This window comes from Notothenia rossii (assembly GCF_949606895.1).
Source record: "Notothenia rossii genome assembly, chromosome: 1".
In the NCBI taxonomy this organism is placed as follows: Eukaryota; Metazoa; Chordata; class Actinopteri; order Perciformes; family Nototheniidae; genus Notothenia; species Notothenia rossii.
Genome location: NC_136912.1, coordinates 37,726,336 through 37,798,424, shown reverse-complemented (window position 1 = coordinate 37,798,424; position 72,089 = coordinate 37,726,336). Strand labels below are relative to the sequence as shown.

At 42.6% G+C, this 72,089-nt stretch overlaps 3 protein-coding genes across 3 annotated transcripts; all 3 read left to right on the top strand.

The window, feature by feature from the left end:
• Positions 1 to 40,341: 40,341 nt before the first annotated feature.
• Positions 40,342 to 58,664, top strand: LOC307047441 (uncharacterized protein). Its single transcript, XM_079694413.1, has 11 exons — positions 40,342 to 40,733; positions 52,011 to 52,234; positions 52,555 to 54,002; positions 54,097 to 54,314; positions 54,976 to 55,558; positions 55,700 to 55,914; positions 55,996 to 56,253; positions 56,449 to 56,568; positions 56,819 to 57,081; positions 57,300 to 57,557; positions 57,649 to 58,664. The coding sequence occupies exons 6-11, from the start codon at positions 55,717 to 55,719 to the stop codon at positions 58,394 to 58,396; spliced, it is 1,845 nt and encodes a 614-aa protein (XP_079550539.1). The 5' UTR covers positions 40,342 to 40,733; positions 52,011 to 52,234; positions 52,555 to 54,002; positions 54,097 to 54,314; positions 54,976 to 55,558; positions 55,700 to 55,716; the 3' UTR covers positions 58,397 to 58,664.
• A 3,261-nt stretch (positions 58,665 to 61,925) lies between these two features.
• On the top strand, positions 61,926 to 64,100 carry LOC307019035 (uncharacterized protein; the record flags this gene model as incomplete). Its single annotated transcript, XM_079649643.1, has 2 exons — positions 61,926 to 62,358; positions 62,646 to 64,100. Exons 1-2 carry the CDS (start codon positions 62,056 to 62,058, stop codon positions 64,098 to 64,100), a joined length of 1,758 nt encoding a protein of 585 aa, XP_079505769.1. The 5' UTR covers positions 61,926 to 62,055.
• Positions 64,101 to 64,207: 107 nt separating this feature from the next.
• Positions 64,208 to 68,812, top strand: LOC307047431 (uncharacterized protein). The gene is made up of 8 exons (XM_079694403.1): positions 64,208 to 64,387; positions 65,043 to 65,627; positions 65,771 to 65,983; positions 66,110 to 66,363; positions 66,559 to 66,684; positions 66,935 to 67,197; positions 67,416 to 67,673; positions 67,766 to 68,812. The coding sequence occupies exons 1-8, from the start codon at positions 64,219 to 64,221 to the stop codon at positions 68,481 to 68,483; spliced, it is 2,586 nt and encodes an 861-aa protein (XP_079550529.1). The 5' UTR covers positions 64,208 to 64,218; the 3' UTR covers positions 68,484 to 68,812.
• Positions 68,813 to 72,089: the final 3,277 nt, after the last annotated feature.

The following is a 72,089-nucleotide window of genomic DNA, read 5'->3' as shown; positions in this document are numbered from 1 at the left end:
TGTTTGTGAAAGCCGGAAAAAGGGAGTTTCATGTGAACTCTGTGGCATTTTGGGGCTTTGTGAGTTCCCCTAAAAAGGTGGAAATGGACCCAGCTAAGGTCAGTGACGTGGCTAATTGGCCAACGCCAGACTCTAGAAAGAAAGTTCAGCAATTCTTGGGGTTTGCTAACTTTTACAGACGTTTCGTACGCAATTTCAGTGCTATTGCCTCTCCTCTCCATGCCCTTACCTCTCCCCATGTTCAGTTTGTGTGGAATCCACAGGCAGAGAAATCTTTCCTGGAACTGAAGAGGAGGTTCACCACAGCTCCCATCCTGACTGTACCTGATCGCCACCGACAGTTTGTGGTGGAAGTGGACGCCTCCAACTACGGCGTTGGAGCTATACTGTCCCAGAGGTCAGCGGGGGACAACAAACTTCACCCGTGTGCATATCTCTCCCGTAAGCTATCTTCTGCCTAGAGGAATTACGACGTGGGAAATCGGGAACTGTTGGTGGTGAAGATTGCTTTGGAGGAGTGGCGGCACTGGTTGGAGGGAGCGGATCAGGATTTCCTGGTCTGGACGGATCACAAAAACTGGCAATACATCAGGAAATTCAAACGCCTGAACTCTAGGCAGGCCAGATGGGCTTTGTTCTTTAATATATTTAGATGTTAGATGTTAGATAATAGTTGATAAAAACATGTGAATGCTATAGATCAGACTCTTTAGTGTTGAATTGTGTAAAAAAGTCCAATATACAGTTTCAGTTTTTGTTCATCTTCATTGTCTTTATGACTCACTGGTGCCATCATTAACATAACTCCTCTCCAAACACTAATAATATAAAGACATATCGCCCAACCTCCTGCGATAAATAAGGGAGTGAAGCTCGAAGACATTATTTTGTAGGCAGACCTAAAGTCAGCTCCCTCGCCTAAAATAAATGAGATTTTCCCAATGGATTTTGGAATATTGCAGAAAATAATGTCTGTGGCGAGCAAACATTTATGATACTTACAAGTTTTGTTAAGCAGGATAATCTCAAATAATTTTAGAAGCATAAATGCAATTGCTAGAAATAAAAAGATAACGTATAGCTATATACAGTACTTGTTAGCAACCACAGTTTTTAAGACACATAGAAGCTTCAGACATTCACCAGTGCTGTATTTATTGATGTGTTTTTATTCATAGAACAAATCGTGAAAATATTTTCATATTGTGTTAACCACCGACCTTGCTTCAGGCATCTTAGCAAAAAATCTTAACAAATTCTGGGTTTGAGGACTCATTCCTGCACCACTCTAAACTAAATTGTCATGATCATATTTTTTTGTGTTAAATGTTCCCTTTTTACTTTGAAATGTTTTATCTCTTTTTTTCTTGTCTGTTCGACTTCCTTTCTTTTTCAATCTTGTGTGATAAGATTGTGTTCACCTAGTTCCCATGAGTTTCACGGTCGTCATGTTCCTGTCCTGTTTCTCCTAGGCCCTAGGGCCTGCCGCGGTTCTTGCTTTTGTTCCTCGCGCCCATCGGTTTCCTCGTGCCCATTATATTACATTACATTGCATTCAGCTGACGCTTTTATCCAAAGCGACTTACAATAAGTGCATTCAACCAAGAATATGTAAACTTGAAAAAAACAGAATCATATAAGTACATCAGGTTTCATAGAGCCAAAACATTTCAAGTGCTACTCAACTAGCTTTAGATAATCCAGTCCTTTATTAGTATATAAGTGCTTTGTTAGTAATTATATTGCTCGAAGTGGAGTCGAAAGAGATGAGTTTTCAGTCTCCCCCGGAAGATGTGCAAGCTATCTGCTGTCCTGATGTCAATGGGGAGCTCATTCCACCATTTTGGAGTCAGGATAGCAAACCGATGGGATGGGAACTGATGGGAACGTGGGTCCCCCTCGCAGTGCGGGTGCAGCGAGGCGTTTGGCTGATGAAGAGCGGAGTGCAGATGTCGGATGGCACATGCAGGTAGACCAGCCAGGAGGGAGTTGCAGTAGTCTAGGCGTGAGATGACGAGAGCCTGGACCAGGAGTTGCGTCGCTTTCTGGGTCAGGAGGGGACGTATCCTCCTGATGTTGTAAAGAGTGTATCTGCAGCAGCGGGTTGTTGCAGCAATGTTTGCAGTGAAGGACAGGTTGTTATCTAGGGTCACACCCAGATTCCTTGCAGTCTGAGTCGGGGAAACAACAGAGGTGCCAATGTTAATTTTTAGGTCAAGAGTGGGACAATCTTTTCCCGGAAGAAAAAGCAGTTCAGTCTTGTCAAGGTTGATCTTGAGGTGGTGAGCAGACATCCATTGAGAGATGTCAGCTAAACAAGCAGAGATGCGTGCGATGACCTGGGTCTCTGAGCGGGGAAAGGACAGAATTAATTAGGTGTCGTCAGCGTAGCAGTGGTATGAAAAACCATGCGGGCTAATGACCAATCCGAACAAGTTTGTGTACAGAGAGAAGAGGAGGGGACCAAGGATAGAGCCCTGAGGGACCCCTGTAGTTAATTGACAAGGGTCAGACTCGGAACCTCTCCAAGTTACCCTGTAGGTGCGGTCTTTGAGGTATGAAGTGAGGAGGGAAAGTGCAGAGCCTGAAACTCCAAGTTCTTGGAGAGTGCGAAGGAGGATCTGATGGTTCACCGTGTCGAATGCAGCAGACAGGTCCAGAAGGATGATGACAGAGGAGAGGGAGGCTGCTTTAGCAGTGTGCAGTTCCTCAGAGACAGCAAGAGCCGCGTTCACACCGCAGTACTTTTCCCACTTTAGTTCCGATATAGTTCCAAAATGTCGCGTTCACACTAAAAAGAGCCGGAACTCAAATTAGTTCATGAGAACCTTTTTACCCCCTTTTCCATCCCTGTTAGAGAGCAGGGACTTTCGTGGGAGAAAAAGGTTCCTATTTGTGATTGGCTGGGCGGATTGCAAACCACGCCCCGTAAAACTCCCAAAAAGTTTTGTGAAGCCGTCATTTTATTATCCTAGCATTAGCATTATTAGCAGTAGCATTAGCCCAGCGCAGAAACGCAGAGAGGCTAACTTATGGCAACACAAAATAAAACATGGGAGCGGTGGAGATGAGGAGGTGTCGGCGTTCTGGCAATTTACTCGGAAGGCTTCAGTAGAAGCTGCTGGGAGTCCCAGCAGCTTCTACTGAAGCCAGACCCCAACTCCGGGGACTTTCGGCCGGAGACTTCGGGTGGCAGTATACGGCGTGAAGTTGTTTGCGGCCTGCCAGTAAACCCAAAGCAGAAGAAGAAGAAGTGACGTCAGCGGCTTATTTTGCCTAATCCACCCCCAGGGACTTATTCCGGTGTGAACGCGATCTGTACTTAGTTCATCAGAACTAAAGAGTTCTGATGAACTAAGTTCTCATGAACCTTTGTGGGAAAAGTACTGCAGTGTGAAAGTGCCTAAGGAGAGCAGTTTCTGTGGAGTGACCTGCCTTGAAACCAGACTGGTGCAGATCCAGAAGGTTGTTCTGATGGAGATAACAGGAGAGTTGTTTAAAGACAGCGCGTTCAAGTGTTTTAGACAGGAACGGGATGAGAGAGACATGCCTGTAGTTTATAACATCAGACGGGTTGAGAGTGGGTTTCTTTAGGAGAGGGTTTACTCTTGCCTCCTTGAGACTGTTTGTAAATTGACCAGCAGTTAGGGAAGTATTGATGAAATGGGTGAGAAACGGTAGCATATCAGGAGCGATAGTCTGAAGGAGGTTTGAGGGGATAGGGTCCAGAAGTAATGAGGTTAAGAACCTCACTTGGAAAGACAGGGGATAAGGAGGTTAGTGTGTGGGTGAAGGGAGGGTCTGATGACCCAGCTGTGAGTAAAGGTGAGTCCGAAAAAGAAGAGCGAATATCATCAACCTTTTTTTCAAAGTAGTTAACAAATTCGCATGACAGAAGGGAGGAGGGGGAAGGGGCTTTTGGGGGGGTCCAATAGAGTGGAAAAGATGGAAAAAAAATTGTTGGGATTGGAATAGGAAGATTGGATCTTATCTTGAAAGAAAGTGCTTTTTGCCTGAGAGATTGAAGCAGAGAAAGAGGAGAGGAGAGCCTGATAGGTTAGGAGGTCGTCATGGTGTTTGGATTTCCACCGTTTCCGCTCTGCTGCCTGAAGGATGGTTCTATTAGCACGCAGTGCGTCATTTAGCCATGGAGCAGGAGGGGACTGAAGAGCCTGCCGAGATGTGAGAGGACAGAGAGAGTCCAGAGAGGATGAGAGAGTAGAGAGGAGAGTTTCTGCAGCAGAGTTTGGAGGCAGAAGTTGGAACGAGTCAGAGGAAGGGAGGGCTGAGAGCACCGATGAGGCAAAGGTAGAGGGGGAGAGGGAACGGAGGTTACGGCGGACAGGTGCAGGATGAGAAGAGATTAATTTGTTATGTTTGGAAAGGGGTAGAGAGAATGAAATGAAAAAGTGATCGGAGGTGTGAAGTGGGTTTACAGAGAGGTTAGACGTAGTGCAGTTCCTTGAGAATATGTGACCCGCACTATCGAAATCAGTCGGAAGTCGCAACGGCTCATTTAAAAATAAACGTGGATTTGGGTAAAAAACTATTTTTTCGGGGTTCGGGTGTTTTGTTTGATTTTAAACAAAGAAAGTCTTGGCTTTGAGAATATGAAACTTTTATTTCCAAACTCACACGATAAATACATTCTTTAAGCTTGTAAAGGGAAGATGACAGGCAATCTGCTCTTCCGCAGCGCCGCCTCCCCTCCCTCCGGCTGACATTATGAATGTAAGCGTAGAGTAATCATAAATAACACAGCAGGGTCCGTTAGAGTTTGTTTTCATCTAATTTCAACTAAACAAAGCCTTGGCTTTCAGAATATTAAACTTGTTTTGGCAAATTCAGATGATAAATACAACTTTGAAGCTTGTAACGGCATAATTTCAAGCGGAGAACGGAGTAATTTAACGTCACAGCAAGCATAACAACAGCCGGTGTTTCTCGTGAGGGTTTTCCCCGGGAAACAAACGCAATACACACAAACGCAAAATTACACAAACACACACACACCTATACACACGCACACACACTCGCAAGCTTCCCCTAGACCAGTAATCCAAACGGAAATATCTTCCCTCCGTAGTATTTTGATCATTTGCTCCGCTAATAATCAATCAGATAAATGGTTTCCAGAGAAGAGAAAACTTTGAAGGCCTTTTTCTCAAAATGATGACTCGGTGACAGTCATTATATAATGTGACATATTTCGCATAATATTTGGAGTACAAAAACAATCCTGATATCATTAGAAAGCTATGAATATCCTCTTTCCAGCAGTGTATACAACTCAAACTGTGTCTTCGGGTCAATGCGACTGATTTCAATAGAGCAGGTCACATATGAGATCAAGGACATTGCCAGCTTTATGAGTTGGTGGGGATGGAGACAGTGAGAAGGCAAAGGTGGTTAACAGAGATGTTAGTTCATCTATCTTCCCTGTCTGGAGGTTGACGTCTCCGAGAAGTACAGCAGGAGGGCCAGTTTCAGGGATGTGTGAGAGGAGATTATCTAATTCCTCCAAGAAGTACCCCCAAGGCGCCTGGTGGACGGTAGAGAACAACAATGGTTAATTGTATAGGATGGGTTACTGCAGGCCTATTCAACTGGCGGCCCGCGGGCCAGATGCGGCCCAGAACCAACTCCCGAGTGGCCCAGCCTCCCGTAGCCAAATTCCTACACTAGTACAGACCATCAACGCAACACTCCGCGTTGCATAGAAACCACCAAACCACAACGCAGCACGTTTTTTGAAAGTGCATCTAGTGGTGCTAGTAACGGTGGTCCAATGATAGCAACTCTAAAACATGTCTCTCTCAACTCTGAAGCGTAAACAGAGACAAAACGGTCATTGATCTTGTGGAGCAGATCCAAGTCAAGCTGGACCTTTTCTCGACCGACTTGAGCACGGGTCGGATGCTGCATTTTCCGACGCTCCCCAAACACATCACATCTCCGGCACAATCACGGATGTGATGACAGATTTCATTGCGAGGTTGAAAGAGAACTTTGCCGGTCGATTGGATGGACTTGCTCTGCCCACAGAGGTGATGGGCTTTGCCAGAGACCCCTTCACTGTTGAAATAGAGGGGGACGTATCAACCAGAGCAAAGGAAGTTGTCCCCTGCATCGACAAGGGGAAATATACACTGGAACTTATTGACATGCAGCGCACTTACGGGCCAGCAAAGTTTTGGAGTGATGTAAAAAAAAAGCAGTTCCCTAGCGTTAAGAGAGTAGCGACCATTGTGCTCAGTATGTTTGGATCAACATACACATTTGAATCAAGCTTTTCACACATGAACTCAATCAAAAGTAGCACTCGCTGCTCCCTGACTAACAGCACTCTTCACCAATGTCTTAGGATTGCATTGACATCCTATGAGCCAAAAATCAATGCTCTTGTTCAAAACAAAAAATGTTTCCCATTGAGAAAGTCGGTGATGACAAATCACAAATGAGGTGATAGTAAGCACCTAGTTTACTATAGTAGACGTGTAGTGTAGTATTCATTCATATAGTTACCCGTATCCCTTGTTATGGGTTTGTGCACTGAAGGGTTTGACAGTTCTTTCTGTATTCATTTAAATGCACTTTGTAATGTGTCTGGGTCAAATGTGACCAAAACGTATGATTCTTTTGTTATTACTTGAAAAGTGAAAAATTAGTATTGCTACAGTACTACCTCTGTGTGTTGCATTGGAGCTCTTTAGCTGTTTTTTTTGTATGTGAGGACATTTATTAAGATTGCTATTTTTGTATTCAGTAAATGCACTTTGTGATGTGCCTGGTTAAAAAAACACTACCTGAATATTTGACTTCTAAAGCAAACAAATGTAATGCTACAACTGTGCACTTTTTTTTCAGATTCTGTTAAATTAATGCTAATTTGTTGTGTTTTTATGCACTTTTTGACCTACCTTTGTTAGATGAACAATGAATAAAAATTGCATTTTTTTCATCGCAGTAATATGTGTTGGTTTAAAATGTGTCACTACCCGCTTTTTACAGGCCGATGAATGTCTGGCCCAGCTGAATTTTGTAGTTATAAAATCTGGCCCAACTGAATGTGTAATTGAATAGCCCTGGGTTACTGTGACGGCATGGAATTCAAAGGTGGAAATAGTGAAGTTAGGTAGCTTGAAGAGGAAAAATCTCCAGGTTTGAGAGATCAGGAGACCAGTGCCACATCCTCTGCCAGTGGGTCTGGGTGTATGGGAGAAGGAATATGCTGTGGAGAGAGCTGCTGGGGTGGATGTGTTGGATGGTGTAATCCACGTCTCAGTGAGAGCAAGGAAATCCAGAGACTGCAGGGAAGCGTAGCCAGAAATGAAGTCAGCCTTAAGAACAGCTGACTGGCAGTTCCACAGGCCCCCTGAAACTAGATGTTGGATCTCAGTGGGGCATGTGGGATAGACGAGAGCAGGCCGGTTATATCATTTAGGAGATACACAGGGCCAGTGATAATTGCGAGAAGACACATGAACAGGAATGGAGAAAATACACATGATTATAGCATGAGGGGCTAAAAGAGATACTTAGCTCAATCAAAGTAGGATGTGCCTCCTCTTTGCCTCCCTCGTGACTCCAACTGGACTCCTTCTTCTTTGTCTGTCTGACGCTGAAGCTGACGCTCCAGGAAAGAGCCACCTAAGATGGACACCTGATTGCTGAGTTCTCACAGCTTTGGGGGCACGCCCCTCTAATTAGTTAACTCTCTTCAGCTGATGGGCGACAGCAGAGTCTTCCTGTCTATTGTAATGCAGGGTTGAGACGAGTGACCCACTGAGACCTGTGTAACAGGTTCTGTTAAGCAGAACTGAGATTTAAAGTCTCACAAAAGTGCAGTTTTAGCTACAATAACTACAGAACATTATACAGAGTAGAATAAATAAAACAGAAGTCTATTTAAACAAGAATATAACTTAAAGTGATTGCAGAGTCAATAGGTATGTGTCGTCACCCGGTCGAGATGCACACTGCATTAATGCATTAATCGGAGCTATTATACCAGGCAAGGTGTGTTTTCTGACAACAGCACGCCGGCAATAAACCTGCACAGTGCTTTGACAGTACTCCGTTTATTCCACTGACGTGCACACGCCCACCTAATGGCTCCCTATACTGGGGTTTACAGCAGCGGCGGGGAGTGTAGGACAGTGTTTCTTTCCCTGTGGATGGGCAAGAAGCAGCCACGCTGTGATTACTCCTCATCCCATGAGCAAGGAGATAGATCCAAAGAGCCCTTCCGTAAACATGGGGGCTCCCAGGAGATCAACACGATCCTCTTTGGAAAGTGCCACGCGGCGTGATATCCCAGGGACATCACACGGCGCGCAGTGGCGGCGGCCTGTGATGAAGTAGGGTCGACCCTATATCATGTGAAGCCACAGAGGGGGAACTGGGCCTGGGGCAAGGCCAGTGGACCAAGCTACTTATTCGGCCTTGCGGACCAATAATCGCTCTGACCTGGTGAGGTGGGGGCATCTCTAGCAATGAGTGAGTAGCCCACACACCCGCCGCCACGATCATCATCCAGGGCGAGTACAGCCCTGGGCGGTGGACTTCCATGGACGCCGGACCCGGAAGGAATGGCACCGCCTCGGCCATATCCTGGTCCCCCAAACACTCAAAGCAAAGGTGGTGGGGATCGGCGCCCACTATTTCAGCCAGGGCACGAAGGACAGGCCCGGGTCTCTAGCAGTGGTGACTCCCTGGAGGTATGATAACTCTTTCTTCTTCTTTCAAACGTCTCAGTCTCTCGTGGAATCATTTCCGCTGCTGAAGAGAAAAGGATGATAGTCAGGAGGCGACGCCTCCTTTTATACAGTGTGATGCGCGCACATTCAGGTAGGCCCGTCCAAGGCCGGCTACGTCTATAGAAGTCTCAGTGGGAAAATGCTCGCAGGGTAAGGTAGTACCCATAGAGTCAAGTAGAGGGCGGAGCCTGTGAGAGATATAAAATGCACTTGTCAAGGTTCAGAGGCAAATTTTGCAAATATGGCAGTAGCCATCGATCATCTTAAGATAAGATATACTTAATTGATCCCAAGTTGGAAACATTTGCGTTACATCAGCATGTGTAACAGTTGTAAATATACAGTGGTGTTTATTTGTAAATCATTTAGCAAAATCACACAAATGTTGTGTTTTATATTTAATAATTTTGTGTTCTTTATTTATTGAATTTTCAATACCTGACAAGGTCGGAGATGAAAAACTTGGGTCGCAGGTTCCTCAACAGTGCATTACAAGACATCTATCAATATGTTACTATACCTCCACCATTAAACTGTCGTATTCTGCACATTTCTTATACTATCTACACACATATTATAAGAGTATAATACATATGTATAATATCAGTTAAAATAAGTGCTTAAACATACAGTAGTTAGCATTGCAGGAAAGCAATATATTAGTACTTTGTCAGGCTTAATATTTATACCCCCAAAGCTTTTTTCTTATTCAAAATAAGACCTTAACCTAAAGTATTCTTTAATGTTTAATTAAAGCCTTATTATTTTGTCTGTCTGTGTCTCCTATTAATATCTAATAATACAAATAATACATTTCAATAACGTGCTTTAACCACCAGGTGTCCCTTTCTATCAGCTTTGCAACGTTATGGTGTAAATTATACCAATATACAGATTGGATCAAATATAAAAGTCAGCCGAATTAGTATTGACACTTCAAGGAGACTTATATGGTGAAGAGAAATTGAAGATTTTCTTTAATTGCTGATATATTTATGATCCACGTCACATATTCAGATTCGGCGGCACTATTTGTCTGGAAGTCTTCTCATCAGGGCTCTATAAGTACCAAACTACGGCAGATATGTAATATTTAATGCAGCCGAACCGTGTATTACAATGCCGTTATGTGGTGGCCTCCAAAGACAAAAGCAAGCAAACTCGGAATAAAGTATTATTTTATTTTTAAAAAATGTTTTCGGATTTCACATCAACAGGAAGTCCGGTTAACTAAAATGTCCATGCGGAACAGTTCCCCAACCCATAGATCCGTGGGTGAATAATGTCAAACACAACATTACACACATCCCTTCACATTTACATTTTAATTTATATTAAAGTATTTTGTGACGCCTTCTAAAATGTTTTTAAATATAATTAGGGTTGTAGTTGAAGAGTTTGAAAATTATTGCGTTGCCTGCACAACGGCACGCCCATTAATTCCACAACCACTCACATGGATTAACATCGATTTAATACATTAGTGTAGCCTTTGTTTCTGCTAAAAGAGGTGTCGACCAGCTGGGGCAACAAGAAAATCGGTATAATCGAGTGTGACTATTGAGAAATAAATAATTATTATATTAATATTGACAATAAAAACCGACGTCGGGGAGTGTGCTCATGGCGTCTGTTATCAACGCTATGGGAGGTCTATCAAGTTCTATGGGACGCCCTGCCCGTTGAAAACTGACTCTCAAGGGGTACCCTGTCCGTAATAGAGTGACGGGGAGGGGCCTTGACCGACCGTCAACACATTGACGGGTTGGGAAAGAGAACGTGTTGGGATAAAACACTCCCAGAAGAACCAGCATTTCAATTATTATAATACTTCAAGTGAAAATATATGTAAGTATTGATCATTTGTGTTGTTTGTGCTGTACTATACGGTCTGTCCCTTTATTGTGTTAAGTGAGAAGCAAAGCTGTGCTATGAAAGTTAGCTTTTGCTACCTTTAGATCCATAACAATGCAAGCTAATTAGCCTAACAGTAAGCTACATAGCTAGCGGTGAGTGAGCGTTCAGACACCGGCACACACACTCAAACGGACTCGTGGGCCTGACTCTACCAACAGCTTTCATGACTCTGTTTAGATATGCAAGTATAAGCCATGATAGCTTATTTTATTAACACGCTAACTTGATATGAAAATCAATGGAGGCTGAGTTAACTTTGTAGGAAAACCTACCATCCATGACTGCCCCTGAGCTGTGTTTTATTTGTTAACTTCATATTTTTCATTTCCTAAAACATAATTTTCCTCTCATATTAACAGTGTGGATCATTGAGACAGCGCAGCCCAGTCTCACGGCATTTCGTGTTATTGTCACGACATTTAATCTATTGATTCGTGTTCACCAACACAATTTTCCCCTTTTTTTTGTGTCACACAGAACGATTTTAAAAGCAATGTATTTCCATTGGTAGTATATTTCGTGCCTGCAGCACGTCTTTTTGTCCGTTCAGGCCTTGGAAGACCTGAAGCTGTGGGGTTCATAAAAACATGTTCTTACTCAATATCGAGCCACGATTATTGTTTTTATTTTAAATCGTATAATTTCGGACTTTTTTTGTCGTCCTTTAGGAAAAGAAATGGGGCTCAGAGCCTCAGAATACTGAAATCTGTATTTTTTGTAATCTTTTTTTCCTTCTAATTTGTTATTCTTTTCTAAATAACACACTGTTATTTACTCACCAATAACACACAATTATCCTTGTCTTTATTTAATTGATAATTCCATCATCTCGGGCTTCTTTGGCGTCCGTCAGGAACTGAGTTATAAAATAAAAATAACCGGAAACAGACGCGATAAACAGATACACAGCCACTGAACTGATTACCCAAGATCCTCAGATATGGTTTAAGCTCGCTGATTGGATGTTTTAGCCGCAATGCATGTAGGGATATGGTGTTAATGCAATATGAAATGGGAAAAACATTTCTGAGTTTAGGATGGCCGAAGACACTACACTACCCATAATCCCCAGCTATCGTTTAGGGCAGGGGTCTGCAACCTTTTTGACCAAAAGAGCCATTTTGCTCCTTTTTCCAAAACATTTTTTTTGTCTGGAGCCGCAAAACATATTTCATAGCTTGATAGCTAATAAAGTTGTATTTATTGTTATATCAGACAAAAACTACAGTTTTTTTGCATTTATTAGGCTATTTATTACATTATATAAAACTGTTAACCTCTAATAAGAAATAAAGAACTCCTATAAGGACAATTAAAAATAATACACAAGCCTACTTTAAAATCAATTAAACACAGAACTTGGGGAGTCCTATGCACATTTGAAGGAAAAAAAATATTATTAAAATGGGACCACTTTGAAATAAATAAAACATATAGCTGCACCCTAAAAATAGTTAAAGGTAGGGTAGGTAAGAATGGAGAAACAGGCTCGAGTGCGCTAGAATTTGAAAATACACAACCGGAAAAAATATGCCTCTTCCTTCAGACTTCCTCACAGAGCCCCTCCTCCAACACACACGAACGTGCACATGACCAATGAGGGCACGAGATAAATGTGTGCACAGATGGAAGGCTGACAGGCTGACAGGCTGACAGGCAGGTAGGCCATCCAGTTATTTTAGCCGGGCCGGCTCAGATGATTTGTCGTGCTTTTTACAGCGCTACGGCTTCCAGAGAATCATTTTTGTATGTATTTATTGTCAAAGCATTTAATATATTCATTGCTATCGGGATGTTAAGAGCATTCCATGGAATATAACAAAAAGTGTTTTCTGAAATAAATTACATACCCCATTGAATTATGACTGAAGATCGTCAGCTGTCTTCCTCTCCGTGTTGTTCCCGTTGTTTCTCGATACGTAAAGGCTGCAGTGCAGCACCTTTGACAACTTCTCTCTACATATCAAACATACCGGTAAACCAGCATTGTTTGCTGTGAAAGCATATAACTCTGTCCACACAGAATTAAATCCTGTGTTCCTCCGGTACTTTTCTTTGATTTATCCATAGTTCGCTCATCGAGCCGGGGGTCAGGTTATTCACCCGCAGGAAAAGGCGCTCGCGCGGGACCGTAGCAGGATGTGACGCATATTTTAGTTGACCTAATTAAAACCGTTTTGTTTTTTATTTATGTGTCACAGTATCACCTCAAAATACAAGATACGAAACATTTTCAACCATGCAACAAAATATAAATAGTCCTACAAATACTTTTATTTTATTTCCTTCTTATTTTTTGTCTAAGCTCAAGGGAGCCAGAGCAGAGGGCTTAAAGGGCCGCATGCGGCCCGTGGGCCGCGGGTTGCCGACCCCTGGTTTAGGACTACTGTCCCCTTGATTAATCTTAAAGCTCTGGGATTGGATGTTGGAGTGGCAGTGCACTAAGGTTACGCCGAGCGTCAAACAGCTGTGTGAAATGGAACGAAACCACGCCAGACTATCCAAAACTGGAATCGAAAGACCCCCCAGAACTACACATGCTGGCTATTGTTTTTTCGCAAAATATTCTATGGGATGTCTCTACTGAACGTTTTCGTTTTTCCCACAATTAGAAGTTGCCAGTATTAAACACATTGGTGTTATCAAATGTAAAACATACACTGAACAAAAATATAAATGCAACACTTTTGTTTTTGCTCCCATTTTTCACGAGATGAACTCAAAGATCTGAAACATTTTCTATATACACAAAATAACCATTTCTCTCAAATATTGTTCACAAATCTGAAAAAATCTGTGATAGTGAGCACTTCTCCTTTGCCGAGATAATCCATCCCACCTCACAGGTGTGGCATATCAAGATGCTGATTAGACAGCATGATTATTGCACAGGTGTGCCTTAGGCTGGCCACAATAAAAGGCCACTCTGAAACGTGCAGTTTTGCTTTATTGGGGGGGTCTGGGGGGGGGGGTCCGAAAACCCTAGGGTTAAACCCTAACCCTAATATGTCACCCATTGAGCATGTTTGGGATGCTCTGGATCGGCGTATACGACAGCGTGTTCCAGTTCCTGCCAATATCCAGCAACTTCGCAAAGCCATTGAAGAGGAGTGGACCAACATTCCACAGGCCACAATCAACAACCTGGTCAACTCTATGCGAAGGACATGGGTGACATGTTAGGGTTAGGGTTTAACCCTAGGGTTTTCGGACCCCCCCAGACCCCCCAGACCTGTTGAGGGCCGGACCATTAGCCATAATCTGAAGTGTGGTGCCGTTTGGACCATTTTCATAGGAGTAACAGCGACACCGTGTTTCATGGCGAGGGATCTGTCGCCATGGCAACGGCATATGATGACATCCCATAATTGACATAGAGCTGTTCAGGGCCGGACCATTAACTGTCATCTGAAGTCTGGTGCTGTTTGGACGATTTTCCATTGAATTACAACAACATCGTATTTTGTGGCGAGGGATGCGTTACCATGGAAACGGCATACTGCGAGATCTCAAATTTCACGTAGAGCTGTTGAGGCATGGATCGGTGATATAAAAGTGAAGATTGGGGGACGATGGGACCGTGTCCATTGGAGTTACAGCGACACCGTGTTTAATGGCGAATGATCCGTTGCCATGGTAACGGCAAATTAAGTAACATCAGATTTGACCTAGAGCTGTTCAGGGCCGCAGTGTTAACCATCATGTGAAGTTTGGTGGCGTTCTGAGTATGTCAGTTGGCGTTATGACATCATCGTGTTCCATGGCAAGGGACCGTCTAGCATCGAGCTACGCCCACCTCACTGTAGTCGCATGGGCCACCTACTGCCATGATTTAGGCCACTTTTAATGGGCTTTTGCCCCTCGTTTTCCCTGTTTTTTGTGGGTTTTTTGTGGGTTTTGCATGGTTATCGTTATCGACTAAATTGATCGTAACAATGTCAATTATGCGCGTTGCAGTCACGTGGGCTCTCCGCCCACGTGACTAGGCTCGCGCGGCCTATCAGCCGTCATGATTTCTGAACCTTTTTTGTGCTTTTGGCGGTCGTTTTCCCTGTTTTTCGCAGGTTTATCGGTCGCTGTGCGACCGATTTCAATAGGGTCTTCGCCAACCTAGGTCTCAAACCCTAATAAGTGCTCCAACATAGTTAAAATGGCAGGAAAGCAATATATTAGACGTTAAGTACTTTGTCAGGCTTAATATTTATCTGTTGATACCCCAAAGCTTTTGTCTTATTTAAAAGAAGACCTTAATCTAAAGTATTATTTAATGTGTTAATAAAGGTTAATTCGTTTTTCTGTTTTGCACCTCCTCCTATTAATATCTTTGTACATCCTGCACTAAACTGTTTTATTGTAGAGATCACTTATAGTGTCTTCTTGATTTTTTATATTCTATACTTCTATCATTGACCTTCTATTTTCCCCCTATGAAAGCATGTACTCTTAATATCTTTTTCACCAAATATAACACATAAAAACAATAATTCAATAACGTGCTTTAACCACTAGGCGGTGCACACAAGGTACACACAGCCATAATAACTTTGTATTATTAGTGTAGGACACTTATGTATGTACAACATCTGAAGATGTGTAGTTTTATTCATGTTTTCACATAATTGTACAGCATATTGCTTTATTATTTCAGACTCATTATTTACATTCTTATATTCAAAGAAAATCAGTCATATCTTTAAAAACTACAAGTCATTTTATATCAGCTGTGCACCGTTATGGTGTAAATATAACCTATCTACGAATTAGATCAAATGTAAAAGTCAGCCGAATTAGTGTTGATACTGCAAAGAGACGTATTGTGTGAAGACAAATTGAAGATGTTGTTTAATTGTTGATATATTTATGACCCACGTCAAGTATTCAGTTTCAGCAGCATTTCTTCCAGTTTGTCCAAAGGTCTTCTCATCAGGGCTCTATAAATAAATAACTAGGGCATATCTGTAATATGTAATGCAGCCGAACCGTGTATTACAATGCCGTTATGTGATGACTTTCAAAGAGAAAAAAAGCAAGAACACTCGGAATAAAGTATTTAAAAAAAAAAAAAGTTTTTCAGATCTCATATCGCATTAACACCATATCCCTAAGTGCATTGCGGCTAAAACATCCAATTAGCGATCTTAAACCATAGATGAGGATCTTGGGTAATCAGTTCAGTGGCTGTGTAATTGTGTATCGCAATGATTCCCCTACGTCTGTTTCCGGTTATTTTTATTTTGAAATTCAGTTCCTGACGGATGCCAAAAAAGCCAGATATTATGGAATTAAACAAATAAATAAAAACAAGGATAATTGTGTGTTATTGGTGAGTAAATAACAGTGTGTTATTTAGAAAAGAATAACAAATTAGAAGGAAAAAAAGATTTAAAAAAATACAAATTTCAGTATTTTGAGGCTCTGAGCCCCATTTATTTTCCTCACAGACGACAAAGAAAGTCCGACATTATACGATTTAAATTAAAAACAATAATCGTGGCTTGATATTGTTGGGGCGGAATCTCTGCTTCGCGCCGTTACTCTATGAGTTTGTTTTAAAAGAAGGAAAAGTCAAAGCAGCCAGGATAAGGGTTAAACAATAATCTGCTTTAATGGTAGAACATACAATACATCACAAAACAATTCAGAAGGGGCCCCCCTTCGGGTGCCCCTGCTCTGGTCCTCTCGCTGGGAGAGGTTTTACCACCTTGGCCAGCATGAAGAAAAGAAGAGAGCGAACCAAAGGAAAACACAGGCTTTCATACTAAAAACACAGGAGGAGGTGTGTGGATGCTTCCCCCAGAGGTCATCTCATTGGGAGAGACCAACACATGGCCTGTCGTACCCAATCAGCGCGACCCAGCAGAAGAAACCCGGAAACAAAAAGTCTCTTTCAGTTTGACGAAAACCAGATACCTTTTGGTGTCTGGAACGAACCTGCTCTAAATAACAAGTTTCCTTATCTTATTTCACATCTTGCAGCCAGCACACACACATTCCCCTTTATGGCTCTTTGTCTCTGTGGCCATCTTCCCCCCCCCTCAGGTTACCACACACAAGTTAAAAATATGTTTTAAGATATAGTTGTTATAGTTGGCTAAATATACGTAATACATGTAAATTACCTTCATATCAATAATAACGAGGAACACATTACCTATACTCTTAAGCAGTAATAGAGATGCTTTTCAAATAGTCAAACTTCACACAGGCCCAATATAGAGAACACACTCATTTGTCCTGCAGCCGTTCCAGCCATTTGAGCTATTGTTCACATCTTTACTCCAAATAAAAGGTTTCACATTGCATATTTCCAGCTTCCTTTACATATACTGTTATTATTAATACAAAGTAATTAACCACACATATCTATTTAAAACAAGTAGATTTCCCTGATAATTGACATGCTGAAAATCTTAAGAAGAATGCCCCCTCCCCCAGCTCTCTCGTCCCTGTCATAAAAGCTGCTTCCATTTCATATAGAGTAATAAAACATGTTTAAGCTAATTTCTCCACAATGTTTTTAACCATTTAGTACCCACACATGAAAGAATAAAAACAGAGGCATAGTTGAACAGTAATCACGCAGCACATATATTTACTGCAATGAAAACACACACATTTGCCCTAAGCATGTGTAACGCACCCTCTTCTTTTATGAGGGAAACATTCCAGAGTTTTGGAGCTATCCCCAAACAAGGATGCCCCCTGCTCACATCCCTCTCTAAACACAAAGACTTCCCCTCAATATATTGGGGAGGAAAAATATACTTTGTCCCTTCAAATTTAACACACATGAATATATATAAGATGACATTAAAATGAATATACCAGATTGAACTTTCCTACCATAACACGTTACTTTAATCCTTCAAATATTTAAAATAATACTTCAATATTGAGTAAGAATATGTTTTTATGAACCCCACAGCTTCCGGTGTTCCAAGACCCGAACGGACAAAAATACGTGCTGCAGGCACGAAACATACTAACAATAGAAATACATTGCTTTTAAAATCGTTCTGTGTGACACGAAAAAAAAGGGGAAAATCGTGTTGGTGAACACGAATCAATAGATTAAATGTCGTGGCTATAACACAAAATCCAGTGAGGCTGGGTTGGTCATACATGCCTTGTTGGAGCTCCTGCCCCCCCCCCCCCTCCCTATGAGCCCACTGTGATCTGATTGGTCCGCTCGCCCACTCTGTTCTGATTAGTCAACCACTGTTACAGCTGAACATCAGTGTTTATGTTACAATGGCGTTTGTTAGCAACCAGAAAATGTCACCAGTAATGACAAACAGAGGAGAATGCTGCGTGGGGTCCGAGTGCGATGTTGGCGGGACGTTGCGGGGCTTGCTGCTCCGCCCTATGGGGCTCGAGGAGCGGACAGTGTGCGCCGCATTACTGGTGTTGTTTCCTGGTTGTTCGTGGGTCTGTGAGACAGCCAGACTCCGCGGAACTCAGCCTGAGCACGCACACACACACACACACACACACACACACACACACACACACACACACACACACACACACACACACACACACACACACACACACACACACACACACACACACACACACACACACACACTCAAATACAGCCTGAGCTCCGAGTGTGTGTGTGTACGGAGCTCCGCACAGCACCGCGGCTGAGAAATTATAAGGCTGAGTGAGTGTGTATGTGTGCGAAGCTCCGCGGAGCACCGTGGCTGAGAAAAGACAAGGCTGAGTGTGTGTGTGTGTGTGTGTGTGTGTGTGTGTGTGTGTGTGTGTGTGTGTGTGTGTGTGTGTGTGTGTGTGTGTGTGTGTGTGTGTGTGTGTGTGTGTGTGTGTGTGTGTGTGTGTGTGTGTGTGTGTGTGTGTGTGTGTGTGTGTGTGTGTGTGTGTGTGTGTGTGTGTGTGTGTGTGTGTGTGCGCGCGCGGAGCTCCGCGGATTGGTCCATTTGGACTTCGTTACGTCAATGAAGGAAACAATGGAAACGAGGCGTTTTGGGACAGCATAGACACGTCTTTTCTGTGTTAGAGTTGTACACGCTACAGGGTGTACTTTGAGGGTTTTTGACTTTGCAGACCGTTTGCATGCAGAAAAAGCTACATAACACACAAGGGGACGGGTAATAACCGGAAAAGCCTGACATGGGACCTTTAAGTAAATATGGATGATTCTGCTAGAGATGATGTACAGTATGTTGTGCAGCTGCGGCTGCAGTGAAAGGAGACTTTTTGAATTGTGTTATTTGGGTTTCTTGCTTTAGTGATGGCATTAATTCTCGCCTGTTATACTGCGTTTCTGTCCAATATTAATGGTTTCTATAGGCGTGACGTCATAATGATGGTATTAAGAGCTGGGTAATTCAGGTAGGACACTACTGAAGGCCTAGGTGTAAAATGTACTGCCCGCTACGGCCATCTTGAAAACTGATTAGTCAATGCAACCGTTTCATTGCCATTTGATTTAAGCTACGAAAGCCCATACTTTCTGACTTAAATATATTTGGATAAAAGCTCCAACATTAACTACCATTACTGAACGCAGCGCAACACAGAGAAAAGCTATGAAATGAAGAGAATAGACTATTGTAAATAATGTAATACATGTTAATGAAAAAACTATATTAAAACATTTGTCAGGGATTCTGAAGGCCCACCACTGAATGTCATCCTGTTTCACTATTAAATGTGTGTATTTCATCAGATTATTTTAATTGGCAGGCTAATAGTAATGGTAGGAGTGGCTTCAATTTTTTCATTTACATCTTGGCAAGAAAAGGAAAAATTGTAGTACCAAAAATGTCAAACTTCCTTCCAGTACTTTAAAATAAACAGAACAATTTTTCTTGAAGAATCCCTTGGAAATATACGTAATCCAAGGAAAACAATCTGGAATACCATCAGCAAACACATAACATCTTAATGGTTAATGTATTGCTAAATCATCTCACCATAAGGTAGACTCCACCCAGCCAGGCATCTTGGCCATCCATTAAGAAGAGCAATTTGCTGATAGAGGAAGTTATACTCTTCAAGACTGTGGACGGACACCAAGTTGGCCACGAGACTAGCACAATTAGCCTGGTGGGGACACAAGAAAAGAAAGTGATGGTTGGACAAAAAGGGTATAGGAGGAAAACTAAAATCAGTTTGACTGTTACGTTACGTGTGTCTATCGTGTTAGACTGAAATCTGCAATAAGTTAATGTTTTATGCATGTAGGGCAGAGAAAGCAAAAATAATTACATGTCTGAATCATTCCTTTAAAGTTGGGTGTAAATACCTTGAATAAAGCTGAATGTCAGCACTTCAACATCAAAGTCCTTGTTTCATTTTAAATCAAATTGCCAGGTCCCACTATTGAAGGTGATTAATTAATCCAGGGTAAAATGATTTGAGTCAGTTGACATTTTCTTTTATCTGGCAGACTTGGTTTTTAAAAAAGAACATCACTTTTGGGGTTGAACTTGGGAAGTTTTGGTCATTATTGAAGTCAATTTTGTGTATTTAGCTCAAGGACTTGTTACTCTGTTTATAGCTCTTACATTTAAACATATGTAGCGTTCACAGATGGAGTCGGAAACAGGCTTCTAGTTTTTAGGCTTTAATAACTCTTATTTTCTTTGAAGATCACAGGTACAGATATCACTTATAGGTTCAACCTCACACCCCCTTAAGCTCTCACACACCCACTTTTATAACCCATACTACGTCACCACTTCCCGCCCTCCCCCGTCTGTTCCCCTAACCACAGGCCCGCCCTCAACCAGTATCCCGGTACATCTCTATGATTGGCAGAGAGACGGGGGATACTTGAGTGACACCCTCAGCATCCTATCAGAGTCGCTACACTATGCAGGTTTTTACAAAAAGCGTTGCATAAAAGAAACGCTGCAAATACAAAACACTGCAAATAAACGAACGCAAGACGCTCAAACACAACGGAAACGGGCACACAGCTTTTTGTTCAGGGATTATATAGTCGACCAACTGTAATGTACTTAAATGTATTGGCTTATTTGAACAATCTGATGGGATGATTCCTTCTGATTATATTTCAGATCTGCTGTGAGCTAGCTTGCAAACGTAGCTAAGTTAGTCATTTCAAATATACAGACAAAACACTTACTTACTTATGAGACAGACTCTGCCAAAAGTGACAGTTGGCCAGCTTTATAATCCCCGAACATCAACAAGCGCAGTGTCCCAGCTGTGTGCATCACTTTTTAGTGTCCCTGTCTCTGATTTGTTTTTAGCTTTTCGCAGTGTTTTTGTATTTTAAACATTTTTTAAAGTGCATCGCGTTTATACAAATGTACGTATTTTTGGGCCATGACTACTGCTGGTCCATACTTCTAGGCAGAATTCTAAATTGCAAAAAATCTCCCAAAGCAGAGAGCACTTGCATACTTTGTTTACTGGATTTGATTTAATACAAATCTACATCAGGGCCAAAAACCAAAGAGCTTAACTCATCACTGCTGATGAGCCAGCACATGTGTGAGTGGAGACTCAAACTTTTTCAAGCTGTTATGATGACTAACAGGGCATTAAATCATGTCACAGTACAAAATAGGTACAAGAGTGCATGTAATAAATGTTTAGAAAAAGCAATATATCAAGAAAAACAATGTAAATGTTTACTTTTGCCATCTCTGGTTAGCAATGTTGACGCACAGCCATGCAACCATGATTTTGTGTGTTTATAGTCTTACATTAGATTTTTACTTCTGACAATAGCTTAACACTTCAAAGGCACACTCAAAGGAAAACTCACCTTAAAACACGATGAATTCACTTAAACACTTAATGTTCCTCTCTGGTCTCACATACCTTTATTTATTTGTGTTGCTGTGGATTAATATCACTATTGACTAATATGAATACATCATTGCCTCTGAATAACCATTGTTGTTGTTGAGTTGTTGGAGGAAACCGTACTCCTGAGTGCTTTGGACGGAGACCAACATGGACCCAAGTGCAGCACAGTTGGACTGGTGGAGGAGAGGAAGACATAAAAAACTAAAAAGAGATGCATTCAATTAAATTAAATTGGATGGTCAGAAGGATCCTAACAAGTAAATGTACAGTTTATAGGTTGTTCTGTATGGTTATTGTTATGCATTGAATATAATATGAAGTATCCATTAAATATATTACACTTAGTCAGGGGTCCTCAGTTAACTTAATTTACGATATATCAATTTGCTTGGTTTTGTTTTCTAGCTTATATTTCATAAAATATGTTTACGAAAAGGACACTACTGATAATCTGGGAACTAAATTGTAACTGCTAAATCTGAATATTGCTACATAAACATGATCATGTGAATGATTCATAAGTAAAGTATTTTTTCTCTGGAAACCCCACTCTAGAATTTAACAACATCATATCATATCAACCTGCTCACAACCATAGTTCTATCTGCTCTAATTAAAATGTGGGGCTAATTGGGGTTTGACAGTGTACAACATCCCTCGCGTTAGAGACTGCAAAAACGTGGTATTTGCCATTGAAGAAATTAAGACATTTTCTACAGACTTTGTTTTTGGGGCTGTAGCCTTGTTGAGTGTTTACCTGAGCCTGGGACTAGGGGCCTCATTTATAAAGGGATATACGCTCAAAAAATGGCGTACGGCAGTTTCTACGCAATGTTTGCGATTTATAAAATACTAATTTGAGAGGAAAACGTGCGGTCCTCCACACAAACTCTAACCCATGCGTACGCACTAAGCACAAAAACGGGAGAGACGAGAAACTGCGACACCGTTGGCAGAAGGAAGAATGGAGAGAGATATGTGGAAATAATACCATAAATAAAATGATACCTCTCATTTATCATTTATGAAGAATTCATTTTCAAACATTGAAGCCAATCTTAAAATGATTTAACAAAGGCCTGTTTGAGACTCCTCAGTGCACTCAAAAACATAACTGAGAGAAATAAATAAATACGGATATGTTATTTAAAACCACCTTGAATGTGTTGTGTTGATGTTATGAAATGTTTTCTCATAAATGATGCGGTAAGCAGGAGGACAGAATTACGTCTAAACTGACGCCGTTTTGCATTTCTATAGGTTGTAGATACGAGCATGGTTTTATATATGTTTAATACATGTTTAATCGTGTTTTATGCCGTTTGCCAAGACTTGATAAGTCGCTCGTAAAACACAGGAGGTATGGAAACTAAGAGCACCATATGTGGTAAATTGTACAACTAATATAACACAACACATTAGTTGTATTTCCTTTAACTGGAGGATATAGAGTTGCTGCGGAGGGGGGGGGTTGAGATGCACAGGCTGCAGTGGAGACGCTGCGCACAGCTGATCGACAGCTGGGACACAAACCACCAAATATAAAAACATAATTCAGATCCAGTCGTCATGACTCCACTCCAGAGGGATTCTCCGATCATTTCTTACAGTTTCTCATCAAGGGGGGGGGTCTCCTGTCCCCGATACAAACACACTGCCTGAGGAAGGCTATGTGTATTTTTTTTGTCATTAACCTTTTTCGGACACCTTATTTATTTATTTTGGTGACGATTCGACCTCGATGCTGCTACTCTGGTTCAAACTGCATCCACCAAACAATATGATTTATCTCGACCTCCCCAAAATAACCAAAATCTGACAGGGTGTGAGATGTCTTTTTTAGCTGTTCTGTCATCATTTCCTGCAATCTTCTCCATGCAGTCAGTCAAAATAAATGAATGAAAGGGCGTTTCTTTTACTATTTATAGGCAAATATGGGCGTTACCTGAAGCCTGCAAAAGCTGCACCGCATTTCGAGTCGGTTGTGATTTATAAAGGGAAACTGGCGTAGGAAGTCCCATACGCACTTTCCTCGCCGGTACGCAATGTCTGGTGAATCGGACAGTTGCGGAAAATGTGTGGACCTATTTTTCGGATTTCTACTACGTAAGCAACCTTCCCACGTCAATCCTACGCACGGCATTATACATGAGGCCCCAGGGCATGGCGTCATTCACCAATATGTAGCAACGTCCCTGGAACAGCTCCCATCCTTTGGGACACATTATCTGGCTCGGGGAGCTTGTGTGGTTGGAACTGGTGTTGTTGTTGATGGAGAAAAGATAGGTGGAGTTGCTGTGACTGTAGGGGGCATTGTAGTAGTTGTAGTTGGAGGAGTGGTGGTGTCATTGTAAAGTCCCGTGATAGGGACCGTGGTTGTAGTGACAGTTGTAGTGACAGCCTCTGCATTGTTTGACACTGTGAAGAAGGAGATTATGATGTAAAATCTGCCATAAATCAACATATTCTGCTAGTTTTAAAATACAAGTTAACCCTCCTGTTATCGTTGGGGTCAATTTGACCCCATTCAATGTTTAACGTATCTAAAAAAATGGTTCACATTATTTTTTTTTGCTTCGTATTTCATGACTTTTCCTAATTTAGTGAGGTTTAATGGGTAAACATAAAATGAACATGAAGATCTTTTTTAAATTTCCTGTACGCACTTTCTACGCATCGGTGTTCCTTGGGGTCAATTTGACCCCAGGCTGTTTTAGTAGTATAAAACATATAAAAATGTCAATATTTTACACATATTTGTGTTGATTGTGTAGGATGATATTGAGGTGACTATTACATGCAAATGTATCATTGTAAAACCAAAATATCCTCTGCTTTTGTTATTGTTCCTTTAACAACATCAAAAAGATCTAACTTTAACATTTTATTTCAGTCAGTGAGATGTTATGGTTATTTATATATTTTTCGATAGTCACATAATAGGAATTCTGAACGTATAAAGGGGTCTGTAGGGGGGAAGGTTGGGGTAATGTTTTATTTAAATGGTTATTTGGGTCAACTAAGATACCTAAAGCACCAGAGTTGGTTACGTTTTGGAATTACAATTTGGAATATGATCATTGTCTTGAGTTTTAAACTACTGGGGTCAAATTGACCCCAGAGGATAAAGGGTGTATAGTAAATTTGAGGATAACTGGAGGGTTAATATTTACTCAAATGAGATCACGGACAATCATCAACTTGACAAATGTGAGGTAGCAAACAATCAATTGCTGGGTAGACCCGCCCTAAGGCATACCCTATTTTATTGTCTATTTATTCTTATTAGGACACGATTTACAAAATAAACATCATGCTGTAATAACAGGTACTTGAAACTAAAGCCCGAAACCAAAAACATATCTAGAAAAAGTTCTCTGAGCCAATAGTAACAACGAGAATTATTGTCATTTTCTCACAGATTTCTATAAAATTGGCCTTCTATCTTCAACCTGTTGGATATTAGAGAAAATATACAAGCAGAAAAAAACAACATAAATTAGGAATATAATATCATTCTAATTTTCCCAAATGCTGTATGTGTAGTATTTTTCTGGATATTAACAACTATACAATGCAAAGGGGTATGTACAAATATTTTTGAAGAATGATCCGGTAGATTAAAATCTCCTAAATCAGTAATTTAGATGTCTTTGTTGACAAGAAATAAGACATTAACCATTTACCTTTGTAATTTATAGTTCACATACCTGCAGCCCTAACAGAGAGGGCAACAGCAAGGAGAACACACAGGACAAGAGACAACTTCATGGTGATTAATGACATGTTTCTGCCATAACAAAAAGGTTTATCTATCAGATTCTCTGAAATTCACTTCTTATGGTTATGATTAGGCATAGACGGCAGCAGAGAGGCTTACCTGATTCTGGTGAATGAGGGATGGCCTTCTGAATGGAGATCTCAAAGAGTTCTGGGCTTTATATTCCCAATCACGCTAACAAATATCAGTCTGATGTGTACTTAACATGCTTGTGATAAACTTATCTGCATGTTTGCAATCAGATCTCAATCTATCACTGTTTATTCAAGTCATTTCCCTAAACAGTTGGAATCGAAAATACCAGTAAGAATGCTGTATTTTTCAGAGAACTTCGGAAAAAACCAACCGTGTAATTTGAGATTAATTAAAAGGTGAGTGCTTATGATTGAGAACTAGAGGTTTGATGTTTTTGATTTTGTTGTTTCTAGGTGACATTTGTCCTTGACCTAAAGCAGTAACACCTGCTGATGTTAGTTGCTGGGAAATTAAATAAGTCGGTTGCTAATCAGTAAGCCAAGATCACAAATAAAGTCGAGCTGCTTATCCTTGAAGGTCGACCTGATTGTATTGATCGTATAGCTGTATTTTATGTAGATACAAAAGTTATAAATGAGTCTTGGATAACTTATCAAATATTTTCGTCAAATACTGTAGCCCATTTAAAGACGAAGGTTTAAACTTGCTGTTCTACAACTCTTTCGGACGTGCATAACTTATTAATCACAGTTTAATAGTAACTCCACTATCAACCAACTTCATTTGGAAAATGGAAAATCCTTAAAACTATCGATCACATTTGAATGTTCCTGATTTAAAGATCCCATGTCATGGCCATTTCTACTGATCATATTTCCATTGTTGAGGTCTAGTAGAATAGATTTAAATTGTGCAATTTTCCAAAATCACATTGGTTTCTCATACAGCATCTCTGTAAAGTATGTGTATTCACCAGGTATTCACTCTCTGTCCTTAACGGCTTGTTGGAGCTCCTGCCCCCCCCTTCCCTGTGAGCCCAGTGTGCTCTGATTGGTCGGGACGTTGCGAGCCGCTGCTGCGAGGAGGGGACAGGTTTCCGGATCGGCAATACTGCGAGACACAGCAAAACTCATCCTAAGCACACACAAACACTCTTAGCCGAAGTAAAAACAATAAGTGTGGCTTGATATTGAGTAAGAAAAAGGTTTATAACGCTGTGACAATGGGTCTGCGGAGAGCATTTCTCCGCGATACTAACTTTTCTATTATCAGTGTTCAGGGAGCTCTATGCAAGTCAATTGGGACTCCCTGTTAGTTAGCCAAGGGATCCTGGTGTAGCATTTCCCTCCGAATAATGGTCGTAGGCTTTACTGATGAACCAGAATTTATTCGAACTCCAGACCCAACGTAAGAGCTTGAGCCTCTTCGGGGGGTGCTAACATTTAAATATACACTCCGTTCTTCTCTTTCTCCGCCATTACATAGAAGATATTACTTTCTCCATCACGTTGTTTTCAAAAGCTACAACCACTTCCTGTCAGCCTTGTTAACTCGCCTTCAAAATAAAAGCATACAAATGGAACAGGAAGTTCACTTAAATTACATTATAAAATATATATAAAACTGCAACGAAAGCAACAAAAACAACGCAACATCCCCTTCAGTCTCAAATAACACAAATTGGGTTATCTACACTCCCACCAAAATTATGAATGTTTCATTTTCAAAACATGAACTATGAAGAATTTTCACATTTAAGAATGTCAATGTCTCTTTGCCGTCATCAGCTTAAGAAGCTTCTAACAAAAGAAACAGCTTCTGCACTGGGCGCTCCAATATGGAAGGTTTACCAAGGCGCTCACCCTTCTTGTTCAGTCTCTTATCTCCAACTGAGATTTTCACTCTCCTCACAAGTCCAGCCTTACCGCTGACAGTCTCCAAGACTCTTGCTAGTCTCCATTCACTTCTTGGTGACAGTTCATCCATGTCCATCACTATATCAACGACTAGTAGATTTCTCTTTGGCGTGTGCCAGCGCTGTCTTGTGGTAATGTTGTGAAGATATTTCTGTTTCCAGCGACTCGAGTACTGCTCTTCCAGATACTGTACACTACGCCATCTTTTTGCTCCGTACAAGTCCTCTCTTGGGAACTCACCAGGTGGGGGCAGTGCTGTGCACTTGATCATGTTGATCAAGTGATTTGGGGTGAGTGGTTCTAAGCTGTCGGTTTAAGTTATCCACAATGAAGGGACGACTGTTGACTATGGCCATGGCTTCATAGAGTAGAGTCCGTAGTGAAGCGTCATTGAGTCTATCATGGGAAAGTGACAGAGTAGTGTTCGAAACACTCCTGACAGTCTTTATCTGGTGCTTTGTTTTCTCATGGTTGTGAGCTATTATCAGCTTCCTCACGTGGTGCTCTTTAGGGATGACCTTTGGGTGCTTGAATGAGTAAGCGAGGGATGAATGGCGGAGTCTTCCTCCCACCTTGAGGATACCATCTGTGTCCAGAAAAACATCAAGGTTGTTTAATTTGTTGCAACACTGTAGTTGACTTCCTTTCTTTCGCAGTCATATTTCTTTCTCATATGTTTGACTTTGCAGATCTTGGATTATGACACGTTCAGCAATTTCCAGTTCGCTCACTGCAACATGACCACCTGACTTGATGTTTTTAGCTTGTCGCAGAAGGCGGGCCACAGCTTTGATGGCTCGGGACCATGACGAAAACTTTGACAGACGGACGACAAGACTCATCGTTTCTGTGGTCTTTCTTTGCAGCGCCTGTGCCTTTTTAGGGTGGTAGATGCCATGATAGGGAATGTACCATTTTTCACCATGAGTTCCGTTTTCGTTTACTTCTTCGACATCATCTCTCTCAATGATTTCTTTCATGAATGTTGTGTAGTCTTTTTTGTATTTCTCATCTCTGCAGAACTTTTGTCGATGACAGAGACTGATTTCAGCAAGTTTTTTGTTATCAGGTAATTGTGGCCGTTGCTTGAAGGGCAGAGGCATCTCATAATGTCCCTTGTAATTGTTCCTTATGCCGTCTTTCAGTTTTCCAAGGAAAACAAGATCCTCTTGTGAGACATTGTCATCTCCTTTTGTGTCCTTAAAGTCTGACTCCAGGGCGCCTATCACATCCATCGGCGTAACTGGAGGGAGTTCCTTTACCGTAACTCTGTGACACAGGCTGGATTCAGATTCCTCGTGAGACGGTGTTGAGCAGCCTACAATGCTCCACCCCAAATCTGTCAGGATGGCAAAGGGCTCGTTGTCTTTTCCTGTTAACACCTGTCTGGGTGTCAGTGCTCTGGGACAGTTGTACCCGATTAGGAGTCCGACATCACAGCTGAGGAGAGGTGGCATGTTATCTGTGATTGCTGTTAAGTGAGACCATAGCTTTGCTGTGTCATGAGTGGGAATATGATCACGATTTGCAGGAATACAGTCTCTTGTGTAAGAATGAGGAAGGTCGATGTGCAAGCAGGAATTAAAGCCTCGCACACGGAGTCCAGACACTCTTTCACTCGTCGTGATCATGTTCTTTCCAAGCATGGTGGTAAGTTTCAGTTTCACAGGATAGGTGTCGGCTTGTAGTTCCTTGCTTACCTCTTGGTCTATGAAGGTACTGTCACTTTGAGTATCTAATAATGCATAGACAAGCTGTTCTTTGGATGGGTTTTTAGCTGAGGACACCCACACAGGAACGATCATGGAAGTGCTGCCTGTCTGACCGCCTCCAGTGACGTTGAATACCGTAACTGCTTTGGTTTCATGTTCACTATTAAGAGCTGTGTTCACAGTGAAAACAGATCTTTCTTGATTTTCACGTCTTCTGAAGTTCTCATCGTGGAGACAGGTAGGGTGCCTTCTCTGACATACATCACAAGTGTGACGGTGACGACATTCCTTTGCACTGTGACCTGGCTTCATGCAGCCGTAACACAGCTTATTATCTTTTACATATGTTCGTCGATCCTCCAGGGACCTTTCCATGAAGGTTGTACACTTGGGCAGTTGATGCTTATCATCTTTGCACCACATGCAGGGGGGCCTTGGGTTTTCACTGTTTATGACAGTTTGCGTGCTGAAGATATTTGCTTTATTTCCCCTTGTTTCCTTAATGCCTCTTTTGTCATATGAGTTGGATGAGTAGAGAGCATGTAGAGAAGTGACTGGGTTGCATGCTATCTCTGACTCTAATGACACAAAGTGAGTGAAATCCTCAAAGGTGGGAAACTCTTTACCTTCCATGAGAGCGATTGTAACCTGGCGATTCCAACATGCTGCTAGCCAATCAGGAATTTTGTGGATTAGCTTTTGGTTTTCTTCGCAGTCATTTAGAATATCTAGACCAGTGGTACTCAACCTTGTCCTAATCAGGAGCCACAATGACGAAATAATATTTTTGCAAGAGCCACAATCCAAAAACGCTCCTTTCCTCCCTGAAACCTTTATGCATTTGAGAATATGGATAATAGTAATATGTTACTTAAGAATGAAAAGCATAATGTACAGTGCAATAACTGTGATTTCTTATTTTCACTGCAACCACAAAACACACAAAACAACAGATAACAGACAGCATGTTTACTGATAATCACAGTCCATATAACAGCAGATTATACACAGCAGGGGTTGTCAGAAGAGTAATGTTGACCTTACTTCACACTCAATGTGATTTCTGACACTCCTTCTGCCGCACAAGTGATTTGAAGTCGGGCTCTGCGCTGGAAACGGCGATCCGGAGGGCCTCTGTTGTGTGCTGCAGACTCAATCTGTTTCGGTTGCGACATTTTATTTTTGTGAGCGCAGAGAATGCTGCTTCACACCGGTATGTGGACGGAAACATTGAGATGATGCGTCTTGCCAGTCTGGAGATATTTGGTAGATGCCCCACCAGTTTCCAAAAGTCCACGACATCTGTAATCCGAAATTGACGCTGAAGTTCATCTGAGCTCTTTAACTCCACGAACTCCATTTGAAGCTGCACAAGTCCGAGCTGGTCGCTTATTTGCTTCATTTAATTGACTTCAATCAGGAATGGGTTTTTCACAAGTAGAAAAATATTGCTATGGTCCTTGTTGTCGTGGAATCTGGATGTGTAGTTTTGCTTGAGCTCAGTTAGCACCTCACAGAATTGAGATTGACAGGTCAGGAGAGCGTCTGCATGCCTCGCCATCACTTTCTGCACGGTGGGGAAGAAACGGTAATTAGAACCACGGACACTTTGGTCGAGTACATCCAGTTTGTCAGAAAATACTTTGACAGCCGTGTAGAGCTCATACACGGTCTTGTTTCTTCCCTGCATCTTGAGATTAAGTTCGTTCAAGTGCTGCGTAATGTCACACAGGAACGCAACAGACAGCACCCACTCTTTATCATCCAAAAAGGAAAATCGGGAAGTCTCCCCTTTGCCGACAATGAAGGCTTTCAGGGGTTCAATCAAGTCCATTAAATGTGCAAGCATACGTCCTTTAGACAGCCATCTGATCTCGGTGTGTAACACCAAATCTCCATAGTGAGTGTCAAACTCCTCACACAGCAGTTTAAAATTTAAGTGGTTTCTTGCACGGGCCCTGATATAATTAACCACTTCGATTACATTTGCCATCACTTCATTCAGACATTTGAACTTAGCAAACAAGGCTTGTTGATGCACAATACAATGGTATGAGAAAATACCCTCAGCAGCAACCCCGCCGTTTTTAAGCGTCTCTTTCAGCAAGGCCACGGCTCCGTTCCTCTTACCAAGCATCGCCGGTGCGCCATCTGTCGTGAATGCTGTGATTTTTTCTGGGCCAATGTTAAACTTCTGTAATGTTTCCAGCACAGCGTTTTTTATTTCAATGCCCGTTGTTCCATTTTTCAGTGAAACCATGTCAAGCAGTTCCTCTGTAATGTCAAGCTTACTGTTGACCGCCCGGATAAAGATTAGTAATTGTGGCGTGTCATTGACATCCAAGCTTTCGTCCATTGCAAGGCTGACAAACTCAGCGGATGACAGTTTGTCCTTAAGAGTATGTGCAATGTTCTCTGAAATGTCTGATGCCCTCCTAGCTACAGTAGAATCCGACAGTTGCATTTTTTTGGCCTCTCGTTCCAGGTCTTTTTTCTCAGGAAACAACGTTGAACAAGCCAGCAGTATGCAGTCCTTCATCATTTCTCCATCAGTATTTCGCTTCATCTTTTTCATCAGTTCATGTGTGATTTTGTAGGATGCCTCTGTCGCTCTTTCACTCGTATTAGTGTGGAAAAAGTTTTTTTGAGCAGTTCGGTTCTGTTTGAGTCTAGCCAGCTTTTCCGCCCTCAGCTCTCCACCGTATTTTCACATTTGAGAGACCAGGGCGTAGGGATAGTTTATTTACAGGAGACACATTTGTTGAATAAGGACCACCTTAAGCTCTGTAGGGGGGGATTTACTCAGGTCTATCATTCAAACTTCAATGGTAAGAGCCGGGGAGTGGCCATCCTTATACACAGGAATGTACAATTTATAGAAACAACCACTATAAGAGATAAGCATGGCCGGTATATTATTGTGGTTGGAAAACTGTTCAACATCCCGGTGGTGTTGGCAAATTTATATGCTCCCAATTGGGATAATGTTCAATTTTTTAAGGACCTATTTTCATTATTACCTAATTTGGATACCCATAATCTGATTCTAGGAGGTGACTTAAACTGTGTCCTCGATTCAACTCTGGACCGCTCTAGCCCAACATCCAAGGTATTAAGTAATTCAGCACAATGCATTAATTCTTTTTGCGAGGTATATGGTATGTTTGATCCATGGAGATTCGTAAATCCAACCTCCAGGCAGTACTCTTTTTACTCTCCACCACATCGGACATATACTAGAATTGATTACTTCTTATTAGATAATAAACTGACCTTTATGGTAATGCATATAGAATACTCTGGTATTGTAATATCCGACCACAGCCCAGTCATATTGAGACTTCACTTTCCTGAAAACACGCCACCTCAGAGAATGTGGCGTCTTAATAACAGGCTATTGGCAGATGACGATTTTACAAAATTCATAAATTCGCAAATAGACTTTTTCTTAGAGCTTAATGATACCCCTGACATAAGTAGTGGCATTTTGTGGGAATCCTTAAAAGCGTATATACGAGGGCAAATAATTTCATTTAATGCTGGTAACAGGAAGAGAAAGATGAAACGTATTACAGAATTAACTAGGGCAATAAAAGAAGTCGACCTGGTAAACTCTACAGCTCCCTCTGAGGAGCTACATAGAAAGCGGATCTTGCTACAAACTGAATATGATGTCTTAACGAATCAACGCGAGGTGGATCTATATCTTAGGTCCAGACAGGATCTCTATGAGCATGGTGAGCGTGCGGGTAAGCTCCTGAGCCACCAGCTGAAGCAATCAGCGGCTGCTGGCATGATAGTGGAGATAGGTGATAATCAAGGTAACAAAATTATTGATCAGAAAGGTATTAACAACCAATTTAAGTCTTTTTTATAAGGATCTGTATACCTCAGAAATAAATGACAACGAGCGAGTGAAGAACTTCTTTGAGAATCTAGAAATGCCATCCATAAAGAGGGCAGAAAGGGATAGATTAGAGGGACCTCTGACTACGAGGGAGATAGAGAAGGCAATTCGGAATATGAAGACGGGTAAAGCGCCGGGCCCAGATGGGTTCCCAAGTGAATTTTATAAGACATTTGCGCCTAAACTTGTACCCCTACTCTGTAAAGTATATGAAGAGGCCCTTGAAAAGAATACTTTACCTCAAACAATGTCACAGGCTATGATCTCCGTGCTCCTTAAGAAGAATAAAGATCCGCTTAAATGCGAATCGTACCGCCCAGTGAGTTTACTTGGTTGTGACTATAAGATATTGACCAAAGTACTGGCAGCTAGGATTGAGCCTGTGGCAAGTGGGATAATACATCCTGATCAGATAGGGTTCGTGGCTGGTAGACAACTCTCCAGTAATCTCCGTCGCCTTTTCAACGTGATATACACTGGGGATGACAACATTGAGCCTGAGATTGTATTATCCCTAGATGCTCACAAAGCCTTTGATAGAATAGAGTATTTTTACCTGTTCACGGCTCTCGAGAAGTTTGGATTTGGTCCTAAATTCCTTTCATGGATACAGATAATATATGCAAGCCCCCAGGCTATGGTAAGAACGAACAATGTGATATCTGAATTCTTTCCCCTGTTTCGGGGAACAAGGCAGGGGTGCCCTTTGTCACCCCTGCTCTTCGATATGGCAATTGAGCCCCTTGCAATAATGCTGAGGAGTGCTGTTGGACTTGGGGGAATACGCAGGGGGATGCAAAGCCATAAGCTTTCGCTATACGCTGATGACCTCCTCCTTTTCCTGTCAAACCCTATCATAAGCGTCCCAGTGGCTCTGGATATTATTGACGGCTTCGGGAAGGTCTCAGGGTACAAAATTAATCTAGAGAAAAGTGTCCTTTTCCCAATTAATAAGCAGGCGAGGAGACTGTCATTTCAGGCCTATCCTTTCACAACACATAAAGATAAGTTTACCTACTTAGGTATTAATGTAACAAGTAAATACAAAGATCTATTTAATCATAACTTTAAGATAACACTGGATAAGGCAAAATTAGACATGGAACGATGGTCAACTCTCCCCCTATCATTAGCAGGGAAGATAAATTCTGTTAAAATGAATATAATGCCACGGTTCCTTTATTTGTTTCAGACGATTCCGGCTTTCATTCCTAAATCATTTTTTAAGGAACTGAATAAATGTATCCACCTTCATCTGGAATAAAATGGTTCCCCGGATAAGAAGAGAGTTCCTTGAGAGACAGAGGGAAGAGGGAGGCCTGGCTCTACCAAATTATATGCACTATTATTGGGCCGCCAATATACATAAGTTGTTGTTTTGGGTCTCGCAGCTAGACGATGATGAAACCCCAGTGTGGGTACATATGGAAAGATATGCATCTAGCCCAGTGTCCCTGCGCTCCCTGGTCTGTGCTCCTCTGCCTTTAAGCAAACACCTTTACACTAATAACCCTGTTGTACATGATTCTATTAAGATATGGATCCAGTTCAGAACACATTTTAAAAACAGAAACGCCCTCCTATCTGCTCCCGTTTATGGCAATCATTTGTTTACCCCGGCCCTTGGGGGAGCAGCGTTTAGAGAATGGCATAGAGCTGGGGTGGAATGTGTTAGAAATCTTTTTAAAGATGGGATATTTATGTCGGCTGCTCAACTGGAGAAGGAGTATGGCATTTCCTCAAAGAATAATTACCTCAGATTTTTTCAGGTTCGAGAATTTGTTAAAAAAACATTCTCTTCATCCCTCGTTCTCCCACAGAGTGGATGGATTGATGAGCTATTGGATACGAACCCGACCTTTAAAGGGGTGGTTTCCAGGATTTATGTCAATATCCAGAGGGTGGCTTCCCCATCCCTTGATCTCATAAAAAGGAAATGGGAGGAGGAATTGGAGTTGGACATATCAGAGGTGGACTGGGGTAGGGCAGTGGATCTAATACATTCTTCTTCCATATGTGTTAGACATGGATTAATACAGTTTAAAGTGTTACACAGACTTCATTTCTCAAGGGACAAACTGGCAAGAATCTACCAGGGGACTGATCCGACTTGCCCTAGATGTAAACAGGTGCCAGCTAATTTATGCCACATGTTCTGGTCTTGTCCCAGGCTGAAAGATTTTTGGACCAAAACCTTTACAGCCTTCTCATCTATTTATAATAAAAATATAGAGCCTGGCCCTCTGACAGCCATCTTTGGTGTGGCACCAGAGGAAGCAGGACTAACAACTGCTCAGAAGAAAGCAATGGCATTCTCGTTATTGTTGGCCAGGAGGTTGATTTTATTTAACTGGATAAAGACAACACCACCATCTCATAAACGATGGATAGAGGAGGTAATGACACATCTTAAATTGGAGCACCTTAGATTTACATTGCAGGGCAACACTAAGAAGTTTTATAAGGTCTGGCAGCCTTTTATCGCCCATCTTGAACGGGAGCTTTCATCTGCTTCAACATACACACTTGGGCAGTTGATGCTTATCATCTTTGCACCACATGCAGGGGGGCCTTGGGTTTTCACTGTTTATGGCAGTTTGCGTGCTGAAGATATTTGCTTTATTTCCCCTTGTTTCCTTAATGCCTCTTTTGTCATATGAGTTGGATGAGTAGAGAGCATGGAGAGAAGTGACTGGGTTGCATGCTATCTCTGACTCTAATGACACAAAGTGAGTGAAATCCTCAAAGGTGGGAAACTCTTTACCTTCCATGAGAGCGATTGTAACCTGGCGATTCCAACGTCCTGCTAGCCAATCAGGAATTTTGTGGATTAGCTTTTGGTTTTCTTCGCAGTCATTTAGAATATCTAGACCAGTGGTACTCAACCTTGTCCTAATCAGGAGCCACAATGACGAAAAAATATTTTTGCAAGAGCCACAATCCAAAAACGCTCCTTTCCTCCCTGAAACCTTTATGCATTTGAGAATATGGATAATAGTAATATGTTACTTAAGAATGAAAAGCATAATGTACAGTGCAATAACTGTGATTTCTTATTTTCACTGCAACCACAAAACACACAAAACAACAGATAACAGACAGCATGTTTACTGATAATCACAGTCCATATAACAGCAGATTATACACAGCAGGGGTTGTCAGAAGAGTAATGTTGACCTTACTTCACACTCAATGTGATTTCTGACACTCCTTCTGCCGCACAAGTGATTTGAAGTCGGGCTCTGCGCTGGAAACGGCGATCCGGAGGGCCTCTGTTGTGTGCTGCAGACTCAATCTGTTTCGGTTGCGACATTTTATTTTTGTGAGCGCAGAGAATGCTGCTTCACACCGGTATGTGGACGGAAACATTGAGATGATGCGTCTTGCCAGTCTGGAGATATTTGGTAGATGCCCCACCAGTTTCCAAAAGTCCACGACATCTGTAATCCGAAATTGACGCTGAAGTTCATCTGAGCTCTTTAACTCCACGAACTCCATTTGAAGCTGCACAAGTCCGAGCTGGTCGCTTATTTGCTTCATTTAATTGACTTCAATCAGGAATGGGTTTTTCACAAGTAGAAAAATATTGCTATGGTCCTTGAAGTCGTGGAATCTGGATGTGTAGTTTTGCTTGAGCTCAGTTAGCACCTCACAGAATTGAGATTGACAGGTCAGGAGAGCGTCTGCATGCCTCGCCATCACTTTCTGCACGGTGGGGAAGAAACGGTAATCAGAACCACGGACACTTTGGTCGAGTACATCCAGTTTGTCAGAAAATACTTTGACAGCCGTGTAGAGCTCATACACGGTCTTGTTTCTTCCCTGCATCTTGAGATTAAGTTCGTTCAAGTGCTGCGTAATGTCACACAGGAACGCAACAGACAGCACCCACTCTTTATCATCCAAAAAGGAAAATCGGGAAGTCTCCCCTTTGCCGACAATGAAGGCTTTCAGGGGTTCAATCAAGTCCATTAAATGTGCAAGCATACGTCCTTTAGACAGCCATCTGATCTCGGTGTGTAACACCAAATCTCCATAGTGAGTGTCAAACTCCTCACACAGCAGTTTAAAATTTAAGTGGTTTCTTGCACGGGCCCTGATATAATTAACCACTTCGATTACATTTGCCATCACTTCATTCAGACATTTGAACTTAGCAAACAAGGCTTGTTGATGCACAATACAATGGTATGAGAAAATACCCTCAGCAGCAACCCCGCCGTTTTTAAGCGTCTCTTTCAGCAAGGCCACGGCTCCGTTCCTCTTACCAAGCATCGCCGGTGCGCCATCTGTCGTGAATGCTGTGATTTTTTCTGGGCCAATGTTAAACTTCTGTAATGTTTCCAGCACAGCATTTTTTATTTCAATGCCCGTTGTTCCATTTTTCAGTGAAACCATGTCAAGCAGTTCCTCTGTAATGTCAAGCTTACTGTTGACCGCCCGGATAAAGATTAGTAATTGTGGCGTGTCATTGACATCCAAGCTTTCGTCCATTGCAAGGCTGACAAACTCAGCGGATGACAGTTTGTCCTTAAGAGTATGTGCAATGTTCTCTGAAATGTCTGATGCCCTCCTAGCTACAGTAGAATCCGACAGTTGCATTTTTTTGGCCTCTCGTTCCAGGTCTTTTTTCTCAGGAAACAACGTTGAACAAGCCAGCAGTATGCAGTCCTTCACCATTTCTCCATCAGTATATGGCTTCATCTTTTTCATCAGTTCATGTGTGATTTTGTAGGATGCCTCTGTCGCTCTTTCACTCGTATTAGTGTGGAAAAAGTTTTTTTGAGCAGTTCGGTTCTGTTTGAGTCTAGCCAGCTTTTCCGCCCTCAGCTCTCCACCTTTCGGAAAGTCGGTACTAAACTTCGGGTGTTTTGTGTCGTGATGGCGCTGCAAATTGGACCTTTTAAATTGTGAAATGATGTTGTCACAAAGCAGGCAGGTGCATTTTCCCGAACCGGTGGAGACGAAGAAAAACTCCAGTTCCCAGTCCTCTTTAAATGTTCGATATTCCTCTTCATATTTCCGTTTAGTCGTAGCCATTTTTGCATAGTGCTGTATAGTTTTCCCAGTGTGACGTAGCAATTATCTCGCGCGAAACAATCAGAGCGCGAAACCTGACATAATATTTGATTGGCTATTCAGAGGGGGAGGGGCGACGACTGATGTGTGACTTGTGAGTGATAATGAAATGTTGATGAATTCTTCTCACTTTGTTTTTCAAAGATTTTTATTTTTTATTTTTTATTTTTTAAGTGGGACTTAAAAGAGCCGCAGTTAGTCTTAAAAGAGCCGCATGCGGCTCGCGAGCCGCGGGTTGAGTATAGCTGATCTAGACCCTTCACATGGGGCATGCTTTGCAGGCAGGCATCTAGGAAGTCAGAGAATGTTCTTAACCCTTCAGCGTCTTTGGGTTCTATTTTCTGCCATTTTGACAGCTTCTCCCTGAGAGCTCTTTGGATCACAAATGGCTGCCCAAAGCGTTGATTGAGCTTATTCCATGCATTTATGTATGCCTGTTCATCATTTCGTTAGAATGTTCCTTCAAGGCATTTGTGAGCAGGGCCACTGACATGTTTCTTTAAATGGCAAAGTTTATCAGCTGAAGAAATGCCCTTTCGGTCCACAAGTGACATGAATGACATTCTCCATTCAATGAAGAGGTGTGGGTCTCCACTAAAGACTGTGGGCATTGGCATTGGGAGTCTGTTTATGGCTATGCTGTCTTGTATTGCTTGGGCCAAACAGGACACATCAGTAATGGGTGTTGGTGCCGTAATGTGAGGGTTTTGATGATTTACAGAAGGGCTGAAAGGGATATGTCTCATGTTCTGCTGTGTAGACTGTCTATCAGTTTCCTGTCTGATTTCTCTGTCGTAGATCTCCAGCCTGGCACAAGCAGCCTCCATTTCCCTTTCTGTTTGTAGACTCTCTAATATAGACTTCCGCATGTGTAGTTTCTCCTCCATCATTCTTATTTCTTCCTTATGCTTTCTTTCTTTTTCCATTACTTTATATTGAGCCTCCTTTGCAGCAAGCTCTGCGGCTGCATCAGCTCTTTTTGCAGTTAGGACCGAGGTTTCAGAATGGTGACTGGCGCTTGAATGAGAGGCAGTGCCATAAATGGAGTGTGCGTAGTCATGGGCTGATAGCTGGCAAAGACAGTGCCTTTCACGCTCCGCATCAAAATCGCCATCTATTTCCATTAAGCGGTCGTTGATAATTTTCATAATGTCTTTCGTTACAACCTGTTGGTAGGCAAGCATTTTCTCTGTCTGCACAGTGGGGCGTTCTGAACGACGTGGTAATGCTAACCCGTCAGTTTCATCCATTTTGAGTTGAAGCTCAGCTAGTTGTTTTTCTTTATATTCAATTTCCTCCTTTAATTCCTGCCTTGACATGCCTTCACAATCTTCCTGATGTAATAAACTTATCTTTTCCTTTATTTCCGTTTGTAGCTTAATTATCTGTTCCTTTATGTTACCCATTTTGAGTTTAGCCATATTCTTTACCTTCTTAGTTCACGCTAGATGCTGCAGCTCGCTGATCTGTGTGCCATGCCGTTCCTTAAATCCACAGGCAGCGTGGTGTAGCTTGTAACTTGTAGCCGGTGAAGGTGAAGCTCTTACTGTTCATGCTAGATGCTGCAGCTCGCTGATCTGTGTGCCGTGCCGTTCCTTAAATCCCCAGACAGCGTGGTGTAGCTTGTAGCTTGTAGCTGGTGAAGGTGAAGCTCTTACTGTTCATGCCAGATGTTGCAGCTCGCTGATCTGTGTGCCGTGCCGTTCCTTCAATCCACAGGCAGCGTGGTGTAGCTTGTAGCTGGTGAAGGTGAAGCTCTTACTGTAGCATTTCCCTCCGAATAATGGTCGTAGGCTTTACTGATGAACCAGAATTTATTCGAACTCCAGACCCAACGTAAGAGCCTGAGCCTCTTCGGGGGGTGCTAACATTTAAATATACAGTCCGTCCTTCTCTTTCTCCGCCGTTACATAGAAGATATTACTTTCTCCGTCACTTTGTTTTCAAAAGCTACAACCACTTCCTGTCAGCCTTGTTAACTCGACTTCAAAATAAAAGCATACAAATGAAACAGGAAGTTCACCTAAATTACATTATAAGATATATATAAAACTGCAACGAAAGCAACAAAAACAATGCAACATCCCCTTCAGTCTCAAATAACACAAATGGGGTTATCTACACCTGGTGTGTGAGGTGCTCTGCGGATTGGTCCATTTGGACCAATCCAGTCATTTGTTGTTGATTTGGGTATTGACACGTCAGAGAACCCAGGAAGAAAACAATAGAAAATGAGACATCTCCAACGAGGCGTTCTGGGGCAGCATAGACAGGTATTTTCTGTGTTAGAGTTTTACTCGCTACAGGGTGTACTTTGAGGGTTTTTTACTCTGCAGACCGTTTACATGCATAAAAACCTTCATAACACCCAAGGGGACGAGTAATAACCGGAAAAGCATTACATGGGCCCTTTAAAGGCCCAGTGAAGTGTGCACCTGTGCATGATCTGTTATGCTAATACGTATAGTAATGACCAAAATTGTCCATTGGAACCCATATCAAAAAATGTTGGAATAGCAACAAATTTGACGAGTTTTGAATTTTCCGGGGAAATCTGCAGTTCACCTTTGCCTTCGTGGGCGTGGCTTGCGATCTACTGCGTGACGTCACGAGATGGACGCCGCTGCACTGTTTACATTCACCACCGTTCGTTTTTTCTCTTTTTCAAAGTCGAATTTCTCAACGTTTTTGAGCTAGTATTTTCCTGGAAAGTGTGTCGGAGTCGACTGGAAGTGATTGCCAATCGAGAAAACCTGACAATGGAGGCGACAGTGAAGAAAGAGGGATGAAAAACACAGGGGAAACGATGCATTGCCGCTGGCTGTAGTAATGTCAAGTCTGCCGAAGTGGCGATGTTTCTGTTCCCAAAAGATGAAGGTGAGCCTGGCTGGTGTCATTGTTTCGGAGATTCTTTGATTGATCATGATAAATAAAGGCCACTGGTCGATTCGAGAGAGAGAGAAAGAGAGACTGAGAGAGTTACAGGGTTGTTGTTAGCATCTGGTGCTAGCTCGGAGCTAACGGAGATTAGCTGTTTCAACAATAAGGAGAGGGAGAGTGCTCTCCTGTGGGACTGAGAGAGATAACGTCAGCTCAGGGAGGTAAACTGTAGCCTAAGTTATCTCAGTGGGTTTGGTCATCTATGTAAACAAATATTTCCATCTATGTAATATTAGTTGTATAAAATAGGTTAAGAAATCATTCCAATGTTTTTTGATTATTGAAATATATGTTTCATATGAGTGTTGAGAGCTGTATCCGTAAATCTCTTAATGTTGCCCTCAAAGTGCACCAGATTGATCACTTTCCTCATCTATCCTGTCCGAAAAGCTGTCCAAATCAATCATTTCTCTCACACTAGTATCACTTTCCAGAGTCTCCGCCATGTTTACAATCGCAACTGGGTACATCTTGTGACGTCACAGCCACTATCGTCTGCAACTTCCGTTAGGCTCAGACGGCAAAATTAATAATTCATTAATTCATTAATTATGAATTATTAAAAATTATTTTAGCCATGAACAGGTGTTAAGCTTGGGTGCACATGAATCGCGTATGAACAATAAGTAAATCAGACTCGGTATTCTCTTCAGCATGTCTCCGGTAAGTTTATTCACATACTGACAACAGTCAACGTAGTAGCGTCACATTAGGACGTACCTTCATACAAGAACAGAATAACAGTGCGACTGCTACCGTAGTACACAGACTAAGGGCGTCATCAAATAATAATACTTAACACCCCCACTCGCTCTTAGCTTACTGGGTTACCTGAGAACAAAACAAAATAAGGCTTCTTTTTCTTTTACCTTAACTATGTTAACTCTTTGCCCTTCTAGGTGCCAAACATATCCTGAGCAAACCTCTTTAGCTTTATTTTGGTGGCTGGTTTTGTCATCACATCAGCGATCATTTGCTCAGTAGGACAGTATTCCAAAATTACCTTTCCACTATTTACAGTCTCCCTTATGAAATGGTACTTAATATCAATGTGCTTGCACCTTTGCCTGTTTACTGGGTTTCTGGCTAGTGCTATAGTACCTTGGTTGTCTTCGTACACCTTTGTTTGTGCATATTTGTATTTGTCTATACCTCTGAGTAATTGTTCTAAGTAGATGTATTCCTGTATGGCTGATGCTAAGGCCATGTACTCTGCCTCGCAGGTAGATAGTGCAACCGTAGGTTGTTTCCTTGCCTTCCATGAGATCAAGGAGCTTCCTTCACTGAGACTGGCACAATATCCTGATGTACTACGTCTGTCTGTTACGTCTGATGCCCAGTCAGCATCACTGTACACTCTCAGACCTAGTCTATCTGTGTCATTTCTCTTAAAGCATAACCCCTGTTCTGCTGTACCTTTAAGGTATCTGAACACATGTTTTACTGTGTTCCAGTGCTCTTCAGTTGGTTCAGCAAAGTGCTGAGATAGTTTACTGACCACAAAACATATATCTGGTCGAGTGCATGTGGACAAGTAGATTAAACTTCCTACTGCCTCCCTGTACTTTCTTGGCTCTTTAATGTTTTCAGCGTCTGCTGTGTATTCTAGTTTTGGCTCACATGGTGTGTCTCTGGACTTGCAATCCTGCATTTCAAATCTCTCCAGTATTTTGCTCACATATCTCTTTTGAGACATTTTGACTTGACCTTCTGTTTGCTCAAAATCTATACCTAAGAAATATTTCAACTTTCCCAGGTTTTTCATTTTGAACCTTTCAGTGAGCATCCCCTTTACACTTTCCAATACACCCTCGTTGCTGGCTGCTATAATGAGATCGTCAACCCATATTATTAGGATTACCTTTTCGCTGTGCTTTTCTCTTGTATACACACAGTGATCAGCGGGGTTTTTTACAAAACCATTTTCAGTCAAACATGTATGTAACATAGCATTCCAGTTTCTGCCTGACTGCTTTAAACCATAGAGAGATTTGTGCAACTTGCATACTAACTCTTCACCTGTTTTTGACTGTTTCTCATAACCTTCTGGTTGTGTCATATATATTTCACAATCAATGGGTACATGTAAATAGGCTGTTTTAACATCCATTTGGTGTAAGATTAAGTTCTCCTGTGCTGCCTTTTGCATGAGTACTCTTACACTTGTCATATCAGCTGTGGGTGAGAATGTCTCATCATAGTCGATTCCTGGTTTCTGACTGTAGCCTTTAGCTACAAATCGCGCCTTGTACTTGTCTGACCCATCAATGTCACTCTTGAGTGCGTAGACCCATCTACCCCCCACTGCCCGTTTGCCTGGTGGCAATTGGGTGAGGTTGAAGGTCTCGTTCTCCTCCAGTGATCTCATCTCCTCGTTTATGGCATTTTTCCACTGCCTTGATTTGGGTGACGCTATGGCGTCCTGGAAGGTTTGAGGAATGTCGCATACTGCTCTGTAACAAAAATCCATGCATGTTTGCAGTTTGTCCTCCGTATCGTCAGTCTCAAACTCCTGTAGGTGAGCTGGTCTCCTCCTGGTTCTGGGTGGGTTTTTTCTGTTTGGAGTCTCGGTGACTTTACCCGGCTGTGTACGTTCAGTCTGTTCAGGTAAAGTCCCAGAAGCACCACTTTGAGTATCTTGACCTGGCACATTTCCCACATCACATTCATCAACAACATTTTCATCGCTGTCCTTGACCCTGGGATGTACATCACTATCACCATATTCATTGTATGACTCTGGTGTTTGTGTTTCCTTTTCTTTATCCCCCTTTGTTGTGAATTTTACCAATCTGTGCTTTTGGACCCTCTCTGTGTCTGGATAATACACCAGGTAAGCTGGGCTATTTTTATCATAGCCTATGAAAACACCTTGCTCACACCTAGGGTCGAGCTTTCCCTTCTCTTGTTTGTAAGCAAAACACACTGACCCAAATTTCTGAAGTTTGGATATATTTGGTTCTTTGCCTGTGAACAGCTCGTATGGCGTTTTCTTTGTGCGCCTACTGTAACACCTGTTCCTTACATAAGCTGCTGTCTGTATGGCGTAGTTCCATAGTTTATTTGGTAACTTGCTTTCTATCAGTAAGCATCTGCCCATATCATAGAGAGTTCGCCAACCTCTCTCTGCTGTACCATTTTGGTGGGGTGAATAGGGTGCAGACGTCTCGTGTCTAATCCTATTTTTGGTTAACAGTGCCTGGAAGTCTCGGCTTGTAAACTCAGTGCCGTTATCTGAACGGATACACTTAACTTCTCCGTAAGGTGCTATGTCTGCTAAGAACCTTTCTGTGGCCTGCACTGTATCACTCTTGGACCTTAGAAAATACACAAAAATAGTACCAGAGTAGTCGTCTGTAAAAGACTGTGTATATCTGTGCCCTTCTATGCTTGGTGTTGACATGGGACCGGCTAAGTCTGTGTGGACTAGTTCTAAGGGCATCTTAGCCTTTTTGTCTGGCTCCCTATTTCTCGTTTGGGTGAACTTGCCCTGTGTACACACTTCACACAACTGAGCTGGTTTGACTGCACTTCCTCTTATCTCCATGCCTTTCACTACACCTTGTAAATTTTGTACATCTTCGTAATTGCAATGACCCAAAATTTCATGCCAAGTTTGCATGTCGTGACACCCTTTACATTGGTCAACATTCCCCTCAACAGTTGGTAAGTAATACAAATTTACACTTTCATGGATGTCAAACCTGCTGCCGTCTTTGGTAACCATGTGACTGTCCCCTTTCTTGAAGGTGATTGTCGCCCCTCCGTTTGTTGCTCTTGCCACCGAAAAGATGTCATGTGGGTATGAGGGCATGTACAGTGCATCCCGTAGCTGTGCTCTGTGTTGTCGTCCGGCGTCGTCTAATAGACATATCACCGCCGTTCCTCTTCTCTGTGCTGTTCCATTGCACTTGGTCCCGTCAGCTAACTCCACTGAATGAGACTCGGGCTGGAATGAATCGTCGAAGCTTTTAAACTTTCCGATGTCGTTCACGATGTGGGATGTCGCTCCTGCGTCCACCATGATGCCTTTCATCTTCACGTTGTCTGGTGGTTTACCGCTCTTTGTGTGCTTGGCCTTGAAGAGATGGTCTTGGTCGCCATTCTGTTCCTCTGCGACTTTTCTGGCACCATCTTCTCCCCCCTTTTTCTTACAGAGTGATTCATCGTGTGTATTCCTTTTGCAGTAACCGCACCACACTTTTCGAAAACATTTTCTTGATATGTGTCCTTTTATTCCACACTTGTAGCACGTCACATTGGCATCTTCATCTCTTCTGTTGCTAGCGTGCGTCTTGGTGCCTCGGCCTTGCCTTGCACATGTTTTCATCACATTATCTGTGGATTCTGCTGTGTTCATTTTCTCCGACTCTTCATAGAGCCTTAATCTTCTTCTAAAGTCTGTGAACGTAACGTTATCTTCGTTCTGTGTTACATGGACGGCGAATGGCTTGAAGGAGTCTGGTAACCCATTTAGTATCATGGCTATGGTCAGTCCATCACTCATGGTCTCGCCTGCATCTCTCAGGGCTGTAATCACGTTCTCTGCCCTTATCATGTAGTCGGTAACACTCTCGTTGTCTGCCATGTGCAGCCTCGTTAACGACGTGTATAAGTTTATTATCCTCGGCTTGCTTTTCCCTGAATAATGTTCTTTCAGTATTTTCAGAGCCTTCCTGCCGTCATCTGCGGCCTCATGTCTTATTAGCGACAGGCTCTTATCATCTATCAGCCTTATTAGCTCAGCATAGCAATCAGCATTCTTCCTTCTATCTGCATCTAGCTGTTCTTGATCAGCACCGGTGGGCTCATGTAAGATAGTCTCTTTTAGCCTCAGAGTATGTAAGCAGCCTAGGAATCTTGTTTCCCAAAGGTCATACTTATCTTCACATCCTTTGAATAAGAGCTGCGGTGCCAGGAGACCTGTTGCTCTGCTTGCCATTTTTGCGCGCCAACTTTACCGCGAGGGCTACTAGCTTGCTAATATACTTCACTTGCTAAGCTAGCTTGTTAGCTTAATTGGCTAACGCGTAATACGTCGCGTAACACTTCTTCCGATAATCTAACTCACTTATCTCCAAGTCGGTTTGTGTCCAACTCTGCCTGGGCCCATAACCTGTTAAGCTTGGGTGCACATGAATCGCGTATGAACAATAAGTAAATCAGACTCGGTATTCTCTTCAGCATGTCTCCGGTAAGTTTATTCACAGACTGACAACAGTCAACGTAGTGACGTCACATTAGGACGTACCTTCATACAAGAACAGAATAACAGTGCGACTGCTACCGTAGTACACAGACTAAGGGCGTCATCAAATAATAATACTTAACAACAGGCACAATGATATGTAAGGAATGAAACTGCCATTTCATTTTGGTGCAAAAATATGCACTTCACTGGGCCTTTAACTTGAAGAAACTGTTACTTGTCCGGTTGTCCCTGAGCAGACATGACCTCTAATATACATATGGAACATAGAACGTACATATAAATGGACATAGTGTCCTTGACGTCACCCATATGTTGCTGTAAGCCCAAAGTGGGCGGAGCCGGTTAGCATTTGTTGTTTGACATCAGCACCTAACTCCTGCTCATGCTTGATTCGAAAAAGGGTAAAGAGCTGAAACCCGTTTTTCGATTCTCCCAAGCTAGCATAGGCTAACAAGCTCATGGGAGCCTGCCTGCAGGCCTCCACTCTCAGGACAGTTCCGGTGTAGGCTCCTCTCTCAGGACACCTCCACTCTCAGAACAGGAAGTGACGATTCTGACGTACACGTTTTTTGCCCGCCCCCCGAAGGACTCGTCTGATTGAAGTTTTCAAATCACGATGGAGACTCATCACGGAGGTGATTAGTCCGCTCCCATTGCACTTTGGGTCGGCCTTGGTCAAGCCCTTTTGACCCCACCAGCATGGTTCTCGTAAAAGTTGACTTAGCCATTTTTCGCTCAAATGACACCATGGAGGAATGTAACGGGAATTGACAGGGGAGTGTACCCGCCTCACGAGTGCCTATTTTCGGAGTTTTTTTCGGACACTTTTTTTCACTTTTCCCCCTATGTACCCCGGTTCTATTATTATTATTTTTGGATATTTCAACCGGTTCCTTCTACCGGGGACACTGTGCTGTCTCGGGTGTCCCCCCACGGCCTGTGTCCAGCCGTTTCCCCCCCCACTCATCCATATATTAACGGATTTTGACCATTTTTGTAGCATTTTTCTCCTCTCCTCTCATTAATCGAGTGGCAAACGCGACCCACCATGGGAGGACCTCTGCCGGCCCCACCTAGTGCCGGTGCTCTGGTGGTCGGTTCCTCCGAAATGCGGGTTTGACTCTGATGGCCGGGAGGATGTGCTGCGTTGGGGTGGGGGAAATAGCGACACCTTGTATTGTTTACTCTCAGTACAGCACCACTTTCCGAACGGGAAATGCACGCTAAAAATAAATAAAATCGCACTGACACTTATTATATGGGTTTCCGCTAATATTTTTTCTCGCCGTTCAAATGTCCGGACAGAATTAATTTTACGGGACAAGTTTGAAACTTAACGGTCATGTTTCAATAATAATAATAAGAATTGCAAGAGTTTCCGTTAGCAGGTAATTACCGGACTAGGACCGGATATGCTGATGTTGAAAACTCAGTTAATGGGAGTTATTTTTATATTGCTTCAGTTTATAATCGTAACAGATCGAAAAATTCAGATTCATTTTTCAATAAATGATTCCACAAACAACAAACAACATAATTATTACATTCAAAGAAACTGCTCGTAGTAGATGAAGTAAATTATTCAAACGTTTACATTAACTTTGAATAATAACACGGGAGAAACGGATCCTCTCTTTTCCTCTCTCCCTCTCTCTCCTGACAGCCTGTCAGTTTCTCATGCAGCGCGCTAAACAGTGGGCGAGGCTTCAGGTGATTATGAAGCAGCTGATCTGATCTCTGTCTCGCGTCCGGTTATACTTCACTCGCGTTTATGTCCATATCGATCAGATCCAGCTCTCCTGATCGGCCTTTATAGAGAGCACAGATCAAACTATTAAGAGTGAATATCAAACTATTAAGAGTGAATATCTATATATATATGTATATATATATACATGTATATATACAAAATAACGACATCTTGTATTTTAGTTACACCCGCTAAACAACAGTGGAGGGTTCGAGAAACAACCGTGTTTGCCGGGTGAACCGTGTCGGTGGAACCTCAAACCCCGCTGCGGGACCCGGACCCCTGAGTCAGACGGTGCGTCATGGTCACGCTTCATATAGGCCGGCCCGGGAAGGAAGAGACACGCAGAGTGGGGGAAATCCCCCACCCCAATGCAGCACACCCTCCCGGCCATCAGAGTCAAACCCGCAGTTCGGAGGAATATATGGATGAGTAGGGGGCAGGAAACGGCTGGACACAGGCCGTTGGGGGACACCCGAGACCGGGCAGTTTCCCCAGTAGCAAGAACCGGGTGAAATAGCCAAAATATAATACCTTTTCCAGGGAGAGGCATCAGGCTACGTAAGCCACATTCGCCATAACTAGCATGACCCTACAGAACGCGTGACTGAACTGTGGAAACAAGAATTATTGTCACTACTTTCCAGACCTTTAAATTTGGCTTCCTGAACAAAATTGTATTATCTCAAAGATGCCTGGTCCCATTCCTCCAATACAAGTGTTTGCATTATTTTCAAATGCAGGGCATTTTTTAGTACAAATGACCATACAAATTTAAAACTTGGCAATGTAAACGTTTTTGGCCAAAAATGGTGATATAGTGGTGTGCAAAGGAAAGATAAAACATGTTGAGTCTTTTATCATTCTCCATTAGGGTACGAGAAGTCCCGGGCTCAAATCCAGGATGAACCTGGGAAAAATAGAGAGCAATTTGGATTTTAAAGCCTAGTATGGGCAGAATTAACTTAATGTATATCCTTCTGAGATCTTCCTTTATCCAAGGATCTGAAGGAAAGGGAAAGAAACAGAAGAAAGAGCAGGGGATGTAGCTCAGTGGTAGAGTGCATGCTTTGCATGTATGAGGCCCCGAGTTCAATCCCCGGAACCTCCAACTAATATTATGGTCGCAGTCAAGGATGTCTCTGTTGTACGGGTTAATAGGCGCATTCACACCGCAATACTTTTCCCACAAAGGTTCATGAGAACTTAGTTCATCAGAACTCTTTAGTACAGATCACGTTCACACCGGAATAAGTCCCTGGGGGTGGATTAGGTAAATGAAGCCGCTGTCGTCACTTCTTCTTCTTCTGCTTTGGGTTTACTGGCAGGCCGCAAACAACTTCACGGCGTATACTGCCGCCCAAAATCCCCGGCCGGAAATCCCCGGTTGTTGGGGACTGGCTTCAGTAGAAGATGCTGGGACTCCCAGCAGCTTCTACTGAAGCCTTCGGAGCAAATCGCCAGAACGCCGACACCTCCTCATCTCCACCGCTCCCATGTTTTATTTTGTGTTGCCATAAGTTAGTCTCTCTGCGTTTCTGCGCTGGGCTAAGGCAAATGCTAATAATGCTAATAAAATCGTGGCTTCACAACACTTTTTTTGAGTTTTACGGGGCGTGGTTTGCAATCCGCCCAGCCAATCAGAAATATAGCTCTTTTCTCACAAGAGAGCCGCATGAGAGTCCCTGCTCTCTAGCAGGGACGGAAAAGGGGGTAAAAAGGTTCTCATGAACTAATTTTAGTTCCGGCTCTTTTTGGTGTGAACGCGACATTTCGGAACTATATCGGAACTAAAGTGGGAAAATTACTCCGGTGTGAACGCGGCTAAAGTGTAAAAAGTATTGAAAAGGAGCACATAAAAGCATGTATCAGCATGCATCATGTATCACAAGGGCAAGGTAAAAAAAGCCGAAGCTTAATTCCATTTGTAAGAAAGGTTGACTTGTTCTTCTCAGGTTTTGAGAAAGTCCTGACTATTTGTGAAATTGCTTAGAAATCTAGTTTTTGTGTTGTCGTGGCCGCGTCACCTCCGCCGGTTGGACTGCCAACTCAAGTCCTACCAATTCCTAACAGTTCCTAACAGTTCCGAACAGTTCCTAACAGTTCCGAACGAAGTTCCGACCCAGGCCCTAACAGGTCCTAACCGACACCCAATGACAGGGCAGCTACCCCTACACGTGACATGGGGCAAAAGGTTCGCACCTCCTCCCTCTCTCCATCTCCGGAAGAAGAAGACGAAGAAAAGAAAAACAGGTAATAACAATGAACTTGTATTAATTACACGAAAATACTCTATCTGAAAGCTGGCCATGATATTTTCATCCGGGGAAAGTAATTTGTAATAGTTGTAACCGTGTTTATTCCGAGATTCGCCGCATCGGGCATCCGTCCCGTTGTTAAAGTTAGCTCCCGTTGTTAAAGTTAGCTCATGCTAACGTTTTTGCGTTTTATATCTGTCTGACATTTATAGTAAACCAACCTCGGTCATAATTATTGTAGCATAGAAGGGACACCCGACATAGCGGAAGATATTATTGATTACACATAGTTCAAAGTTGAACTCTTTCTGGGTCAAAATAGCAGTAAATGTTGTGTGGTAGTAACCGTGGATTTGCTCGCTGTAACTGTACGGATAATTTGTAGCTTTGTACACACGATTATTTTAGAAGTGTGCGGACTGTGATATATTTATTTTAATGTCACCTTATATATATTCATGTATGTCATGTGTGATAAATTACATTTTTCCTCCCAAATATAGAGAGGTGAAGTCTTTGTGTTTAGAGTGGGATGTGAGCAGGGGACATCCTTATTTGGGCATAGCTCCAAATCTCTGGAATGTTTCCATCGTAAAAAATAGGGTGCGTTACACAGGCTTAGGGCAGATGTGTGTGTGTTTTCATTGCAGTAAATATATGTGCTGCGTGATTACTGTTCAACTATACCTCTGTTTTTATTCTTTCATGTGTGGGTACTAAATGGCTACAAACATTGTGGAGAAATTAGCTTAAACATGTTTTATTACTCTATATGAAATGGAAGCAGCTTTTATGACAGGGACGAGAGAGCTGGGGGAGGGGACATTCTTCTTAAAAGATCTCCAGCATGTCAAATATTAGGGAAGTCTACATGATAAATATATGTGTGTGTTTAATTACTTTGTATCAAGAATAGCAGTAGTGTTTTCCTCGGTATTGTGGATATTAAGGTAACTCACATGTGATATTTGTATAATCCAACTATATCTTAAAAGATGCCAAGAGTAGGTGAAACGAAAGGTGCTTTAACAACTGAGGGGGGGAAGATGGCCACAGAGACAAAGAGCCATAAAGGGGAATGTGTGTGTGCTGGCTGCAAGATGTGAAATAAGATAAGGAAACTTGTTATTTAGAGCAGGTTCATTCCAGACACCAAAAGGTATCTGGTTTTCGTCAAACTGAAAGAGACTTTTTGTTTCCGGGTTTCTTCTGCTGTGTCGCGCTGATTGGGTACGACAGGCCATGTGTTGGTCTCTCCCAATGAGATGACCTCTGGGGGAAGCATTCACACACCTCCTCCTGTGTTTTTAGTATGAAAGCCTGTGTTTTCCTTTGGTTCGCTCTCTTCTTTTCTTCATACGGCCGAGGGGTAAGACCTCTCCCAGGAGAGGACCAGAGCAGGGGCACCCGAAGGGGGGCCCCTTTTGAATTGTTTTGTGACGTATTGTATGTTCCACCATTAAAGCAGATTATTGTTTAACCCTTATCCTGGTGCTTTGACTTTTCCTTCTTGTAAAACAAACTCATAGAGGAACGCGCGAAGCAGAGATTCTGCCTCAACAGGACTTAATAATAAAATGCCGTTATATAGCCTATAACGTTAGTGCTACAGTGAAAAAGTGGCATACTGTTAATATCTGTCCCACCTACAGCACATTTGCGATATTGCACTATTATAACTAATATTGTATTGACTTGAAAATAACTACTCAGATATTTTTATTCAGTTAAAGTAATATAATCACAGCTAAAGGTACTGCATTTACATTCTCATATGCTTAATACATATTATAACACTTCATAATAATTATTAATGCATTACTGTGTTCTTCAATTAATATTGCTGCTGCTGCTAAATGTGGCTGGCGCTTATGTAATTACATACTGCTAAGTAGAACAAATCAATGACAATACATTGTCATGTTTACAGTATATATCCTTTTCTATGTATATTTATCTAATTTCACCAACTGACATTTTCCTTGATATTTCAGTGATGACGAAGACAGGTAAACCTGACGGTTGTTGGGCTGGTATCATGCACCAGTATGCCCAGGGGAAGCACCGATTCAGCACGGGACAGAGACCAAAGGCCAAGAAATGGAAGTCTGTCAATCAGCGTATTGACGCCTGTCCTTTGACACCTATATTCAACCTCCAAGTCCGGTACATTGATATCTTCGGCAGAAGAATCCTCTGCAAATGTGGATATCATGTGGTGAGTGATGGTTATATTTAAGTTAGATAATTCAGTTTAAGTTAATCCTGCACTGACGATTGTTGCCATAAGCCAATGTGTATTCACTTTTAGGTGTCTGCACAGGAAAATGCATTGTTTGCAATTATGTCCCTAGCTATGCTTGAATTGCTTTACCCTTGTTAACAATAACATTCAAAATGTATATTCACTCAGATTTATTAAGTCATACACACATGTATATGTACTCCCTCGGGATTGTGAGAAACAGCATTTCGATCTCCCTGTCTGTATCATACAAGCAGAAGATTGACAATAAAGTTGACTTTGATTACTTTTAGTCAGGTGATCAGGCAGCTGCATCAGGAAGTCAGAACTTGGAAGCAGCATGCAGCTCAAGTTCAGGGACACAGCAGTCAGTCCCCGCTACACAGAGCAGCTCAGGTGCATCATGCCCTCCAGCTGTCACCGCCACACAGAGCAGTGCAGGTGCATCATGCCCTCCAGCTGTCACCGCCACACAGAGCAATGCAGGTGCATGATGCCGTCCAGCTGTCACCGCCACGCAGAGCAGTGCAGGTGCATCATGCCGTCCAGCTGTCACCGCCACACAGAGCAGTTCAAGCACTCATATCAACTGCTCTCACTGTAGTATGGATATTTGTGCTGAAGACTTTTTTGAGCATTTGGCTGACTTTCATGCAGAGCAGTGTTGTGAGCAGTGTGGACAGAAGACCAGGGGTGCAATGGAGCTACTCAAACACATTGAAGATTCCCATCTTTCGAGCACCAGCAGGATTGAAAAACAACAGCCACCACAACACACCTCTGCACCACCAACACAACACACCTCTGCACCACCAACACAACACACCTCTGCACCACCAACACAACACACCTCTGCACCACCAACACAACAGACTCCTATACCGCAACAGCCACAACCTCCTCCTTCTCCTCTTTTTCACACATCTCCATCTCTCGTCATCTGAGGCCGCCCGAGGTGAATTGGGTGAGGTTTCTCCCAAACCAGCTCAAGCGGATCATCAAACCAGCCGACCAGGAGTGGATTGCCACGTGTCTCTACGAGCCCACAGGACAGCTTAGGCAACAGTTCTCCCAGAACTGGTTCCATCCCCCAAATCCACCAAAACTTACAACTGCTCCACCTGAACCCATGAACTACTACAGGCAGCCGATGTTTCTGTGGGCACCGATGAGGATGTGGGGTATTCCACTGAAGTACGCTCAGTGCGGTAGGAAGATGCATCACTCAGGGATATACCCTAAGGTACGGGAAGTCATCGACCTTGATTCACGGTACTACTTGGTCGGCGGTGACTATCCTCGGTGCAGTCAGTGCATGATCCCTGTGTGTCCTTGGAGTGCGGATTTATTGGTTCAGTTAGATCCTGCTCACAGGAACAGGTTTCCTTCAGTTCTCACAGCACAGCTGGCTCTGGACAGGAAGTGTGTGACCATGCTTAAACCTCGGACTGTAGGGAACAGCTCCAGCTACCTGCAGCAAGCACTGGAGGAAGTCCACAGCGAGGAGTGGGCAAGGCATACAATAGAGTACTTGGCTGACTGTGAGCTCCACAAAAAGAGGAGCGCAATGACTCAATCTGATGTAGCAGTCTATATGAGTCCACCGCGCTTCAGCCCCCTACCTCCAGCACAGTGGTTTGAGACGGTCCATGCCAATAAGATCCTGGGTCATCTGGAGGAGATGAAGGGTATAATCACATCCACATATGGCAGGATCTTAAAACTGGACTCCACAAAGAAGGTGCAGAAAAATATTTGTTAATGTTCTAGGTTTGAATTCATTGTCATGAGTTACACTTGATTATGTTTTTATATTGGATTTACATGTTTTATAGATCACTAGGAAACTTGCCGGGGCCATAGCAGACACGGCCACATGGATGACAAACGTCAGTAATGAATGTGGCGAGGTTCTGAACTGTGTCCTAACCACTGGTGAGGGAGCTGGTCTAGAGGACTTGCCAAGGCCAAGGCATCGTCAAGCGCTACCAAGACGCTGGGGAGCCAGAGCCAGAAGTCATATATGTGGACCGAGATTGCTGCAACGACACAGGTATTAGGCGTTTTGACTGTTTGTGTATCATTGTGTTATTTATTGCACGCACAAAATGAAAACCTTTACAAACGTGTAAACATAAGACTCTTCTTGTTTAGAATAAGGTACTTCATTCTATATGAATACCACCAGTCTAAGATTGTACATCTTTGATTTCTTTTCCCACTTCCCTTGCCTCAAATCTAAGGGAGAGACATAAGGAGAGAGGATTCAGTGCAAAAGGCATTAAAAAAAAGAGACATCCTTTTAAACCATTTAAAATTATATTTGATGCAGCATCATATGTGTATTTTATTTATGTATATTGTTTATTTTGTATTCAAACTGCAACGTGGCATAAGGTGAAAATTACATATTACCAACATTTGTATTATTATTATTATTATTATTTTACACAGCACACACACATTCATATATTAAGGTGTGTGTCCTGGATGAGACGAGGAGGCACCAATAAGAAGGGTCTTTCCACGATGACATTCCCACTTCTTCTAAACCATCAATTGCCATTCCCTGCCTTTCCACCAGATGCTCTTCTGCTTTTACACCTGACATTCTGCTCATTCAACTACTTACCTGGTCTTCCCTCATCAGTTACGTTTACATTTGTATTTTAATAACATGCTTACATTCACACCTTGATTATTTCTTTGCACAGGTTTAACCCCGGTTCAAGTTTGGTTTCGACCTTGGAAAACACAGGTTAAATTGGATATTTTCCACTACATGAGGCGATTCACAACTGGTCTCACTACAGAACACCATCCCCTGTATGGCACTTTCTGTTCCAAAATGTCAAGCTGCATTTTTGAGTGGGACTAGGATGACATTAGCCATCTGAAAGAAGCAAAGACTTCAGAGCTCAAGAAATTACATGCTGGTCAGGCTCCTTCAGAAGCGCAAGTTCTGGCCAACATCAGCTCCAGCGAACTGGCGAAACACTGCAGGAGGAGAACTCGTGGGATAGAGGAAAGCCGTGCCCACATCCAAGATTTGCTCAACTCAATGTGGGAGCTCACTGACACATCAGGCTTGAGGCTTATCAATCCTGAGAGCATGACGTGTGTGGGAGGTTCAACAAAAACATTTGACATGCATTCAGGATCCCCCTGGTGTGGAACTGTACACCAAAGTCGGATCAGGTCTACAAAAGGGCAGTAAGGTTCTGGATGTCCTAAGATGTGGCAGAGGTTCCTCTTCTGTGGAGAGCTTCCATCGGCATCAGAACACTTTCATCCCGGGTCAAAATAATATATAAAAAATTCTGCTTTTGAATTGTCATAAAAACAGTCTCAAGTGTCTCATAGATTGCACACATGGGGAAAAGTGTATCATCGCTTCATAAATGCAAATTACATTTAAAATGTTTTCCTTTTTTTAAGGCTGGAGATCTAATGCGATGCACACGCAAATGTACATGCTTGAAGGGAGTTTCAGATGGAACATGAATCGAGCCCATGCAGCTGTACATGTGAGTGGTGCTTCACAAACCAGGATCTACGGTGTCCGACTGAAGACTCATTTAAATGCCCTCAGCCAGCGAGTTCTTAGTTATGCGCTACTACCAGAATTCATCCCCCCTGGGAAACCCACTGGTAAGTCACTTCAGGACACCCCATTTTCACTGCAACTAGGCCTTTCTGTTCTTGTTCTTTCTAGTAGCAACTTGTCTTTTCCTGAGCGTATTGCTGTGGAGTATTTGCTGGCTCAGTCTGACAGAGGAGATCTACTGGGTCCACAACAGGACAGTGAACTTGGCACCATTGTTCCAGACCGCCAGGTTGAAGTTCAGGAGGAGGAGGAGTGCCTTGACATCACAATTAGTGATGCAGTGGAGATCCTCAGTCAGCGCCCCTCGGAAGTGGACACTTCAGCACCCCGCGGTGCTTTTCTGCTCCCTGTATCTCACCACACATCACCTCACACATCATCTCAGGTAATCTGATTATTGTTTTATTGCCCTGGCATATGAATTCTAGAAGAACATACATGCTTTGAATTATGTTTTTATCGCATAGGTTACATTTGTCTTTTTGTGTTGCATGCATTTAGATACATTTTTATGGCAATATCAATTTCAAGGATATTTTTACTCAACTGTTTGTCTCTCATGGCCGGTACGGCTGTACAGCCGTTGGCACTATCCCCCCAAAGTGATGCAGCTGAGAGCCCACCTGAAGGGCCCCAGCATGAATCCACTATTTCTCTTCCTGCTGACTCACCCGACACGTCCACTTACACAACCTCTCAGGTATTCTGACCTATTGTAAAATCACATTGTTTTTAAATTCTTCTGGATTAATTATTGCTCCGCACATGCTATGAATAACTTGTTTCATTAAGTCTCAAATAGTCAATTGGTGTTGTGTGCTTATAGCACGGTGATGTCTCACAGTCCTGTCATATGTGTACTTCTAACAAAAACATCTCTGCGCCCAGGACATCGGCTCAGGTCAAGTGACCATTTATTAATCATTTGTCAATGGTTGTTCATTTTTCAGAATACCCGCTGTGATTCTCGAGGTGTTCAGGGATGTGAGGCTGTGGATGACTTGGCCAAGTATCTTGTTCTACTTAATAGAACAATAACGGCATTGTCAGTAGGCGAGACGGATGAGATTGTGAGGCTGTATTCAAAGCTACATCAAATGGATAAGCAACCCACAACCTATAGCCTGAAGTCCAAAAAAAGGACCTTGCCTGGACCATGGAGAGCTTCCAGGAAACGAAGTGGCTCTGTGCCAGGCCAACAAGCAGCTGAAAGGTGAACTGACTTATAGTGGATGCACACATTACATAATTCACATATATCTTAATTGTCATTATTGTTAGTAGTAAGTAGCTGTTTTGTATGTCTAACCCTCACAGCATTTTAGCCTCTTAGTAATGGATTCAGACAAATGAACTGGTATAGTCCATTTGTGAAGTGGGGTTGTACTGTATATTCGTATAATATTTATAAATCTTCTTTCTCCTTCACAGACTATTCATGACCCATGGTCAGGCTGCTCTGAAACCTGATGCCAACCGCATATGTGAATGTGTTTCACTCAGGCTTTTGAAGGAGTTTGAGCTGGCAAGAAACCGCCCCAAAGACAGCAAGGGTAAAACCTTGCCTATTCCGCAGTCGATGGTGAAATCATACGTCCACATTAAACAACTGCTGGAAGACAGCCTCGTCATACAGGAGCAGACCGACTTGGTGCTTGTTACTATAAACAATACCACTGTGTCTTGTTGGTAAGATATGTTGGCTACATTCTCTTTAACAGCTGCACTTTAGATGGATTCACTTTGTATGAAATTCTCAATATGTTGTATTTCTTTCTAGGTTACAAGACAGACAAAAAAGAACCGCTCGGGACTCATTGCTCCAAGGAGTGCAGCTCCCCGAAAAGGCAACGGCAGCTGAGGATTCCTTGCCATTACCGAGGGAGCTCCCTACTGAACCTGTGCAGCACGGACATGTTATCATAGAAATCCAGGAGCCTGACAATAGGGAGGGTGAGGCATTGATACGCCAGCGCCGCAGTGCCAGAGCTGACTCAGGTTCTTCTGCTTCATCCACGCACACGCAGGGTCACCTTCCACAAGCCCCATCTCCTGCATGTTGGCAGTACCACATGCCTCCAGCAGCATCTCCTGCTTCCTGGCAGTACCCCATGCCTTCAGCACCATCTCCTGCCTCATGGCAGTACCCCATGCCTCCAGCACCATCTCCTGCCTCATGGCAGTTCCCCGTGCCTGCAGGCCCGGGTCACCTTCCACCTGCTCCGTCTACTGCTTCATCTTCACAAGCCCCTATTCCTCAGCATTCCTCAGTCGACAAATCCTCTGTCGACCTAAATAGGCGCAGGAAATGGCGGCATGAAAAGACAGCAAAAGAGGACCAGGTGCTTGCGGCAAGAGGGGAGCCACCGAAGAAGCGACTCATAAAAGAGGACTACCACTACCAATGCAAAAGCTGTGGTCAGTCGAAAAGAAAGAGCACTGGCCATACCCAGCTTAAGGGTAAATGGTACTGTCCAGCATCTGGACAGACCATTGCAGAATGGAAAGGCTCTCTAGACAAGAAGTAATCTTTTTTACTGTTGTTGTATAGAATGTACCCCTTTTATCTGTGTTCATAATAATGTTGTATAGAATGTACCCCTTTTATCTGTGTTCATAATAATGTTGTATAGAATGTACCCCTTTTATATGTGTTCATAATAATGTTGTATAAGATGTTTATAGTTGTCATGGCATTCCAGAAATAATAAAAATAATATGGGAAAGCATACGTTTACTTGTGTTTTTGTTTTTCTATGCTAAAGGTTTCAACATTTTGTAAATGGGTGAAAAAGAAAGGGGTTTATTGGCCTTAGAGTACTATAAAGTCTCCTTTTTTCTTACCTTCTTCCCCTTCCATTTCCCCCTCATTTTCCTCTTATTTCCCCCACCTAGCAGTCCCTTTTGCCCCATTTTTGGCAGAGTGGTTAAGGCGTTGGACTAGAAATCCATTTGGGTCTCCCCGCGCAGGTTCGAATCCTGCCGGCAACGTTAGATCATTTAATGCATGTATACAATTACCTTCAGGCGGATTTCAGCTGTTGTTGGGGAAAAAAGCAATCAAGGACACTATTTCAAACCAATTAAAAAAAAGTTATAATCTCAACATAAAAGAGAACACCCAAATGTACACATGGGCTTTTACCAGGTCTTGTGGAGTACAACAACCTAAATACGTCGTATAATTCCTTTTGTTTTTCCAGGGAGAGGCATCATGCTACGTAAGCCACATTCGCCACAACTAGCATGACCCTGCAGAACGCGTGACTGAACTGTGGAAAGGAGAATTGTTGTCACTACTTTCCAGACCTTTAAATTCGGCTTCCTGAACCAAGTTGTGTTATTTCAAAGATGCCTGGTCCCATTCCTCCAATACAAGTGTTTGCTTTATTTTCAAATGTAGGGCTCTTTTTTAGTAAAAATGACCAGACAAATGTAAAACTTGGCAATGTAAACGTTTTTGGCCAACAATGGTGATATAGTGGTGTGCAAAGGAAAGATAAAACATGTTGACTTTATTATCATTCTCCGTTAGGGTACGAGAAGTCCCGGGCTCAAATCCACGATGAACCTGAGAAAAGTAGAGGGCAATTCAGATTTTAAAGCCTAGTATGTGCAGAATTAACTTAATGTGTATCCTTCTGATATCTTCCTTTATCCAAGGATCTGAAGGAAAGAGAAAGAAATGGAAGAAAAAGCAGGTGATGTAGCTCAGTGGTAGAGCGCATGCTTTGCATGTATGAGGCCCCGGGTTCAATCCCTGGCATCTCCAACTAATATTATGGTCACAGTCAAGGATGTCTCTGTTGTACGGGTTAATGTGTAAAAAGTATTGAAAAGTACCACATAAAAGCATGCATCATGTATCAGCATGCATCATGTATCACAAGGGCAAGGTAAACAAAGCCAAAGCTTAATTCCATTTGTAAGAAAGGTTGACTTTTTCTTCTCAGGTTTTCAGAAAGTCCTGACTATTTGTGAAATTGCTTAGAAATCCAGTTTAGTGTTGTCGTGGCGGAGTGGTTAAGGCGATGGAATAGAAATCCATTGGGGTCTCCCTGCGCAGGTTCGAATCCTGCCGGCAACGTTAGATCATTTAATGTATGTGTACAATTACGTGCAGGGGGATTTCAGCTGTTGGAGGGGAAAAAAGCCTTCTCGGACACTATTTCAAAACAATACAAAAACAGTTGTAATCTCAACATCAACGAGAACATCCAAATGTACACATGGGCTTTTACCAGGTCTTGTGGAGTACAACCACCTAAATACGTCGTATAATTCCTTTAGTTTTTCCAGGGATAGGCATCATGCTACGTAAGCCACATTCGCCACAACTAGCATGACCCTGCAGAACGCGTGACTGAACTGTGGAAACGAGAATTGTTGTCACTACTTTCCAGACCTTTAAATTCGGCTTCCTGAACAAAATTGTATTTTTTCAAAGATGCCTGGTCCCATTCCTCCAATATAAGTGTTTGCATTATTTTCAAATGTAGGGCTCTTTTTTAGTAAAAATGACCAGACAAATTTAAAACTTGGCAATGTAAACGTTTTTGGCCAACAATGGTGATATAATGGTGTGCAAAGGAAAGATAAAACATGTTGAGTCTTTTATCATTTTCCATTAGGGTACGAGAAGTCCCAGGCTCAAATCCACGATGAAACTGGGAAAAGTAGAGAGCAATTTAGATTTTAAAGCCTAGTATGGGCAGACCTAACTTAATGTGTATCCTTCTGATATCTTCCTTTATCCAAGGATCTGAAGGACAGGGAAAGCAAATGAAGAAAACGCAGGGGATGTAGCTCAGTGGTAGAGCGCATGCTTTGCATGTATGAGGCCCCGGGTTCAATCCCTGGCATCTCCAACTAATATTATGGACGCAGTCAAGGATGTCTCTGTTGTACGTGTTAATGTGTAAAAAGTATTGAAAAGGAGCACATAAAAGTATGCATCATGTATCAGCATGCATCATGTATCACAAGGGCAAGGTAAAAAAAGCCAAAGCTTAATTCCATTTGTAAAAAGGTTGACTTGTTCGTCTCAGGTTCTCAGAAAGTCCTGACTATTTGTGAAATTGCTTAGAAGTCTAGTTTTTGTGTTGTCGTGGCCGTCACCTCCGCCGGTTGGACTGCCAACTCAAGTCCTACCAATTCCTAACAGTTCCTAACAGTTCCTAACAGTTCCGAACAGTTCCGAACGAAGGTCCGACCCAGGTCCTAACAGGTCCTAACCTACACCCAATGACAGGACAGCTACCCCAACACGTGACATGGGGCAAAAGGTTCGCAACTCCTCCCTCTCTCCATCTCCGCAAGAAGAAGACGAAGAAAAGAAAAACAGGTAATAACAATGAACTTGTATTAATTACACGATAATACTCTATCTGAAAGCTGGCCATGATATTTTCATCCGGGGAAAGTAATTTGTAATAGTTGTCACCGTGTTTATTCTGAGATTCGCCGCATCGGGCATCCGTCCCGTTGTTAAAGTTAGCTCCCGTTGTTAAAGTTAGCTCATGCTAACGCTGTTTTATATCTGTCTGACATTTATAGTAAACCAACCTCGGTCATAATTATTGTAGCATAGAAGGGACACCCGACATAGCGGAAGATATTATTGATTACACATAGTTCAAAGTTGAACTCTTTCTGGGTCAAAATAGCAGTAAATGTTGTGTGGTAGTAACCGTGGATTTGCTCGCTGTAACTGTACGGTTATTTTAGAAGTGTGCGGACTTAATAATAAAATGCCGTTATATAGCCAACGTTAGTGCTACAGTGAAAAAGTGGCATACTGTTAATATCTGTCCCACCTACAGCACATTTGCGATATTGCACTAGTATAACTAATATTGTATTGTCTTGGTGGAGAAAAGAACTGCTCAGATATTTGTTATTCAGTTAAAGTAATATAATCACAGCTAAAGGTACTGCATTTACATTCTCATATGCTTAATACATATTATAAGACTTCATAATAATTATTAATGCATTACTGTGTTCTTCAATTAATATTGCTGCTGCTGCTGCTGCTGCTGCTGCTGCTGCTGCTGCTGCTGCTGCTGCTGCATAATAATTATTAATGCATCACTGTGTTCTTCAATTAATATTGCTGCTGCTGCTAAATGTGGCTGGCGCTTATTTATTTACATACTGCTAAGTAGAACAAATCAATGACAATACAATGTCATGTTTACAGTATATATCCTTTTCTATGCATATCTATCTAATTTCACCAACTGACATTTTCCTTGATATTTCAGTGATGACGAAGACAGGTAAACCCGACGGTTGTTGGGCTGGTATCATGCACCAGTATGCCCAGGGGAAGCACCGGTTCAGCACGGGACAGAGACCAAAGGCCAAGAAATGGAAGTCTGTCATTCAGCGTATTGACGCCTGTCCTTTGACACCTATATTCAACCTCGAAGTCCGATACATTGATATCTTCGGCAGAAGAATCCTCTGCAAATGTGGATATCATGTGGTGAGTGATGGTTATATTTAAGTTAGATAATTCAGTTTAAGTTAATCCTGCACGGATGATTGTTGCCATAAGCCAATGTGTATTCACTTTTAGGTGTCTGCACAGGAAAATGCATTGTTTGCAATTATGTCCCTAGCTATGCTTGAATTGCTTTACCCTTGTTAACAATAACATTCAAAATGTATATTCACTCAGATTTATTAAGTCATACACACATGTATATGTACTCCCTCGGGATTGCATACAAGCAGAAGATTGACAATAAAGTTGACTTTGATTACTTTTAGTCAGGTGATCAGGCAGCTGCATCAGGAAGTCAGAACTTGGAGGCAGCATGCAGCTCAAGTTCAGGGACACAGCAGTCAGTCCCCGCCACACAGAGCAGTACAGGTGCATCATGCCCTCCAGCTGTCCTCGCCACACAGAGCAGTTCAAGCACTCATATCAACTGCTCTCTCTGTTGTATGGATATTTGTGCTGAAGACTTTTTTGAGCATTTGGCTGACTTTCACGCAGAGCAGTGTTGTGAGCAGTGTGGACAGAAGACCAGGGGTGCAATGGAGCTACTCAAACACATTGAGGATTGCCATCTTTCGAGCACCAGCAGGAGTGAAAAACAACAGCCACCACAACACACCTCTGCACCACCAACACAACACACCTCTGCACCACCACCACAACACACCTCTGCACCACCACCACAACACACCTCTGCACCACCAACACAACACACCTCTGCACCACCAACACAACACACCTCTGCACCACCAACACAACACACCTCTGCACCACCAACACAACACACCTCTGCACCACCACCACAACACACCTCTGCACCACCACCACAACAGACTCCTATACCGCAACAGCCACAACCTCCTCCTTCTCCTCTTTTCCACACATCTCCATCTCTCCTCCACCTGAGGCCTCCGGAGGTGAATTGGGTGAGGTTTCTCCCCAATCAGTTCAGGCGGGTCATCAAACCAGCCGACCAGGAGTGGATTGCCACGTGTCTCTACGAGCCCACAGGACAGCTTAGGCAACAGTTCTCCCAGAACTGGTTCCATCCCCCAAATCCACCAAAACGTACAACTGCTCCACCTGAACCCATGAACTACTACAGGCAGCGGATGTTTCTGTGGGCACCGATGAGGATGTGGGGTATTCCACTGAAGTGCGCTCAGTGCGGTAGGAAGATGCATCACTCAGGGATATACCCTAAGGTACGGGAAGTCATCGACCTTGATTCACGCTACTACTTGGTCGGCGGTGACTATCCTCGGTGCAGTCAGTGCATGATCCCTGTGTGTCCTTGGAGTGCGGATTTATTGGTTCAGTTAGATCCTGCTCACAGGAACAGGTTTCCTGCAGTTCTCACAGCACAGCTGGCTCTGGACAGGAAGTGTGTGACCATGCTTAAACCTCGGACTGTAGGGAACAGCTCCAGCTACCTGCAGCAAGCACTGGAGGAAGTCCACAGCGAGGAGTGGGCAAGGCATACAATAGAGTACTTGGCTGACTGTGAGCTCCACAAAAAGAGGAGCACAATGACTCAATCTGATGTAGCAGTCTATATGAGTCCACCGCGCTTCAGCCCCCTACCTCTAGCACAGTGGTTTGAGACGGTCCATGCCAATGAGATCCTGGGTCATCTGGAGGAGATGAAGGGTATAATCACATCCACATATGGCCGGATCTTAAAACTGGGCTCCACAAAGAAGGTGCAGAAAAATATTTGTTAATGTTCTATGTTTGAAAACATTGTCATGAGTTACACTTGATTATGTATTTATATTGGATTTACATGTTTTATAGATCACTAAGAAACTTGCCGGGGCCATAGCAGACACGGCCACATGGATGACAAACGTCAGTAATGAATGTGGCGAGGTTCTGAACTGTGTCCTAACCACTGGTGAGGGAGCTGGTCTAGAGGGCTTGTGCCAAGGCATCGTCAAGCGCTACCAAGACGCTGGGGAGCCAGAGCCAGAAGTTATATATGTGGACCGAGATTGCTGCAACGACACAGGTATTAGAAGGTTTGACTGTTTGTGTATCATTGTGTTATTTATTGCACGGACAAAATGAAAACCTTTACAAATGTGTAAACATAAGACTCTTCTTGTTTGGAATAAGATACTTCATTCTATATGAATACCACCAGTCTAAGATTGTACATCTTTGATTTCTTTTCCCACTTCCCTTGCCTCAAATCTAAGGGAGAGACATAAGGAGAGAGGATTCAGTGCAAAAGGCATTCAAAAAAAGAGACATCCTTTTAAACCATTTAAAATTATATTTGATGCAGCATCATATGTGTATTTTATTTATGTATATTGTTTATTTTGTATTCAAACTGCAACGTGGCATAAGGTGAAAATTAGATATTACCAACATTTGTATTATTATTATTATTTTACACAGGACACACACATTCATATATTAAGGTGTGTGTCCTGGATGAGACGAGGAGGCACAAATAAGAAGGGTCTTTCCACGATGACATTCCCACTTCTTCTAAACCATCAATTGCCATTCCCTGCCTTTCCACCAGATGCTCTCCTGCTTTTACACCTGACATTCTGCTCATTCAACTACTTACCTGGTCTTCCCTCATCAGTTACGTTTACATTTGTATTTTAATAACATGCTTACATTCACTCCTTGATTTTTTCTTTGCACAGGTTTAACCCCGGTTCAAGTTTGGTTTCGACCTTGGAAAACACAGGTTAAATTGGATATTTTCCACTTCATGAGGCGATTCACAACTGGTCTCACTACAGAACACCATCCCCTGTACGGCACTTTCTGTTCCAAAATGTCCAGCTGCATTTTTGAGTGGGACAAGGATGACATCAGCCATCTGAAAGAAGCAAAGACTTCAGAGCTCAAGAAACTACATGCTGGTCAGACTCCTTCAGAAGCGCAAGTTCTGGCCAACATCAGCTCCAGAGAACTGGCGAAACACTGCAGGAGGAGAACTCGTGGGATAGAGGAAAGCCGTGCCCTCATCCAGGATTTGCTCGACTCAATGTGGGAGCTCACTGACAAATCAGGTTTGAGGCTTATCAATCCTGAGAGCATGACACGTGTGTGGGAGGTTCAACAAAAACATTTGCCATGCATTCAGGATCCCCCTGGTGTGGAACTGTACACCAAAGTCGGATCAGGTCTACAAAAGGGCAGTAAGGTTTTGGATGTCCTAAGATGTGGCAGAGGTTCCTCTTCTGTGGAGAGCTTCCATCGGCATCAGAACACCTTCATCCCGGGTAAAAATAATATATATAAACAATTCTGCTTTTGAATTGTCATAAAAACAGTCTCAAGTGTATGATACATTGCACACATGGGGAAAAGTGTATCATCGCTTCATAAATGCAAATTACATTTAAAATGTTTTCCTTTTTTTAAGGCTGGAGATCTAATGCGATGCACACGCAAATGTACATGCTTGAAGGGAGTTTCAGATGGAACATGAATCGAGCCCATGCAGCTGTACATGTGAGTGGTGCTTCACAAACCAGGATCTACGATGTCCGACTGAAGACTCATCTAAATGCCCTCAGCCAGCGAGTTCTTGGTTGTGCCCTACTACCAGAATTCATCCCCCCTGGGAAACCCACTGGTAGGTCACTTCAGGAAACCCCGTTTTCACTGCAGCTAGGCCTTTCTGTTCTTCTTCTTTCTAGTAGCAACTTGTCTATTCCTCCAAATTTAAACATTTTCTTTTTCATAATTTATGTTATGGCAGGTGAGCGTATTGCTGTGGAGTATTTGCTGGCTCAGTCTGACAGAGGAGATCTGCTGGGTCCACAACAGGACAGTGAACTTGGCACCATTGTTCCAGACCGCCAGGTTGAAGTTCAGGAGGAGGAGGAGTGCCTTGACATCACAATTAGTGATGCAGTGGAGATCCTCAGTCAGCGCCCCTCGGACACTTCAGCACCCCGCGGTGCTTTTCTGCTCCCTGTATCTCACCACACATCACCTCACCCATCATCTCAGGTAATCTGATTATTCTTTTATTGTCCTGGCATATGAATTCTAGAAGAACATACATGCTTTGAATGGTGTTTTTATCGCATAGGTTACATTTGTCTTTTTGTGTTGCATGCATTTAGATACATTTTTATGGCAATATCCATTTCAAGGATATTTTTACTCAACTGTTTGTCTCTCATGGCCGGTACGGCTGTACAGCCGTTGGCACTATCCCCCCAAAGTGATGCAGCTGAGAGCCCACCTGAAGAGCCCCAGCCTGAATCCACTCAGAGTATTTCTCTTCCTGCTGACTCACCCGACGCGTCCACTTACACAACCTCTCAGGTAATCTGACCAATTGTAAAATCACATTGTTTTTAAATTATTCAGGATTCATTATTGCTCCGCACATGCTATGAATAACTTGTTTCATTAAGTCTCAAATAGTCAATTGGTGTTGTGTGCTTATAGCACGGTGATGTCTCACAGTCCTGTCAGATGTGTACTTCTGACAAAAACTTCTCTGCGCCCAGGACATCGGCTCAGGTCATGTGACCATTTATTAATCATTTGTCAATGGTTGTTCATTTTTCAGAATACCCGCTGTGATTCTCGAGGTGTTCAGGGATGTGAGGCTGTGGATGACTTGGCCAAGTATCTTGTTCTACTTAATAGAACAATAACGGCATTATCAGTAGGCGAGACGGATGAGATTGTGAGGCTGTATTCAAAGCTACATCAAATGGATAAGCAACCCACAACCTATAGCCTGAAGTCCAAAAAAAGGACCTTGCCTGGACCATGGAGAGCTTCCAGGAAACGAAGTGGCTCTGCGCCAGGCCAACAAGCAGCTGAAAGGTGAACTGACCTCTAGTGGACGCACACATTACATCATTCACATATATCTTAATTGTCATTATTGAGAGTAGTAAGTAGCTGTTTTGTATGTCTAACCCTCACAGCATTTTAGATTCTTAGTAATGGATTCAGACAAATGAACTGGTATAGTCCATTTGTGAAGTGGGGTTGTACTGTATATCCGTATAATATTTATAAATCGTCTTTCTCCTTCACAGACTATTCATGACCCATGGTCAGGCTGCTCTGAGACCTGATGCCAACCGGATATGTGAATGTGTTTCACTCAGGCTTTTGAAGGAGTTTGAGCTGGCAAGAAACCGACCCAAAGACAGCAAGGGTAAAACCTTGCCTATTCCACAGTCTATGGTGAAATCATACGTCCACATTAAACAACTGCTGGAAGACAGCCTCGTCGTACAGGAGCAGACCCACTTGGTGCTTGTTACTATAAACAACACCACTGTGTCTTGTTGGTAAGATATTTTGGCTACATTCTCTTTAACAGCTGCACTTTAGATGCATTCACTTTGTATAAAGATTCTCAATATGTTGTATTTCTTTCTAGGTTACAAGAAAGACAAAAAAGAACCGGTCGGGACTCATTGCTCCAAGGAGTGCAGCTCCCCGAAAAGGCAACGGCAGCTGAGGATTCCTTGCCATTACTGAGGGAGCTCCCTACTGAACCTGTGAGGCACGGACATGTTAGCCTGGAAATCCAGGAGCCTGACAATAGGGAGGGTGAGGCATTGATACGCCAGCGCCGCAGTGCCAGAGCTGACTCAGGTTCTTCTGCTTCATCCACGCACACGCAGGGTCACCTTCCACAAGCCCCATCTCCTGCATTTTGGCAGTACCCAATGCCTCCAGCACCATATCCTGCCTCATGGCAGTACCCCATGCCTCCAGCACTAACTCCTGCCTCATGGCAATACCCCATGCCTCCAGCACTAACTCCTTTCTCATGGCAGTACCCCGTGCCTCCAGCACCATCTCCTGCCTCATGGCAGTTCCCCGTGCCTGCAGGCCCGGGTCACCTTCCACCTGCTCCGTCTACTGCTTCATCTTCCCAAGCCCCTATTCCTCAGCATTCCTCAGTTGACAAATCCTCTGTCGACCTAAATAGGCGCAGGAAATGGCGGCATGAAAAGACAGCAAAAGAGGACCAGGTGCTTGCTGCAAGAGGGGAGCCACCGAAGAAGCGACTCATAAAAGAGGACTACCACTACCAATGCAAAAGCTGTGGTCAGTCGAAAAAGAAAGAGCACTGGCCATACCCAGCTTAAGGGTAAATGGTACTGTCCAGCATCTGGACAGACCATTGCAGAATGGAAAGGCTCTCTAGACAAGAAGTAAGCCCTTTTACTGTTGTTGTATAGAATGTATCCCTTTTATCTGTGTGTTCCTAATAATGTTGTATATAATGTATCCCTTTTATCTGTGTTCATATTAATGTTGTATAAGAAGTTTATCGTTGTCATGGCATTCCAGAGATAATAAAAATAATATGGGAAAGCATACATTTACTTGTGTTTTTGTTTTTCTATGCTAAACGTTTCAACATTTTGTAAATGGGTGAAAATGAAATGGGTTTATTGGCCTTAGAGTACTATAAAGTCTCCTTTTTTCTTTCTTTCTTCCCCCTCCCTTTCCCCCCTCCTTTTCCTCTTCTTTCCCCCACCTAGCAGTCCCTTTTGCCCCATTTTTGGCCGAGTGGTTAAGGCGTTGAACTAGAAATCCATTGGGGTCTCCCCGCGCAGGTTCGAATCCTGCCGGCAACGTTAGATCATTTAATGCATGTGTACAATTACCTTCAGGCTGATTTCAGCTGTTGTTGGGGAAAAAAGCAATCAAGGACACTATTTCAAACCAATTAAAAAAAAGTTATAATCTCAACATAAAAGAGAACACCCAAATGGACACATGGGCTTTTACCAGGTCTTGTGGAGTACAACCACCTAAATACGTCGTATAATTCCTTTTGTTTTTCCAGGGAGAGGCATCATGCTACGTAAGCCACATTCGCCACAACTAGCATGACCCTGCAGAACGCGTGACTGAACTGTGGAAAGGAGAATTGTTGTCACTACTTTCCAGACCTTTAAATTCGGCTTCCTGAACAAAATTGTATTTTTTCAAAGATGCCTGGTCCCATTCCTCCAATACAAGTGTTTGCTTTATTTTCAAATGTAGGACTCTTTTTTAGTACAAATGACAATACAAATTTAAAACTTGGCAATGTAAACGTTTTTGGCCAACAATGGTGATATAGTGGTGTGCAAAGGAAAGATAAAACATGTTGACTTTGTTATCATTCTCCATTAGGGTACGAGAAGTCCCGGGCTCAAATCCACGATGAACCTGAGAAAAGTAGAGGGCAATTCAGATTTTAAAGCCTAGTATGGGCAGAATTAACTTAATGTGTATCCTTCTGATATCTTCCTTTATCCAAGGATCTGAAGGAAAGGGAAAGAAATGAAAGAAAAAGCAGGGGATGTAGCTCAGTGGTAGAGCGCATGCTTCGCATGTATGAGTCCCCGGGTTCAATCCCCGGCATCTCCAACTAATATTATGGTCGCAGTCAAGGATGTCTCTGTTGTACGGGTTAATGTGTAAAAAGTATTGAAAAGTACCACATAAAAGCATGCATCATGTATCAGCATGCATCATGTATCACAAGGGCAAGGTAAACAAAGCCAAAGCTTAATTCCATTTGTAAGAAAGGTTGACTTTTTCTTCTCAGGTTTTCAGAAAGTCCTGACTATTTGTGAAATTGCTTAGAAATCCAGTTTAGTGTTGTCGTGGCGGAGTGGTTAAGGCGATGGAATAGAAATCCATTGGGGTCTCCCCGCGCAGGTTCGAATCCTGCCGGCAACGTTAGATCATTTAATGCATGTGTACATTTACCTTCAGGCTGATTTCAGCTGTTGTTGGGGAAAAAAGCAATCAAGGACACTATTTCAATCCAATTAAAAAAAGTTATAATCTCAACATAAACGAGAACACCCAAATGTACACATGGGCTTTTACCAGGTCTTGTGGAGTACAACCACCTAAATACGTCGTATAATTCCTTTTGTTTTTCCAGGGATAGGCATCATGCTACGTAAGCCACATTCGCCACAACTAGCATGACCCTGCATAACGCGTGACTGAACTGTGGAAAGGAGAATTGTTGTCACTACTTTCCAGACCTTTAAATGTGGCTTCCTGAACAAAATTGTATTTTTTCAAAGATGCCTGGTCCCATTCCTCCAATACAAGTGTTTGCTTTATTTTCAAATGTAGGGCTCTTTTTTAGTAAAAATGACCAGACAAATTTAAAACTTGGCAATGTAAACGTTTTTGGCCAACAATGGTGATATAGTGGTGTGCAAAGGAAAGATAAAACATGTTGACTTTATTATCATTCTCCATTAGTGTACGAGAAGTCCCGGGCTCAAATCCACGATGAACCTGAGAAAAGTAGATGGCAATTCAGATTTTAAAGCCTAGTATGGGCAAAATTAACTTAATGTGTATCCTTCTGATATCTTCCTTTATCCAAGGATCTGAAGGAAAGGGAAAGAAATGAAAGAAAAAGCAGGGGATGTAGCTCAGTGGTAGAGTGCATGCTTTCCATGTATGAGGCCCCGGGTTCAATCCCGGCATCTCCAACTAATATTATGGTCGCAGTCAAGGATGTCTCTGTTGTACGGGTTAATGTGTAAAAAGTATTGAAAAAGAGCACATAAAAGTATGCATCATGTATCAGCATGCATCATGTATCACAAGGGCAAGGTAAAAAAAGCCAAAGCTTAATTCCATTTGTAAAAAGGTTGACTTGTTCGTCTCAGGTTCTCAGAAAGTCCTGACTATTTGTGAAATTGCTTAGAAGTCTAGTTTTTGTGTTGTCGTGGCCGAGTGGTTAAGGCGTTGAACTAGAAATCCATTGGGGTCTCCCCGCGCAGGTTCGAATCCTGCCGGCAACGTTAGATCATTTAATGCATGTGTACAATTACCTTCAGGCTGATTTCAGCTGTTGTTGGGGGAAAAAGCAATCAAGGACACTATTTCAAACCAATTAAAAAAAAGTTATAATCTCAACATAAAAGAGAACACCCAAATGTACACATGGGCTTTTACCAGGTCTTGTGGAGTACAACCACCTAAATACGTCGTATAATTCCTTTTGTTTTTCCAGGGATAGGCATCATGCTACGTAAGCCACATTCGCCACAACTAGCATGACCCTGCAGAACGCGTGACTGAACTGTGGAAACGAGAATTGTTGTCACTACTTTCCAGACCTTTAAATTCGGCTTCCTGAACAAAATTGTATTTTTTCAAAGATGCCTGGTCCCATTCCTCCAATACAAGTGTTTGCTTTATTTTCAAATGTAGGACTCTTTTTAGTACAAATGACAATACAAATTTAAAACTTGGCAATGTAAACGTTTTTGCCAACAATGGTGATATAGTGGTGTGCAAAGGAAAGATAAAACATGTTGACTTTGTTATCATTCTCCATTAGGGTACGAGAAGTCCCGGGCTCAAATCCACGATGAACCTGAGAAAAGTAGAGGGCAATTCAGATTTTAAAGCCTAGTATGGGCAGAATTAACTTAATGTGTATCCTTCTGATATCTTCCTTTATCCAAGGATCAGAAGGAAAGGGAAAGAAATGAAAGAAAAAGCAGGGGATGTAGCTCAGTGGTAGAGCGCATGCTTCGCATGTATGAGGCCCCGGGTTCAATCCCCGGCATCTCCAACTAATATTATGGTCGCAGTCAAGGATGTCTCTGTTGTACGGGTTAATGTGTAAAAAGTATTGAAAAGTACCACATAAAAGCATGCATCATGTATCAGCATGCATCATGTATCACAAGGGCAAGGTAAACAAAGCCAAAGCT

Coding starts and splice junctions, on each gene's coding strand:
- LOC307047441 (XM_079694413.1), top strand. CDS start 55,717: ATGCACACGCAAATGTACATGCTTGAAGGGAGTTTCAGATGGAACATG. Junction 55,915..55,995: donor CCCCTGGGAAACCCACTGGT/AAGTCACTTCAG, acceptor TTGTCTTTTCCT/GAGCGTATTGCTGTGGAGTA. Junction 57,082..57,299: donor GGCCAACAAGCAGCTGAAAG/GTGAACTGACTT, acceptor TCTCCTTCACAG/ACTATTCATGACCCATGGTC.
- LOC307047431 (XM_079694403.1), top strand. CDS start 64,219: ATGACAAACGTCAGTAATGAATGTGGCGAGGTTCTGAACTGTGTCCTA. Junction 66,364..66,558: donor CACCTCACCCATCATCTCAG/GTAATCTGATTA, acceptor ACGGCTGTACAG/CCGTTGGCACTATCCCCCCA. Junction 67,198..67,415: donor GGCCAACAAGCAGCTGAAAG/GTGAACTGACCT, acceptor TCTCCTTCACAG/ACTATTCATGACCCATGGTC.